Genomic DNA, 71,348 nt, shown 5'->3' on the forward strand with positions numbered 1-71,348 from the left:
TTCTGCTCTGATCTCATGTAACTATGAATAGAGAAAATCCCCCCAATCACAAAATCTCCAGTCATAGAAAGACCAGACAGCTGAGACTGAGCCCACAGCCTGCAGCTGACCGGATCAGCTTTACATCCAGCAGAGCTGAACACAGTTATCCACAGCATTGATACGAAAGGCTTCAGACTTGAACAGAGCTGCATGACTTGCTTAGTGGATCCCATCACTCTCTGAAAGCCACAATGACTGTTTCCCAGTGACTTAAATATCCACCATAGTATGATGTCCAAGTAACTTGGGGGTGTGAACTTGACACAGGAGGTGTGGCTATGGCTCAGTGTGAATTGCAATGGGTAACTTATTGTTGTATGTCTTATTAACATGAATAGGGTGAACCTGCTGTAACTGTATGCCTCACTATGAAATAACAGAACATGGAATAATATTTATGCTCATTTTCATTTGTACTGATTGGAATCTACTTTTACTTTCACCACTGATCTGTATCATTATTTCATAGTAATTGAGCATTTTAAGTAAGATATAGGCCCATGTGATTTCTAGTCATTATTATGTTCTCATTTGTCAGATAGGGATTTTTCCAGATGAAATAAAAGCAAAAACATGTTTTCAGACAAAACTACAGATAAATGTATGTTATAAATCAATACACAGTGCAGTCCTTTCAAAACTACACAAGTGTGATTCAGTATGTATGTTATAAGTATGTCCATCTTCCTTGAGTGGCCTAAGGAAAATCCTAAGACAAACTCTGGGTCAACAAGTGATTGAGGTCATCATTATAGCGGTTCATTCTTGAGGCAGCTGCCTAACTAGTCACTGCTATTAAAGATTCCTCACTTGTTGGGCAGCATTTTAACTGAAAAGGAACATTAACAGGCAGTGCATTTGGGACACTTTACAGAACTATCATACATTAAAGCTATTACTACACTGTACATGCGATATCTCACAGTCACTCCTTAGCCTACGCTCACCTCCAAGTTTAAAGGTGGCATACAGCCATGGCTACTTTAAGCGTTCGTATCTGCCATTGTATATTTGACTAATGCCCCAATTACTGCATCACACACAATCTGTTAAGCTAGATAATATGCATTTTTATTTTATGCATTCTCATCTGATTTATATGCTCCTATGCTGAAATTTACCCAGTACTGATTTATTAAAACAAAACATTTTATTTCATAACTACTACATTGTCTGGTAAGTTACAGCATTTTTCATTGTTCTGTAACAATGTGAGATTATTTTCATGGTGAACACAACCAGGATGATGTTGTAGCATTCCAATGAAGAAGGAGTGTCAAGTCCAGCATACTGGAAATGGCAACAGCAATAGCACTTCTCTTAGCAGCCCTCTGTTTTCTCAGCTGTCCATCCTGCCACAGGCACTGGCGAGGGTGCCACTTTTGCACATTGAACTCTCTGCCTTGGCTCCACCAGCTGTGACTGACCTGAGCTGGATATTTGTCGCCTTTCAGGTGTCTAATGTGCCTCTCAGTGTGTGACCACACCTGGTCATAATAGGGATATTGATGAGCATGTATAAATGAGTGTGATGAGCCAACTGCTGTTCATGCTGCACTTGTTACAAGGTCAATGATTCTTCTGGCCAGCTTCTGTTTCCCTGCCAGCTCAGAGTTGTGGCATCGTCCAGCAGTGTCCCCTCTTCCTGCAGCACTTGCTTAGAGGCTGTGCAGCATGCACACTCTTCCGTTGCACAACACTGTGCTGCTTGCTGTGGAACTTTCATGGCATGCATGCTGTTCTGCCTCATGATGCTTTGCTACTTGCCACAGCACTTTCATGGCTTCTCTTTTGCCAGGTTCTGTCTTCCCAGCTTCTGTCTTACCAGCTTCTGTCTTGCCAGCTTGTCTGCTACTGAGCCTCAGCGATCTGGCTCCACTGTCAAGCTCTGCTGCATCCAGATCTGCTACCAAGTCTCACTATACCACATCTGCCATTGAGCTTTATCCATTGGGAACAGCAGGAAAGGTACCCTCTAGCCATACAACTCCTCTCTATGCTAGACACAAACAAGGTGAGAACTACAGGTAAGTAACCTCTTAGACCCCTTGAATGTCTCAACATCTAAATTCTGAGTGATCCCTGAAAATAAACTTTTATGCTGTCTGTTAGTAGAAAAGAGATGCTCAAATACAAATTTAGGGAAAAGTCTTTGTTTAGCTGCTCCATCCATAATCAACAAGCTTCTGTCTGGTAGTCTTAAATAACTAGAGATGAAACACTGATCTGCCCCACTGTAGCAAATTGGTTCATTTAGTTGGTCCATCACTGTCTAGCAACTGTAGCTATGCTTGGGATACATCTGAACATCTGTACAAAGTGCTGCAGAATTTTTTGTAAATCTGAAAACTTTCCCAATTTCCAAGAGTTTGGTGGAAAGAGTGAATTGTTACTCATTTATCAAACAAAGGAGATGTGCAAGATCTCAGTTAATGTGTGAAGGAAAGAGCATTTCCAAAAAAAAAAAGTTAAACCAAACATTTTGTTGGGACTAAAACTAGCATCAGTGCTACTGCCACTATGGTGAATGAGCTAGCAGGGAGCCAAAACTGGAGTGTCTGGCCTACATGATACCCCCCAAATGCCAAGTGGTACACTGCAAACATACCTACTAGCCGCCACAAAAAAAAAAATCCACTTCTCTAAAACTTCTCTACACAGTGGTCTTAAGGATGGTGACTGGAACCATCCTTCTCCTAGAAAAATATAGCAACCCAAGCCAGTGTCCAGGGTACTGAAATCACAATGTCTTTGTATTACACATTCAGAATGGATGGAGGGTAATGTTTGCAATTTGCTGACTGTAGACTGTATGGATCTCACTGAAAAGATGGGTAAGGCCTTTTCTCAGTTTCAGTATAAGAGTGCTTCAGAACACAACATCAGGTCCATGTGGACCACATAGTACTACCCATGTTTTTTTGAATGAGATGTTCAACAAATGTATGCAGATGCGATGCTTGAGTGTTCACCTACTAATGCCATGTAATGTAATAATGCCCATCATTCATACATAACAAAACATGCTACTGCCTGTATTCCACAAACACAGCAGCCAGGGGTCAGTAAAGCTCTACATATTTAAGATAAGCCATAAAAAACATATAAGCCCCATTTATATATATATATGTATGTATATATAGTAATAACTTTTAAGAAAAGAAAAATAACTTGTTTTTTCTCCCTATAAAATTGTTTTATAAATAGATTTGTGAAAGTTGTTGAACAACTCTTCTTATAAGTAATGCAGAAAACAACAGAATTGGCTGTAAATCTGTTGTTATTAATTGTGAAAATATATGGGACATATTTTAGTGTTATTGAACATTGATCTTAATAAACCTGAAAATAGAGGTGATGTTAAGGTAATATAAAATAATCACATGTAATAAGAAATGTACTTACTTATTGAAACTTCAGTGTAATTTGGCATTATACATTATTATACATTATATAATTGTTATATGTATTATATTATGTATTATACTTAAAGGTGTTTATATATTATAACATAAAATTTAGGTTTATTAAAACAGAGATTAAAGCAGTTTAATTAAAAAAAGATGTATTAGTGAAGTTATGTAAACGAAAAAGCACATTTAATATAAGGTGATAAGCCATAATGTGACATGTACAATTTCTGTAAAGGTTTCAAAGAGAACTTTTCTCATAAGGTGTTTCTTGGTATTCTGTTCTGGCCTGAACATGATTATAAAACACTTTGGAGCAAAAATACAAGTAATCAAACCAAAGCTTGAAGCCAGAATAGCAAATATCTCTATAGCTACAGTGAACTTTCCAGGAGAGCTGACATAAGCTGGGATAAAGGTAACCCACACTGCACAGAATATGAGCATGCTGAATGTGATGAACTTGGCTTCATTAAAGTTATCAGGCAGCTTCCGGGCTAGAAAAGCCAAAATAAAAGACAAAAGAGACAGAAATCCTATATAACCCAACACAGCCCAGAATCCTACTGCTGAACCTAAGCGACATTCCAAAATGATCTTTTCCTTGTAGTGTTTTAGATTTTTAAAGGGAAAAGGAGGTGATATTGTTAACTAAAGCACACAAATCAGGACCTGTATGAAAGTGAAAACAAGAACACTGAGTCTCTGCTGTGGAGGCCCAAACAATTTCATGGCATCACTGCCTGGAAGTGTAGCTCTGAAGGCCATTAACACCACTATTGTTTTCCCCAGAACACAGGAGATGCAGAGGACGAAGGTGATCCCAAACGCTGTGTGCTGCAGCACACAGGACCACTCAGAGGGCTGACCAATGAAAGTAAGTGAGCAGAGAAAACACAGAGTCAGTGAGAAGAGCAGCAGGAAGCTCAGCTCTGAGTTGTTGGCTCTGACAATAGGAGAAGCTCTGTGTTTGTAGAAAACAGCAGCCACACATACAGCTGTGAATGCCCCAGCGATAGAAAATGCTGTCAGGATGATGCTCAGAGTGTCATCCCAGGACAAGAACTCCACTGGCTTAGGGAAACAGCTGTCTTGCTGGACATTGGGCCAGAATTCAGGAGGACAGTGTGCACAGTTCAAAGAGTCTATGAGATTAGAAAAGCATGTTCAGAACCTTATATTAAAAAAGAACCAGAAGAAAATGAAAAAATAAAAATCAAACCATGACTGCCCCCTGCAAAAGTGCCCACAGTAAACTGATACACAACCCGTCTTTTCACTGATCTCTCCTTCTGCACATGGTATACAGTCATAGCAGCAGACTGGCTTTCCTTTCTGCACAGCCGTCCTGGTCCCTGGAGGACAGCTCTCACTGCACACAGACACCGGCACCTGAAAGACAAAAGACAGAATCATTCATAGTCTGTAAAAAAGTAAAAAAAGAAATGCAATGCATGTATTAATGTTTTTCTTGCTCTAGTAAACAGTTCTAGAGGTGTTTTAATGTACCTCAGTCTGTCCCCCCAGCCAGCTGATAGCTCTGCTCATACTAAATTCTTGTCCTCTTGGTTTGGAGGAGTCATAACGGCCAACTGTGACAAAATCTATTGAGCCATCTTTCTTAACCTGCCAGTTTATGAGCTCGTAGACGGCTACAGGATCACCGTTGGAGTCAAAAGTGACCTGATAACCATTCTTTGTAGTGAAGTTCACTCTTTTGAGCTGGTCCAGTATCTGCAGTGGAATAATTTTAAAACTGTGATCGGACTAGTGATTTAGTGAAACTAGTGATTTAGTAATGTTCAAATAAATTATTAAAATACTGTTTTTCAAAAAACTAATTAAATATAGTGACTGATTAATATACTAATATAGACGTGTTAATGCAGCTTATACAAAATATTGTGCTTAATTTAAACAGAGGCAAGTTAGTGGTCTGCTTTAAATGTATCAGTTTTATAGCTGCCATGGTGTGAATTTAGCGCTCTTGTCGCACTGCGTGTCATTACAGATAACACCGTGGATGGCATGCGCTATGGCATACGTAGCTTTATACACCATGTTAGTGATGCGCAGCTGCGACGTGTCTGTATACGGGTTCTGCAGCGCGCGGATATCCTCACTGCCATCACATTCCCGCGCGCCCTCTGAGGAGCCTGTCAGCCCTTTTAGGCTACAGCTGAACGAGCTCTCCCAAAACTCCGTTAGCAGAGGAGATTTCAGTGCTTGTGCTGGAGAGAGATCCAGAAGAAACTCACGAAGACCTGGAATCACCGAGGGGGGGATCCCAAATCCTATCGCCCCAGCGCACATGTTAAAGCGCAGAAACTCTGGATCAATGATCCACGTTTCGCTTCCTATCCACTGAAGGGGAGGCGGCGGCTGTCTTGTCAGTTCCTCCAGAAGAAACCTCATGTCTCCTAAATTAAGAAACGCTACTATTACCCGGGCTGTTGATCTCCGGATGACGTTCGCCACTCTCTCCAGTTTACTGCGCGGTTGTGTTCTGTAGTAGGACTCGGAGTACTCCACACAGATTCCCTCCTCCTGCGCAGCCTTTAGAAACGACGCCATTCCATAGTTTCCATAGTCTGAGTCGCTGCGCACTGCCCCAATCCATGTCCAGCCAAAGTACTTGACTAGTTTTGCTAGTGCGGCCGCTTGGTGGTGGTCACTGGGCACAGTCCTGAAGAAGGCAGGATACTGACGCTTATCGCTCAGACACGCGCAGGTTGCGTAGTGACTCACCTGTAATTCAGGATGAAAAAGGGAAAAACGTCATTTGAGAAGCGTGGCTTAATACTACCTTTGTGTATGGGATTTAATACGGTTTTACCGCAAAAATCTTGGGCTTAACTTATTATATTAAACTGTCTTTGGGGACATTTTAGATCGAACGAACCCTTCGATCCGCCCTGGCTACGGGCCTGCAAGCGCATGACTGCAAATAATGACAATTGGGTTATAAAGATCACTTTGTAATGTTCCCTACAATGTTCACGCTCACAGACAGACCTGCCAGAGCACTGCGGCTGGAGTGGCTGTCTAGTGAAGGTGTTCTGCTCTGGTCTCGTATTGTAATGAATGGAGAAAATCCCTCCAATCACAAAATCTCCGTTCATGTAAAGACCAGGCATCTGAGACTCAACCCACAGTCTGCAACTGACCGGATCAGCTTTACATGCTGTTTGCCTTAGTCCAATTATCCACAGCAATAATACAAACATCATTGAATTTGAAGTGAGCTGCATGGTATGCTGAGTAGTGCCCAGCCCTCTGAAGGCCAGATAGACTGCCTTTAAATAGCCACCTTGTTTTGATGGCCTGTGGGTGTGAGCGCAGACTCAGGAGGTGTTTTGTATGGTGTAATTGAGGCTGAGCTAAAGAACCTACAGGCCTAATCATTTCCCGGAAAAATGCCCTTAGGGTCGTTAATGCAAACTAAACAGATTTTGAATTTTTGTGCATTTCTCTGGTATGAGAGCTGTAAGTTCGGCACCACTGTTTGACCATTTATTATTACCAAAATATTCAAAACTGAAGACATTCGACGTTGAGATGACAAAATATCCATCCATCCATCCATCCATCCATCATCTTCCGCTTCTCCGGGGTTCGGGTCGCGGGGGCAGCATCCTGAGCAATGAAGCCCAGACCTCCCTTTCCCCAGCCACTTCCACTAGCTCCCTGGGAGGGATTCCGAGGCGCTCCCAGGCCAGCTGGGCAATATAGTCACGCCAGCGTGTCCTGGGTCTTCCCCGGGGTCTCCTCCCCGGTGGACTTGCCTGTGACACCTCCCAAGGGAGGCGTCCAGGAGGCATCCTAACAAGATGCCCGAACCACCTCAACTGGCTCCTCTCGACGTGAAGAAGCAGCGGCTGTACTCCGAGTCCCTCCCGGATGACCGAACTTCTCACCCTATCTCTAAGGGAGAGTCCAGACACCCTGCGGAGGAAACTCATTTCAGCCGCTTGTATTCGCGATCTCGTTCTTTCGGTCATTACCCAAAGCTCATGACCATAGGTGAGGGTGGGAACATAGATCGACCAGTAAATCGAGAGCCTTGCCTTATGGCTCAGATCTTTCTTTACCACAACAGACCGGTAAAGAGCCCGCATCACTGCTGACCCAGCACCAATCCGCCTGTCAATCTCCCGCTCCCTTGTACCATCACTCGTGAACAAGACCCCAAGATACTTAAACTCCTCCACTTGAGGCAAGAGCTCATCCCTGACCCAGAGAGGGCTCTCCACCCTTTCCCGCGTGAGAACCATGGCCTCGGATTTGGAGGTACTGATCCTCATCCCGGCCGCTTCACACTCGGCTGCAAACCGATCCAGTGAAAGCTGAAGTTCACGGCCTGATGTCCCCAATAGGACCACATCATCTGCAAACAGCAGCGATGTGACCCTGAGGTCACCAAACCGGACACCCTCCATCCCCTGACTGCGCCTAGAAATTCTATCCATAAAAATTATGAATAGAATCGGTGACAAAGGGCAGCCCTGACGGAGTCCAACTCTCACTGGGAAAAAGTCTGACTTACTGCCGGCCATGCGAACCAAGCTCCTGCTTTGTTTGTACAGGGCCTGAATGGCTCGTAGCAAAGAGCCATGTACCCCGTACTCCCGAAGCACCTCCCACAGAATACCCCGGGGAACACAGTCGAATGCCTTCTCCAAATCCACAAAGCACATGTGGACTGGTTGGGCAAACTCCCATGAACCCTCGAGAATCCTGGAGAGGGTAAAGAGTTGGTCCAGTGTTCCACGACCAGGGCGGAACCCGCACTGCTCCTCCTGAATCCGAGGTTCGACTATAAGCCGGACTCTCTTCTCCAGTACCCTTGCATAGACCTTACCAGGGAGGCTGAGGAGTGTGATTCCCCTGTAGTTGGAACACACCCTCCGGTCCCCCTTTTTAAAAAGAGGCACCACCACCCCAGTCTGCCAATCAAGTGGCACCACCCCCGATGTCCATGCAATGTTGAAAAGGCGTGTCAGCCAAGACAGCCCCACAACATCCAGAGCCTTGAGGAACTCGGGACGGATCTCATCCACCCCTGCAGCCCTGCCGCCAAGGAGCTTTTTAACTACCTTAGCGACTTCGGCCTCAGTAATGGACAAGCCTATTCCCGTGTCCCCAGACTCTGCCTCCTCACTGGAGAACATGTTGGTGGGATTGAGAAGGTCCTCAAAGTATTCCTTCCACCGCCCAATGACGTCTTCAGTCGAAGTCAGCAGCACACCATCTCCACTATATACAGTGCTAGTGGCACACTGCTTTCCCCTTCTGAGTCGCCTGACGGTTTGCCAGAATCTTTTCGGAGCCAACTTAAAGTCACTTTCCAAGGCCTCACCGAACTCTTCCCACACCCGGGTTTTTGCCTTGGCAACGACTGAAGCCGCAGATCGCTTGGCCTGTCGATACCTGCCAGCTGCCTCTGGTGTCCTACAGGCCAACCATGTACGGTAGGACTCCTTCTTCAGCTTGACGGCATCTCTCACCTGGGGTGTCCACCACCGGGTTCGAGGATTACTGCCCCGACAGGCACCAACTACCTTGCGACCACAGCTACAGTCAGCCGCTTCAACAATGGAGGAGCGGAACATGGCCCATTCTGAGTCAATGTCCCCCACCTCCCCCGATATCTGGTCAAAGTTCTGACGGAGGTGTGAGTTGAAGATCAATCTGACAGGTTCTTCTGCCAGACGTTCCCAGCAAACCCTCACTATACGTTTGGGTTTGCCTGGTCTGACTGGCATCTTCCCCCACCACCTGATCCAACTCACCACCAGGTGGTGATCAGTTGACAGCTCAGCTCCTCTCTTTACCCGAGTGTCCAGTACACATGGCCGCAAGTCCGCTGACACGACTACAAAGTCAATCATTGAACTGCGGCCTAGGGTGTCCTGGTGCCATGTGCACTTATGGACATCCTTGTGTTCAAACATGGTGTTCGTTATGGACAAACTGTGGTTTGCACAGAAGTCCAAAAACTGAACACCACTCGGGTTCAGATCAGAGAGGCCATTCCTCCCAATCACACCCCTCCAGGTCTTACTGTCGTTGCCCACGTGAGCGTTGAAGTCCCCCAGTAGGACAATCGAGTCTCCAGGAGGAGCACTTTCAAGCACGCCTTCCAAGGACTCTATGAAGGCTGGGTATTCTGAACTGCTGTTCGGTGCATAAGCACAGACAACAGTCAGGACCCGTTCCCCAACCCGAAGGCGTAGGGAAGCTACCCTCTCGTCCACCGGGGAAAACCCCAACATACAGGCGCCGAGTCGAGGGGCTATGAGAAAGCCCACACCTGCCCGCCGCCTCTCACCATGGGCAACTCCAGAAAAGAAAAAAGTCCAGCCCCTCTCAAGGAGATTGGACCCAGAGCCCAAGCTGTGTGTTGAGGTGAGCCCGACTATATCTAGCCGGTATCTCTCGACCTCGCGCACCAACTCAGGCTCCTTCCCCGCCAGTGAGGTAACGTTCCAAGTTCCAAAAGCCAGTTTCAGCAACCGAGGATCAGAACGCCAAGGCCCACGCCTTCGGACACTGCCCGATCCACAATGCACCGCACCCCTACTACTGCCCCTCCCATCGGTGGTGGGTCGATGGGAGGGGGGACTCATGTAGCTCCTTCGGGCTGGGCCCGGCCGGGCACCATGAGTGAATGCCCGGCCACCAGACGCTCGCTGGCGAGCCCCTCCCCCAGGCCTGGCTCCAGGGTGGGGCCCCGGTAACCCTGATCCGGGCAGGGTACACGAGTCCTGCTTTGTTGTCCTCATAGGGGTGGTTATGGATCACACTTTGTCTGGCCTGTCACCTAGGACCAGTTTGCCATGGGAGACCCTACCAGGAGCTTTTGCTCCAGACAACATAGCTCCTAGGGTCCTTCAAGCACACAAACCTCTCCACCACGATAAGGTGGTGATCCATGGAGAGGATGACAAAATATATAAATTTGAAAACTTGATCTAAGCATTCATGAGCCACTGAGAATTATGAGGTCGAGTTTGTACAGAAAAAATGTACACCAACATTAATTTAACATTAGGCTCAATATTAGTCCCAAGTTTAGGCTGAACACCAGAGTGAGGTAACGTTTTATTTTTTGTTAATATAAAGGATATGCTTTGGGTAAACTAAACGATGACTAATACAATCATTTATGAAGCATCTTCAATGCATTTGCATGTTCTGTACGAAAGTACCTCTTCCAAGACACAGGAACCCTATTCTTGTCTTATTGTTCCTTAAGCAAAGCTATTAGACAGCTTAGTCAAAACAATTGGCCAATTCTGTTACGTCAGGTACTCTTCAATGTGCTGGAAAGGGGAGCAATTCCATAATAATGTCCTGAGATTAAGAACAAGATGTTCAACAAGCATATATGTCTGTAATATTTGGGTGTTCCCAGCTTTCCTCCCCAGTCTAGTAAAGGCTGATTCCCACCTATTAGCTTCTTCTTCTTTCGGCTGCTCCCTTTAGGGGTCGCCACAGCGGATCATCTGCCTCCATCTTGCCCTATCCATTGTCTACCTTCACTACATCCATAAACCATCTCTGAGGTCTACCTCTTCTCCTTCTACCCGGCAGCTCCATCTCCAACATTCTTTGCCCATCCACTATTCCTCCTCAACACATGTCCAAACCATCTCAACCTGGCCTCTCTGGCTTTATCTCCAAACTGCTCCACCTTCACTGTCCCTCTGATCTGCTCATTTCTAATCTTGTCCAGCCTTGTCACTCCCAACGAAAATCTCAGCATCTTCATCTCTGCCACCTCCAGCTCAGCCTCCTGTCTTTTAGACAGAGCCACAGTCTCCAAACCATACATCATAGCAGGACGCACTACTGTCTTGTAAACCTTCCCTTTCACTCTTGCTGCTATCCTTCTGTCACACATCAACCCTGACATCCGTCTCCACCCCCTCCATCCTGCCTGCACCCTCTTCCTCACCTCTTTTTTGCACTGTCCATTGCTCTGGATGGTTGACCCAAGATATTTGTAGTCATCCACCTTTACGACCTCTACTCCTTGCATCTTCACCTTTCCACCTGCCTCCCTCTCATTCACACACAAGTATTCCGTCTTGTCTCTACTAACCTTAATTCCTCTCCTCTCCAGTGCAAACCTCCACCTCTCCAGATTCTCTTCCACCTGCTCTCTACTCTCACCACAGATTATGTCATAGGCAAACATCATGGTCCATGGAGCCTCCTGTCTGACCTCATCTGTCAACCTGTCCATCACCATTGCAAACAAGAAGGGGCTCAAAGCTGATCCCTGATGTAACCCTACCTTCACCTTGAAACCATTTGTCACTCCAACTGCACACCTCACCACTGTCTCACTATCCTCATACATGTCCTGCACCACCCTAACATACTTTTGAGCTACACCTGATTTCCTCATACAGTACCACAGTTCCTGTCTTGGCACACTATCATATGCCTTCTCTAGATCCACAAAGACACAATGTAGCTCCTTCTGACCTTCTCTGTACTTCTCTACCAACACTCTCAACGCAAAAATAGCATCTGTGGTACTCTTTCTGGGCATGAAACCAAACTGCTGCTCACTGATCTGGACCTCTCGCCTTAGCCTTGCTTCAACAACTCTTTCCCATATCTTCATGGTGTGGCTCATCAACTTTATACCTCTGTACTTACTGCAGCTCTGCACATCACCCTTGTTCTTAAAAATGGGGACCAATGCACTGCTTCTCCACTCATCAGGCATCCTCTCACTCTCCAGGATTTTGTTTAACAACCTGGTTAAAAATTCCACTGCCTTCTCTCCTAAACATCTCCATACCTCCACAGGTATGTCATCTGGACCAACTGCCTTTCCATTCTTCATCCTTTTTAAAGCTGCCCTCACTTCCACCTTACTAATTCTCTGCACTTCCTGATCCACTATCTCTCCCCCCGTTGTCCTCCTCTCTCTTTCATTTTCCTCATTCATTAGTTCTTCAAAGTACTCCTTCCATCTACTCAACACTCTCTGTTCACTCACTAGTACATTTCCCTCTCTATCCTTTATCAGCCTAACCTGCTGTACATCCTTTCCAGCTCTATCTCTCTGTTTAGCCAAACGATACAAGTCCTTTACTCCTTCTTTACTGTCCATCCTCTCATACAGCTCATCATAGGCCTGAGCCTTTGCCTTTGCCACCATTCTTTTTGCTATGCGACTAGCCTCACATTACTCCTGCCTACTTCCTTCATCTCTCTGGTTATCCCACTTTTTCTTAGCTGCCTTCTTCTTCTGAATACTCTCCTGGACTTCCTCATTCCACCACCAACTTTCCTTGTCTTCTTTCCCCTGACCAGACGAAACACCCAACACATTCTTGCCAGTTTCTCTCACCACCTTAGCTGTAGTTTCCCAGTCCTCAGGTAGCTCCTCACTGCCCCCAAGGGCTTGTTGCAATTTTTCCCTGAACTGCCTGCAACCACCCTCCTCCTTCAGCTTCCACCATCTAATCTTTGGCTCTGTCTTCACTCTCTTCCTCTTCTTTGTTTCTAATCTCATTCTACAGACAACCACCCTATGCTGCCTTGATACACTTTCCCTGATACCACTTTACAATCTCCAATCTCCTTTAGGTGGCATCTCCTGCTAAGGATATAATCCACCTGTGTGCACCTCCCTCCACTCTTGTATGTCACCCTGTGTTCTTCCCTCTTCTGAAAATATATGTTCACCACAGCCATTTCCATTCTCTTTGCAAAATCTACAACCATCTGACCTTCCGCATTTCTGTCTTTCACACCATACATAACCAGCACCTCTTCATCCCCTCTGTTTCCTTCACCAACATGTCCATTGAAGTCTGCACCAATCACTAATCTCTCCTCTCTAGGGACACCATCTACCACTTCATCCATCTTACTCCAAAATTCCTCTTTCTCCTCTAACTGACAACCAACCTGTGGTGCATATGAACTGAGCACATTCAAAATTACACCATCAACCTCCAACTTCAGGCTCATGATCCTGTCTGACACTTTCTTTACAACCAGAACACTTTTCCCAAACTGTTCCTTTAGGATTATCCCTACTCCATTTCTCTTCCTCTCTACACCATGACAGAACAGTTTGAATCCACCTCCAATGTTCCTGGCCTTGCTTCCTTTCCATCTGGTCTCCTGAACACACAGAATATCTACCTTCCTTCTCTCCATCATGTCTGCAAGCTCTCTGCCTTTACCAGTCATTGTCCCTATGCTCAGAGTCCCTACTCTAACCTCCACACTCCTGCCTTTCCTTCTCTCTTGCTGCCTTCTAACCCGCCTTCCTCCTCTCCTCTTTGATGGGCTTCGACCTACTAGCTATGGGGTAACTTTACTTCAAAAGCCCCCAGCAGATTTTCTATTGATTGTTAATTCATTATTTAACTATTTGTTGAAAGTCAGTTGATTCTCTGCAGGCATAGAACTGGTACTAGTGGATTTAGATTTAGACAAGAGTTATATTTAGGCTGTTTGGCGTAAGGTTAAAGTTACAGTTAGGTCAAGTTGGTAAATTTAACTGATAAATATTAGAATGTGTAACAAAAGCAAGATAAGCATCTAAGAAAATGTATGGTGGGTTACTCAAATAGGTGTTAGCATATAGGTATAAATTTATCTCCCCGGAACTACCACTAACCATTAAGCATGTTTCTATTGAAGCCAAGGCTTACACAAATATTTGTAACTCAATGTTCTTCGACAGTTAAATAGTAACTAAATTAAGGAAATTATTCACATCGCACTAAGTGTACATTGCTGCATCTCGCTGACCAGAGAGTTAATCTTTACATATGAAAATACTCAGTCCAGAAATAATTAGTCTGACATAAATATAGCTCTCACTACAACTCCATCAAACAAATTAGGAATAAACTGCAACACTGAGCCATAAACACTTAGAATGTGCCTCACAAATACCCTTGTGACTAAAGAAATGCAAAAAGCTGCAATATTCCTAAATGCAAACAGACTTCAATGTAGAGAAATTTACCATTTTAGCAGAAAGAAGATGATCAGTTTCATACTATTGCCCAGGAATTTACAATGAAAAATTCCAACTTCACAGGTAAATATGATGTTCAGGTGTATCAAGATTTTCTTCCCTTGTGAAAGATGCATCCATCTATACTAATTGACACTAATGCACCACCAATGGATAACACAGTCAAGTAGAATGCAAACTTCCAATTTTGTTACGTCAGCTAACAGATGCTACATAGGACAGCATCATGCTGAGCGATGCTGAAAGATATGTCCATCCTACTGACCAAGTCCGAACTACATACAAGCCACTTATTAATTGTTTAATGTAGAAGGTAATAAGCAATATATTCTAAAATTATCATCACATTTCCACTTATCTTGAAGTGCTGAAAGACCATTTTATAGACAATTATGTACATTATTATTTATTAGCAATGAAGTGGTAACTGTGAAAAGCTTACTTATAAATATTTACACATCACAAAATGAAATACAGTTTAATTAAAAAGACAGCAGCTCTATAGATATAAACATAATCATAAATTTGGACATTTTAAATAAAGTGCTTTATGATATAGTACAATTACGATAGAGTCTCAAAGAGACTTGGAGGGTACTTTACCCATTATGTGTTTCTTGGTATTCTGCTCTGGCCTAAACATGATTATGAAACACTTGGGAGCAAAAATACAAATAATCAACCCAAAGCTTGAGGCCAGAATAGCAAATATCTCTACAGCTACAGTGAACTTTCCAGGAGAGCTGACATAAGCTGGGATAAAGGTAACCCACACTGCACAGAATATGAGCATGCTGAATGTGATGAACTTGGCTTCATTAAAGTTATCAGGCAGCTTCCGTGCTAGAAAAGCCAAAATAAAACACAAAAGAGCCAGAAATCCTATATAACCCAGCACAGCCCAGAAACCTATAGCTGAACCTAATTCACATTCTAAGATAATCCTTTCCTTGTAGTGTTTTAGATTTTTAAAGGGAAAAGGAGGTGATATTGTTAACCAAAGCACACAAATAAGGACCTGTATGAAAGTGAAAACAAGAACACTGAGTCTCTGCTGTGGAGGCCCAAACCATTTCATGGCATTACTGCCTGGAAGTGTAGCTCTGAAGGCCATTAACACCACCATTGTTTTCCCCAGAACACAGGAGATGCAGAGGACGAAGGTGATCCCAAACGCTGTGTGACGCAGCATACAGGACCACTCAGAGGGACGACCAATGAAAGTAAGTGAACAGAGGAAACACAGAGCCAGAGAGAAGAGCAGCAGAAAGCTCAGCTCTGAGTTGTTGGCTCTGACAATAGGAGAAGCTCTGTGTTTGTAGAATATAATAGCCACACATACAGCTGTGAATGCCCCAGCGATAGAAAATGCTGTCAGGATGATGCTCAGAGTGTCGTCCCAGGACAGGAACTCCACTGGCTTAGGGAGGCAGCTGTCTTGCTGGACATTGGGCCAGAATTCAGGAGGACAGTGTGCACAGTTCAAAGAGTCTATGAGATTAGAAAAGCATGTTCAGAACCTTATATTAAAAAAGAACCAGAAGAAAATGAAAAAATAAAAATCAAACCATGACTGCCCCCTGCAAAAGTGCCCACAGTAAACTGATACACAACCCGTCTTTTCACTGATCTCTCCTTCTGCACATGGTATACAGTCATAGCAGCAGACTGGCTTTCCTTTCTGCACAGCCTTCCTGGTTCCTGGAGGACAGCTCTCACTGCACACAGACACTGGCACCTGAAAGACAAAAGACAGAATCATTCATAGTCTGTAAAAAAAGACAAAAAATATATTTTAATGTTTTTCTTGCTCTAGTAAACAGTTCTGGAGGTGTTTTAATGTACCTCAGTCTGTCCCCCCAGCCAGCTGATAGCTCTGCTCATACTAAATTCTTGTCCTCTTGGTTTGGAGGAGTCATAACGGCCAACTGTGACAAAATCTATTGAGCCATCTTTCTTAACCTGCCAGTTTATGAGCTCGTAGACGGCTATAGGATCACCGTTGGAGTCAAAAGTGACCTGATAACCATTCTTTGTAGTGAAGTTCACTCTCTTCAGCTGGTCCAGTATCTGTAGTGGAATAATTTTCGAAACTGTGATCAGAACTATTGATTTAGTAATGTTCAAAAGAATTACAACAATAAACACCCCTAAACATAGTGAATAAGTGATTCATATTCAGCATCTAAGTGTGTTAATACAACAACTACTACAAAGGTATCATGCTTATATTAAACAGAGGCAAGTTAGGGGTCTGTTTCTAAATGTATCAGTTTTATACCTGCCATGGTGTGAATTTAGCGCTCTTGTCGCACTGCGTGTCATTACAGATAACACCGTGGATGGCATGCGCTATGGCATACGTAGCTTTATACACCATGTTAGTGATGCGCAGCTGCGACGTGTCTGTATACGGGTTCTGCAGCGCGCGCATATTCTCGCTGCCATCACATTCCCGCGCGCCCACAGAGGAGCCTGTCTGACCTTTTAGGCTACAGCTGAACGAGCTCTCCCAAAACTCCGTTAGCAGAGGAGATTTCAGTGCTTGTTCTGGAGAAAGATCCAGAAGAAACTCACGAAGACCTGGAATCACCGAGCGGGGAACCCCAAATCCTATCGACCCAGCGCACATGTTAAAGCGCAGAAACTCTGGATCAATGATCCACGTTTCGCTTCCGATCCACTGAAGGGGAGGTGGCAGCTGTTTTGCAAGTTCTTCTAAGAGAACTCTCATTTCGCCCGAGGCAAGAAACGCTACTATTACCCGGGCTGTTGATCTCCGGATGACGTTCGCTACTCTCTCCAGTTTACTGCGCGGTTGTGTTCTGTAGTAGGACTCGGAGTACTCCACACAGATTCCCTCCTCCTGCGCAGCCTTTAGAAACGACGCCATTCCATAGTTTCCATAGTCTGAGTCGCTGCGCACTGCCCCAATCCATGTCCAGCCAAAATGCTTGACCATTTTTGCCAGCGCGGCCGCTTGGTGGTGGTCACTTGGTATGGTCCTGAAGAAGGCAGGAAACTGACGCTTATCGCTCAGACATGCGCAGGTTGCGTAGTTGCTTATCTGTTTTTCGGTTTTAAAAAAGGGAGAACACATCATTTCATAACCCTCTGCAAGTTCTAGTGCTTATATATGGTGATTTTGTTGTTATACTACTAAACGTCTAAAGCTTAACTCAGTATATGAGACGATTATTGACATCATTTTTCGGTGCAGCCTACAATCACCTGTGGAATTCCAAAAATACCCAGAATTCTCGCCATACTGATTGAGGGGGTGGAAGCAGACTCTCCCACGAGAGCAGGAACAGCTGCAGCTGCAGATTTTGAACAGGAATCAGTATCATTGTAAAATGGCTCCATGCCGTTTGTAAACTGAAATGCAACTTTAACAGCCATCGGCACGGCAGCGCACGAGTCGTGGATCTGGTATCCTAACGTGATTCCCGGCAGGAGATCTGTTCTGTTGTTGATCTCCTGGATGGTGAACTCCATGGCACGAGCGTAGCGCAGTTCTCTGAAATCCATGCTGTTTAGAAACAGAAAATACAGAATAATTAGACGAAATGAGAGTTTCTGTTGCGTGTGTATTTGCATCTGTCACTAACACAATAAGTGGCGCAACTGCAAAACGTTACAGTTTGATTATAAAGATCGCTTTATAACGCTCTTCCACTGCTCACTCCACACTCACAGACAGACCTGCCAGAGCACTGTGGCTGTAATGGTGCTCTGGTGTAAGTGTTCTGCTCTGATCTCATGTAGTAATGAATGGAGAAAATCCCTCCAATCACAAAGTCTCCGTTCACATAAAGACCAGGCATCTGAGGCTCAGCCCACAGTCTGCAGCTGATCTCGTCAGCTTTACATGGTCTGAGCCCAGTTATCCACAGCATTGGCATAAACATCATTGAAGTCAAAGTGAGCTGCATGGTTTGCTCAGTAGTACCCAGCCCTGTGAGTGCCTGGAAGACTGCCTTTAAATAGTGACCTTGTTTTGATGCCCTGTGGGCGTGAGCTCAGAATCAGGAGGCGTGGTTATGTCTTGAACAGTAACTGCAGTGATGGACATAAAGTCTGTATTTATTTGTCTGTGGTGTATTGAATGATGCAATTTTGGCCGAGCATAAGAAACTGCAGGCCTCATAATTTCCAGAAAATAAGCACTTAGGGCCTTTTGTGCAAAAGAGCTCAGACTTTAAATTTTTGCACATTTCTCTTGGTGTTTTCTAAGAGCTCTATGACCATTTGTTATGACCATAATTTTTCAATTAATGTTTGTCCTTGGCCAGTGTAAAATACAAACAAAAACAATAAAATGCATTTATAGATCAAACCTAAATATATAAACATGAAATTTTGAAGTAAGCAATTAAGACCTGCTAAGAATGATGAGGATGAGTTTTATTAAGTTCAGCACCACTGTTTATTTACTTCTTGTGACCACACAATTTTACCTTTACACTAATTTCAAACAAGGATTAGTGTTAACACCAGGTTTAGGCTAAAGACTAGAGTAAGAATTAGTTTTAGGTTTTTCATTCATATTAAGGTTAGTGTATGGTAAATTAAGATAAATTTAATATATATTTAATAGAACATAAGTTATGTGCAAGATGATGTTCAATGAACCATTTACAGTAAGCTGTTCAAATAACCTGTTGCCTAGCTTTTATTTACTGGGTTTATTCCACCATGGACACTCGTATTCTGGAGTATTCTGTATTCCATCCAGGCTTTTTGTGTTAAGTAAGTGCAAAGTGCATAAATAAAGCTGCACTAAGGGAATAAACCCCTTAATGAGTTGTGTAAGCTTACTTTGAGAACCCTTTCACACAACAGTATTAGTACCAGGTTTAGGCTTGGGATCAAAGTGAGGGTGAGGTTTTTGAAGTTAGGTCCAGGTTGGTAAATTTTATTGATAATTAGTAAACTGTGAGTAAAATGTAAGATAAGCATCTAAGAAGAATTTACAGTGGGATAATCCAAATGGGTGTTACCTTAGGTATCCTCCCCTCCACCATCACTACAATCAAAGAACATCACACAAGCTTTAACTGAGACATGTGAAGCCACATCTTATTTAACTGCTCCTTACTCAATGTCCTTAGAGAGTTAAACACAATTGGAGGTGAATAATAACTAAATTGAGAAAAATACCCACATATCACTAATTGTACATGTCAGGATCACACTAGACAGATAGGTAGTCTTTCCTTGCCTACATGTGACAATGTTCAAAAGCATAAAATTAGGTCCATAAAGACTTTTATCTACATATAGCTCTGACTTCAAGCCCATTAAACACCTCAGCAATAAATTGGAACACAAAGGCAGGTCTAATCAACCAACATATGCACAACCTCACTCACACTTGTGACTGATAACCAAATTCCAGCAATTTTCCAAAATCTATGGGAAAGCCTTCTCAGAATAGTAGATGTCTGTCACCGTAGAGATGATGGCATCAATTTAATAATAGTGCCCAAGGATTTAGAACAAAAATGCTCAAAATGCACATATAAATATAAAGTTCAGGTGTACCAAGTTTTCACACCCCATAAAAGACAATCATATTCTAACTGTCACTAACACCATGTTATTGGACAGATCAACATAGTTGAGAAGAATGCAAAATGCCAGTTCCGTTACCTTAATTATCAGATAGTACATAGAACAGGATCATGCCGAGTGATGGGGAGAGAGATGACCATACTACTCACCAGGTCCTAATTCGATAGAAGCCTTTCATTACTTACTTATTCCGATCTCTTTATTTTATTATTGCTTGTATTTCCGAAAAAAGGTCAAGAGGATTCCATCTGGCTGTAGATGAATTACCTAAAAGTGTTGAAAGACATTGTATAGATAATTAAGTTTAATTTAGAATTATATATTAGTATTTAGTATTAGTTAAGAAATATGTGTGAAAAGCTTGTTTATACATATTTACACTTTGCAACACAAAAAACAGTTTAATTAAAAAGAAAGTTAAGCTGAAATATACATATAAGCCTAATCCTTGTGTTTTTGTGTTACATATACAATTTGTGTGAGAAACTCTTGAGAGTCTCAAAGAGCTTTGGAGGGTACTTTACTCATAAGGTGTTTCTTGGTGTTCTGTTCTGGCCTAAAAATGATTATGAAACACTTGGGAACAAAAATACAAATAATCAATCCAAAGCTTGAGGCCAGAATAGCAAATATCTCTACAGCTACAGTGAACTTTCCAGGAGAGCTGACATAAGCTGGGATAAAGGTAAGCCACACTGCACAGAATATGAGCATGCTGAATGTGATGAACTTGGCTTCATTAAAGTTATCAGGCAGCTTCCGTGCTAGAAAAGCCAAAATAAAACACAAAAGAGCAAGAAACCCTATATAACCCAGCACAGCCCAGAAACCTATAGCTGAACCTAATTCACATTCTAAGATAATCTTTTCCTTGTAGTGTTTTAGATTTTTAAAGGGAAACGGGGGTGATATTGTTAACCAAAGCACACAAATTAGGACCTGTATGAGAGTGAATGCAAGAACACTGAGTCTCTGCTGTGGAGGCCCAAACCATTTCATGGCATTACTGCCTGGAAGTGTAGCTCTGAAGGCCATTAACACCACCATTGTTTTCCCCAGAACACAGGAGATGCAGAGGACGAAGGTGATCCCAAACACTGTGTGACGCAGCATACAGGACCACTCAGAGGGCTGACCAATGAAAGTAAGTGAACAGAGGAAACACAGAGTCAGTGAGAAGAGCAGCAGGAAGCTCAGCTCTGAGTTGTTTGCTCGGACGATGGGAGAAGTTCTGTGTTTGTAGAAAACAGCAGCCACACATACAGCTGTGAAGGCCCCAGTGATGGAGAACACTGTCAGGATGATGCTCAGAGTGTCGTCCCAGGACAGGAACTCCACAGGTTTGGGAAGACAGCTGTCTCGCTGGGTGTTGGGCCAGAATTCAGGATGACATTGTACACAGTTCAAAGAGTCTAAGAGATTAGACAAACACACATGGAACCATATTAGATTTTAAATAATAACATGACAGAGAATAACAAAGAAATAAAAAAAACAAAATCACAAAGGAATGAAAAAGGTCAAAACATGACTTTCCCCAGTAGAGATGCCCACAGTAAACTGATACACAACCTGTCTTGTTGCTGATCTCTCCTTCTGCGCATGGTATACAGTCATAGCAGCAGACTGGCTTTCCTTTCTGCACAGCCTTCCTTGTCCCTGGAGGACAGCTCTCACTGCACACAGATCTCGGCACCTGAAAGACAAACGTCAAATGCAAATCTCTCACAGTATATGAAAAGGCCCAAAGGTCATACTACCATGCACAGATTAATATTTTTCTTGCTCTAGCCAAACAGTTTTGGAGGTGTTATAGTCTACCTCGGTTTTTCCTCCCAGCCAGCTGATAGCTCTGCTCATACGGAACTCTTGACCTCTTGGTTTGGAGGAGTCATAGTGGCCCACTGTAATGAAATCTATTGAGCCATCTTTCTTAATCTGCCAGTTTATAAGCTCATAGACGGCCACAGGATCACCGTTGGAGTCAAATGTGACCCAAAAACCATTCTTTGTAGTGAAGTTCACTTTCTTGGCTTGATCGAGTATCTGTAGTTGCATCAATAGAAAAAAATTGTTAAAGGAACTGTAAATTAATTTTCATTTACTTTCCTCCTGAAAATGAAAAGAAAAAGCAAAAAAAAAAAAAAATAGAAATCATTACAAATAAAATGGTTTTGCTTTGTAATGGGAATTAATGATTGGGCTTAATGATTTCCAATAGACATCACTAGTTTTCTGTAGAACACCTAAATGTCACATTCATCAGATGCATTTAGAATCAGCCACTGGTCACCAGTTAAACCATTCAGATCCTCATTGTGATATGAACCAATTTATGAAGCCAATACACATTACAAACCCATCAGGATCCAAATGAAAGACAATGTTAATAAAAGCCTTTTACAAAATATATTAAAATGCAGCGCTTATTTCAAATACAAGGTAATTTATAGACACGTTTTTGAATAATGCAATTTTATACCTGCCATGGTGTGAATTTAGCGCTCTTGTCGCACTGCGTGTCATTACAGATAACACCGTGGATGGCATGCGCTATGGCATACGTAGCTTTATACACCAGGTTAGTCACGCGCAGCTGCGACGTGTCTGTATACGGGTTCTGCAGCGCGCGGATATCCTCGCTACCGTCACATTCTCGCGCGCCCTCTGAGGAGCCTTTTAGGCTACAGCTGAACGAGCTCTCCCAAAACTCCGTTAGCAGAGGAGATTTCAGTGCTTGTGCTGGAGAGAGATCCAGAAGAAACTCACGAAGACCTGGAATCACCGAGCGGGGAACTCCAAATCCTATCGCCCCAGCGCACATGTTAAAGCGCAGAAACTCTGGATCAATGATCCACGTTTCGCTGCCGATCCACTGAAGGGGAGGCGGCGGCTGTCTCTCCAGTTCCTCTAAAAGAAACTTCATGTCGCCTGAGTGAAGAAACGCTACTATGACCCGCGCTGTTGATCTCCGGATGACGTTCGCCACTCTCTCCAGTTTACTGCGCGGCTCTGTTCTGTAGTAGGACTCGGAGTATTCCACACAGATTCCCTCCTCCTGCGCAGCCTTTAGAAACGACGCCATTCCATTATTTCCATAGTCTGAGTCGCTGCGCACTGCCCCAATCCATGTCCAGCCGAAGTGCTTGACCATTTTTGCCAGTGCGGCCGCTTGGTGGTGGTCACTAGGCACGGTCCTGAGAAAAGCAGGATACTGACGCTTATCGCTCAGACATGCGCAGGTTGAGTAGTAACTCACCTGTTGTTCAGTATAAAAAAGAGGAAAACATCATTTGAAAAACGTGGTTAAATTATGTTGCTTTTGATTCTATTTGACTACTTAATGCATAAAACCTTGGACATAACTTATTATATTAAATTGTGAAATCACTTTTATTTAATAACAAAAAAATAAAAAGCTAGATGTTTGATGTTTCACCGCTGTAGATTACAATCACCTGTGGAATTCCAAACAGACCCAGCATTCTGGCTATGCTAATTGAAGGGGTGGAAGGAGAATCTCCCACCACAGCAGGAACAGCTGCAGCTGCAGATTTTGAACAGGATTCAGTATCACTGAAAAATGGTTCCATGCCGTTTGCCAACAATAATGCAACTTTAATAGCCATCGGCACTGCAGCACACGAGTCGTGTATCTGGTATCCTAACGTGATTCCCGGGAGGAGATCTGTTCTGTTGTTGATCTCTTGAATGGTGAACTCCATGGCACGAGCGAAGCGCAGCTGCCTGAAATCCATACTGTTTAGAAACATAAGTTACATGATAATAAGACAAAATGACTTTTTCTGTCTTGATTAGTATTTGCAACGGTCACTAATACAGTAAGTAGCACAAGACTGCAACAAGTGACGATTCAATTATAAAGATTACATTGTAACGTTCCCTACACTCACAGACAGACCTCCCAGAGCACTGTGGCTGTGGCGGCTGTCTGGTGTAAGTGTTCTGCTCTGATCTCATGTAGTAATGAATGGCGAAAATCCCTCCAATCACAAAGTCTCCTTTCTTGTAAAGACCGGGCATCTGAGGCTCGGACCACAGTCTGCAGCTGACCGGATCAGCTTTACTTGCTGCTGGTCTGAGTCCATTTATCCACAGCATTGACAGAAACATCTTTAAAGTCGACTTAAGCTGCATGGTCTGCTTGTAGTGTTCTGCCCTCTGAAGGCCAAGTAGACTGTATTTAAATAGTCACCTTATTATGATGCACTGTGGGCGTGAACTCAGAATCGGGAGGCGTGGTTAAGTCTTGAATAGTAAATATAATGAGGAGAGTTTTTTTTTTTTACTTTTATGCCTCAGGTGTTTTGAATATTGTAATTGAGGCTGAGCCCCATCATTTCCAGGAAATATGCAATTAGGACTGTGCAAAACAGTGGTGTGTTTTACTCAACTGCAATTCAGATGTTGAATTTGTGTGCATTTCTCTGGTATAAGAGCTGTAAGTTCGGCACCACTGTTTGACCATTTATTATTACCAAAATATTCAAAACTGAAGACATTCTTCTCAAAAAAGAATGACGTGTCTGTTGAGATGTCAAAATATATAAATTTGAACCTATAATCTAAGCATTCATGAGCCACTGAGAATTCTGATGGTCAACATTAGTTTAAAATTAGGCCAACATTACATAAAATTACACCAACATTAATTTAACATTAGGCTCAGTATTATTTCCAAGTTCAGGCTAAACACCAGAGTGAGGTACAGTTTTATTTATTTATTTTTGATATGAAGGATATGCTTTGGTTAAACTAAACAATAAATAATACAACGATTTATGAAGCATCTTTAAAGCATTTGCATGTTCTGTACAAAAGTACCTCTTCCAAGACACAGTGTCACGATTGACCCCTCCCAGTCTTACATGTGCTTTTTCTTTTGGTCTAGTCCATGTGCTTTCTTTGTTTTGATTCCTTCCCAGTTTGGCCCCCTTGTTTTCTGAATCCGCCCCTGAGTGTTATGACCTGTGTTTTCCACCTGTGTTTTCCCCTGTGTGGTCGCTGGTCTTTGAATGTATTGTATGTATTGTTTGTGCTGTTTGAAGTGAGTTGTTTGATCCTTTGGTGTTTTCTGGCTCCATTATGTGTTTTTCCATGTGTGTATTTGTGTTATGTCTGTCCCTCCTTATTTCCGTGTTGGCTCCCTGAACCTGGACTGTTATGACCATGACCCTGGATTTGCCCCAAATAAATCTCACTTGTCTTCACACATGCGTCCACCTCCTCATCACTCCACACCATTACAGAAAGACCAGCTGCCAAAGGAAGCAGCAAGTAAGCGAGACTCTGGTATGTGATTGTTCTGTTGGGACAAAACTCTAGCTGTTTCGATACAACCTGAGGTACCTGTGTCCCAACTCCACCAAGCCAGAGACAGCAAATCCCCTGGCACTGAGGGTACACAGGAAACTCATTGTTCCTGTAAAACTTCGAAGAAACATCCGGCTTTGGTTTATTACGACAAGATCCCAGGTAAGCACCTTGGGTATGCCTGTGTTGTGCATCGCTGTAGGGAGGAGTGACCTGAAGCACAAGACGAGGTTAGATGGACGGAACATGCAGAAAACCCTTTTTACGGCACTCGGCTCGTTCTCAAGTTCCACTGCAAGCTTCCCATAGTTCAAGTGAAGGGAGTGGCTGTGAGTGTCCCATTTCTGTTTGTTCCTCCAGGGTTTTGCAGCATTATGGAGGCCGCCCAGCCTGTGCCAGTTCCTGGCTTTGTCGACACCACCCGACTTCCTGATCCCATGGCCTCTACGCTGCCGCCTGTCGGCATGCCTCCAGACCCGCCGCCTGTCGCCGCGCCTCTGGACCTGCCACCTGTCGCCATGCTTCTGGACCTGCTGCCTGTTACCGTGGATGTCGCTGCAGGCTCGCCTGCCTCCCTGGACATGCTGCTGGCTCACCTGCCTCCATGGACTTTGCAGCCCCTTTGTTCCCACCCGTCCCACCCTCTTCTGGGTCTGCTGCTCCCTGTGGGCCTCCTGTTCTGCTTGTGTCTGTTGCTCCCTGTGGGCCTCCTGTTCCGCTGGTGTCTGTTGCTCCATGTGGGCCTTTTGTTCTGTCTGTGTCTGCTTTTGTGTCCACCCCTGAGTGTTACCACCTGTGTTTCCACCTGTGTCCTGTTATCCCTTGTTTGCCCACTTGTATTTAAGCCCTGTGTTTTCCCCTGTGTGGTTGCTGGTCTTTGTATGTATTGTTTGTATTGTTTGAAGTGAGTTGTTTGATCCTTTGGTGTTTTTCGGCTCCATTGTGTGTTTTTCCCTGTGTGTATTTGCGTTATGTCTGTCTCTCCTTATCTTTGTGTTGACTCCCTGACCCTGGACTGTTATGACCATGACCCTGGATTTGCCCCAAATAAATCTCGCTTGTCTTCGCACATGCGTCTGCCTCCTCATCGCTCCGCACCATTACACACAAGAACCCTATTATTTTTTTATTGTTCTGTATCCAAAGTTATTAGAGAGCTCAGTCAAAACTATCTGCCAATTCTGTCATGTCAGGTACTCTTCAAGGTGCTGGAGAGGGGAGCAATTTCATAATAATGTTCAGAGATTAAGAACAAGATGTTCAACAGGAATATATGTCTGTAATTTTTGGGTGTTCCAAGCTTTCCTCCTCAGTCTCGTAAAGGCTGATTCCCATCTAGTAGCTATGGGGTAACTTTATTTCAAAAGCCCCCAATAGATTTTTTATTTATTTTTTTAAATTCATTATTTAACTATTTGTTGAAAGTCAGTTGATATTAAGCAGGCATAGAATTAATACTAGTGGATTTAGATTTGGACAAGAGTGATATTTAGGATTTTGGGCATAAGGTTAAGGTTACAGTTAGGTCAAGGTTGGTATATTTAACTGATAAATATTAGAATGTAAATCAAAAGCAACATAAGCATCTAAGAAAATGTATGGTGGGTTATCCAAATATGTGTTAGCATATAGGTATATAGTTGCCCCCGCAACTACCACTAACCCTTAAGCATGCTTCTTTTGATACACGTGAAACTAAGGCTTGAACAAATATTTGTAACTCAATGTTCTTCTACAGTTAAACAGTAACTAAATTAAGGAAATTATTCACATCACACTAAATGTAAACTTCTGCATCTCCCTGACCAGAGAGTTAAGGCCTTTCCATCTTTATTTATGAAAATGCTCAAGTATATAAGAGTCAGTCCAGAAAGAATTAGTCTGACCTAAATCTAGCTCTCACTACAACCCCAGCAAACAAATTAAGAATAAACTGGAACACTAAGCCATACACACCTAGAATGTGCCACACAAATACCCTTGTGACTAAACAAATGCAAAAAACCTGCAATATTACCAACTGCAAATTGCCTTCAAAGAAGTGTAAATGACTATTTAAGCAGAAAGAAGATGGTCAGTTTTATAATGTTGCCCAAGAATTTACAATAAAAAATTCAAAATTCACAGGTAAATGTGATGTTCAGGTGTATCAAGTTTTTCTTCCCTTGTGAAAGATGCATCCATCTATACTAACTGACACCACAGCCAAGTAGAATGCAAACTTCCGATTTTGTTACGTCAGTTAAGAGATGCTACATAGGACAGGTCCATCCTACTCCCCAAGTCTGAACTACATACAAGCCACTTATTACTTGTTTAATGTGGAATGCAATAAGCAATATATTCTAAAATTATCATCACATTTCCACTTATCTTGAAGTGCTGAAAGACCATTTTATAGAAAATTCTATGCATTATTATTTATTAGCAATGAAGTGGTAACTGTGAAAAGCTTACTTAAAAATATTTACACATCACTACATAAAATACAGTTTAATTAAAAAGACAGCAGCTCTATAGATATAAACATAATCATAAATTAGGACCTTTTAAATAAAGTGCTTTACGATATAATACAATTACCATAGAGTCTCAAAGAGACTTGGAGGGTGCTTTACCCATTATGTGTTTCTTGGTATTCTGCTCTGGCCTAAACACGATTATGAAACATTTGGGAGCAAAAATACAAATAATCAATCCAAAGCTTGAGGCCAGAATGGCAAATATCTCTACAGCTACAGTGAACTTTCCAGGAGAGCTGACATAAGCTGGGATAAAGGAAACCCACACTGCACAGAATATGAGCATGCTGAATGTGATGAACCTGGCTTCATTAAAGTTATCAGGCAGCTTCCGTGCTAGAAAAGCTAAAACAAAACACAAAAGAGCCAGAAACCCTATATAACCTAGAACAGCCCAGAAACCTACAGGTGAACCTAATCCACATTCAAGAATGATCTTTTCCTTGTAGTGTTTTGGATTTTTGAAGGGGAGAGGAGGAGATATTGTTAACCAAAGCACACAAATTAGGACCTGTATGAGGGTGAAAGCAAGAACACTGAGTCTCTGCTGTGAAGGCCCAAACCATTTCATGGCATTACTGCCTGGAAGTGTAGCTCTGAAGGCCATTAACACCACTATTGTTTTCCCCAGAACACAGGAGATGCAGAGGACAAAGGTGATCCCAAACGCTGTGTGACGCAGCATACAGGACCACTTGGAGGGCCGACCAATGAAAGTAAGCGAACAGAGAAAACACAGAGTCAGTGAGAAGAGCAGCAGGAAGCTCAGCTCTGAGTTGTTTGCTCGGACGATCGGAGAAGTTCTGTGTTTGTAGAAAACAGCAGCCACACATACAGCTATGAAGGCCCCAGTGATAGAGAACACTGTCAGGATGATGCTCAGAGTGTCGTCCCAGGACAGGAACTCCACAGGCTTGGGAAGGCAGCTGTGTCGCTGGGCATTGGGCCAGAATTCAGGAGGACATTGTGCACAGTTCAAAGAGTCTATGCAATTAGATGGCATATTCAGAACCATATTAGATTTGAACTAATATTAGAATATTAGACAGAATCACAAATAAATGAAAAAAAACAAACCATGACTGTCCTCAAGAGAGGTACCCACTGTATAGCAATACAAAACCTGTCTTGTTGCTGATCTCTCCTTCTGCGCATGGTATACAGTCATAGCAGCAGACTGGCTTTCCTTTCTGCACAGCCTTCCTGGTTCCTGGAGGACAGCTCTCACTACACACAGATCTTGGTGCCTGAAAGACATTAAACTAATGCAGGTTCTTTATAGTATGTATAAAAGGTCCAAGTGTCATAATGCCCTGCACAGATTAGTACTTCAAGTGTTGTACTGTACCTCGGTCTGTCCCCCCAGCCAGCTGATAGCTCTGTTCATACTGAATTCTTGACCTCTTGGTTTGGATGAGTCATAACGGCCAACTGTGACAAAATCTATTGAGCCATCTTTCTCAAACTGCCAGTTTATGAGCTCGTAGACGGCTATAGGATCACCGTTGGAGTCAAACGTGACCTGATAACCATTCTTTGTAGTGAAGTTTACTCTTTTGAGTTGATTTAGTATCTGTAGTGGTATGAAATGTAAAACTGTGAACAGAACTGTGATGTAATATTAAAATAAATTACTAAAACACTATTATTGAACATTAAACAGTATGGAGACTTTAATGTATACCTCCCTGCTGAAAAAAGACCATAAGAAGCTATCACAATTAAGACCATTAGGAAACTGTCAAATGCATTTAGACTCAGGCATTGGTCAGACCATTACAGTCATTTGCCTTGTGAAATCAACCCATTAAAAAAAGCAAAACCCTACTAACCCATCACCAAATGGTTTTGTTTCTAATGAGAATTCTTTTAAAGCTATACAATAGAGACCACTCATTTCTTGTAGAACACCTTTAGATGCCATTCTGGAAAAAAAACCCATCAAATTAATTTGGAATCCGCCAGCGGTCACCGTTCAAACCATTGGCGTCCTTTCCGTTGTGATACCAACCCATTAAAAAGACGAAACACACTTCAAATCCCATAGTAACGAAAGACGCACAATGTTTTTATGCGTTCTTTTTCAGCAGCGTTAATAAAGGCTTTTTTACCACAATGTACACAAATACACTGTACGCTCATTTCGATTACAAGGCAATGTTAGGGGTCTGTTTTTATATGTAGCTGTTTTTTACCTGCCATGGTGTGAATTTAGCGCTCTTGTCGCACTGCGTGTCATTACAGATAACACCGTGGATGGCATGCGCTATGGCATACGTAGCTTTATACACCAGGTTAGTGATGCGCAGCTGCGACGTGTCTGTATACGGGTTCTGCAGCGCGCGGATATCCTCGCTGCCGTTACATTTCCGCGCGCCCTCTGAGGAGCCTTTTAGGCTACAGCTGAACGAGCTCTCCCAAAACTCCGTTAGCAGAGGAGATTTCAGTGCTTGTGCTGGAGAGAGATCCAGAAGAAACTCACGAAGACCTGGAATCACCGATCGGGGGATCCCAAATCCTATCGCCCCAGCGCACATGTTAAAGCGCAGAAGTTCTGGATCTATAATCCAGAATGAACCGATCCACTGAAGGGGAGGCGGCGGCTGCTTAGCCAGTTCCTCCAATAGAAATTTCATGTCGCCTGTGTGCACAAACGCTACTATTACCCGCGCTGTTGATCTCCGGATGACGTTCGCCACTCTCTCCAGTTTACTGCGCGGTTGTGTTCTGTAGTAGGACTCGGAGTACTCCACACAGATTCCCTCCTCCTGCGCAGCCTTTAGAAACGACGCCATTCCATAATTTCCATAGTCTGTGTCGCTGCGCACTGCCCCAATCCATGTCCAGCCAAAATGCTTGACCATTTTTGCCAGCGCGGCTGCTTGGTAGTGGTCACTAGGAACAGTCCTGAGAAAAGCAGGATACTGACGCTTGTCGCTCAGACATGCGCAGGTTGCGTAGTAACTCACCTGTTAATTCAGGATGAAAAAGGGTAAAACGTCATTTGAGAAGCGTGGTTGAACTCCAGCGATTATATGTGGCATTTGATACCGTTATTTAACTAATTAACGCATAAAACATACAACATAACTTAGTATATTAAACTTTCTTCGGCAGCATTTTAAAATCATTGCCACAACAATCAATAATAAGTTAGATTTCTAATGCGCCACCATTTGATGTAGCTGAGATTCACCTGTGGAATTCCAAAAAGACCCAGCATTCCGGTCATGCTTATGGAGGGGGAGGAATTAGACTCTCCAACCACAGCAGGAACAGCGGCAGCTGCTGATTTTGAACAGGAATCAGTATCATTGTAAAATGGTTCTATGCCGTTTGCAAACTGAAAAGCAACTTTAACAGACATCGGCACTGCAGCGCACGAGTCGTGGATCTGGTATCCTAACGTGATTCCCGGCAGGAGATCGGTCCTGTTGTTGATTTCGTGGATGGTGAACTCCATGGCGCGAGCGAAGCGCAGTTGCCTGAAATCCATGCTGTTTAGATACAAAAGACAACATTAGAGGTTCTGTTGTTTTAGTTAGTATTTGTATCTGTGACTAACACAATAAGGTGCGCATGACTGCAAAAGGTCATACTTTTCTTATAAAGACTCACAGACAGACCTCCCAGAGCACTGTGGCTGTAGTGGCGGTCTAGTGTAGGTGTTCTGCTCTGATCTCAGGATGTAATGAATGGAGAAAAGCCCCCCAATTACAAAGTCTCCATTCATATAAAGACCAAGCATCTGAGGCTCGGACCACAGCCTGCAGCTGACCAGATCAGTTTTATTTGCTGTTGGTCCATTTATCCACAGGACAGATACAAATATCAGTAAAGCCGATGTGAGCTGCATGATGTGCTCTGTAGCCAACCTCTCTGAATGCCAGGCAGACTGCATTTACATAGTCACCTTGTTGTGATTCACTCTGTGTGTGAGCTCAGAGTCAGGGGGCGTGGTTATGTGTTGAATAGTAAGTGTAGTGAAGGATATAGCTGTTTTTCTCTCTCTCTCTGGTGTTTTGAATGGTGTACGTGAGGCTGAGTTGAGATAACTGCAGGCCCCATCCTTTGTAGGAAATATGAATTTAGGCTATTTGCACAAAATAGGGGTGTGTTTTACAAAGCCACAATTCAGGCTTGGAATTTTGAGCATTTCTCCTGTTAATATCTAAGAGCCGTATTCAGTTCAGAGCCACTATTTGGTTCAGTCTCCAAATAAAAAATAATGAAGTGCTTTTTTAAATGAAAACTAACTAAATAATTGTGACGTTATGAGCAAAGTGGTCATACGCCGCTGAGAATTATGATTTAAATTTTGCGCAAAAGAAGACTCCATTATCAGCAATTCTAATGTCAAACTCAAACACTTATGTCTTGGGTGATATTCACTCACATAAAGCATTGCATTTAGTTTTGTGCCACTGTCTGATCATCTTTTGTGACCAAACGATTTTAGACCAAGACTAATTTCACACTAGGCTTAGTATTAGTACCGAGTTAAGACTGAGGTTAAATTTTATGTTTGAGCTGATATTAAGAATAGGTCTGGGGAAAACTATTTCTAAAAAATAATTAATACAGTGATCTATGAAGCATCTTTTGAAGCATTTGCAGAGTGCGGCCCAAATAATGTGTCACTCTGGTTACCTTCCTTTGATCAAAAGCACCACTTCCAAGACACATGAGGCCCTTTCTTTTCTTATTGTTCCTTATGCAAAGTTATTAGACAGCTCAGTCAAAACTATCTAACTATTCTGTCATGTCAGATGCTCATGAAGATGGTATAGAGGGGAACAATTCTACAATAATGTCCAGGAATTAAGAATGAGATGTTAAAAAAGCACATTTGTACATAATGTTTGGGTGCACCCAGCTTTCCTCTCCAGTCTGGTAAAGGCTAATCCCCATCTACTAGCTATGGCTTAACTTTATTTAGAAAGCCCCCAATAGACTTTCTATATATCTTTAATTCTTTATCAAAGTGTTTGTTAAAAGCCAGTTGATTGTCAGCAGGGTTAGAATTAGTACTAGCAGATTTGGGTTTGGACCAGAGTAATGGTTAGGTTTTTAGGATTAAGTTTAAGGTTAAAGTTAGGTCAAGGTTGGTAAATGTTACGATAATTAGTAGAATGCAACTTAAATGCAAGATATCATCTAAGAAAAATGTACAGTGGCCTATTAAAATAGGTGTTACACTATAGGCATCCCCCTGCAACCAACACTGACCATCACACATGCTTCTATTGAGACACATTAAGCCAAGGCTTGCATAAATGTTTAGAACTCAATATTCTGAGACAGTTAAACAGGAACTTAATTAAGGAAAGTATTCACAGTGCAACTGTAAATTTCTGCATCTCACTGAACAGAAAATTGAAGCATTTCCATCTTTACATATGACAATGCTCAAGTACACTGAGCAGGCATAACGTTATGACCACCTCCTTGTTTCTACACTCTTTGTCCATTTTATCAGCTCCACTTACTGTATAGCTGCACTTTGTAGTTCTACAGTTACAGACTGTAGTCCATCTGTTTCTCTGATACTTTGTTAGCCCCCTTTTACCCTGTTCCTCAGTGGTCAGGACCCCCATGGACCCTCACAGAGCAGGTACTATTTGGGTGGTGGATCATTCTCAGCACTGCAGTAACACTGACATGGTGGTGGTGTGTTACTGTGTTCTGTGTGGTATGAGTGGATCAGACACAGCAGTGCTGCTGGAGCTTTTGAACACCTCAGTGTCACTGCTGGCTTGAGAATAGTCAACCAAAAATATCCAGCCAACACCGTCATGTGGGCAGCATCCTGTGACCACTGATGAAGGTCTCAAGGATGACCACTGAAGAACAGAGTTAAAGGGGGCTAGCAAAGTATGCAGAGAAACAAATGGACTACAGTCTGTATTTGTAAAACTATAAAGTGCACCTATAAAGGAAGTGGAGGTGATTAAATGGACAATGACCATAGAAACAAGGAGGCGGTCATAATGTTATTGATTGGTGTATATAGTTTTTGGTCCAGAAAGAATTAGTCTGACCTAAATATAGATTTCACTACAACCCCATCAAACAAATTAGGAATAAACTGGAACACTGAGCCAACCCTAATCACATAGCATGTGCCCAACCTCACTAATACTCTTTTGCCTAAACAAATAACTGTTTTGGCTGAGCAAAAGTTTGCAATGTACCCAAAAATTGTGGTGTACATCCCAGAAGAGTAGATGACTGTCAAGGCAGAAAAGAAGAGATAAATTTCACATTGTTTTCCAAGAATTTACAATGAACTGCTCAAAATGCACATGTAACTGTAATGTTCAGATGTATCAAGTTTTTCTCCCCCTGTAAAACAAGCGTGTGCCTATTCTAACTGTCGCTAATGCCCCATCATTGGATATCAAGGATAATGCAGATCAAGGATAAAGCAAACTTCCAATTCTGTTACATCAGCTACAAGATGCCACATAGGACACAGTGATAATGACAGAGATGGCCATCCTACTCATGAAGTACTAATTAGATAGAAACCGCTCATTACTTGTTTACTATTGAATGCAATAAATAATATATATTTTAAAATGATCATCATGATTCTATTTTGCTATAGAATTATTATCTAGTTCCAATTTATACATAATTTAGTTCAATTTAGTATTAAACATTATTATTTATTATCAATTAAGCAGCAAATGTGAATAGATTGTTTGTAAATGTTTACATGTAACAACATAAAGTAGAGTTTATTTTAAAATATGTAAGCAGCTGTGTATAAATAAACATAAAAATAAATCAGAACATTTTAAATAAAGCCCTAAGCCACATTTGTACCGTTTTATTTATTTAAAATGCAGTCTCAAAGAGACTTGGAGGGAACTTTACTCATAAGGTGTTTCTTGGTATTCTGCTCTGGCCTAAACATGATTATGAAACATTTGGGAGCAAAAATACAAGTAATCAATCCAAAGCTTGAGGCCAGAATAGCAAATATCTCTACAGCTACAGTGAACTTTCCAGGAGAGCTGACATAAGCTGGGATAAAGGTAAGCCACACTGCACAGAATATGAGCATGCTGAATGTGATGAACTTGGCTTCATTAAAGTTATCAGGCAGCTTCCGTGCTAGAAAAGCCAAAATAAAACACAAAAGAGCCAGAAATCCTATATAACCCAGCACAGCCCAGAAACCTATAGCTGAACCTAATTCACATTCTAAAATAATTCTTTCCTTGTAGTGTTTTAGATTTTTAAAGGGAAAAGGAGGTGAAATTGTTAACCAAAGAACACAAATTAGGACCTGTATGAGAGTGAAAACAAGTACACTGAGTCTCTGCTGTAGAGGCCCAAACCATTTCATGACATCACTGCCTGGAAGTGTAGCTCTGAAGGCCATTAACACCACCATTGTTTTCCCCAGAACACAGGAGATGCAGAGGACGAAGGTGATCCCAAACGCTGTGTGACGCAGCATACAGGACCAATCAGAGGGCTGACCAATGAAAGTAAGTGAGCAGAGGAAACACAGAGTCAGTGAGAAGAGCAGCAGGAAGCTCAGCTCTGAGTTGTTTGCTCGAACAATGGGAGAAGTTCTGTGTTTGTAGAATACAGCAGTCACACATACAGATATGAAGGCCCCAGCGATGGAAAATGCTGTCAGGATGATGCTCAGAGTGTCGTCCCAGGACAGGAACTCCACAGGCTTGGGAAGGCAGCTGTCTCGCTGGATGTTGGGCCAGAACTCAGGAGGACATTGAACACAGTTCAAGGAGTCTGTATGATTAAAATAGTCGATTTAGAACCATATCAAATTTGACCTAATATTTGCATATTAGGCAGAATAACAAGAGAGTAAAAAAGACTGTCCCCAAGAAAATTGCCTCCTTTATTGTGATACACAACCTGTCTTGTTACTGATCTCTCCTTCTGCACATGGTATACAGTCATAGCAGCAGATTGGCCTTCCTTTCTGCACAGCCTTCCTGGTCCCTCGGGGACAGCTCTCACTGCACACTGATCTTGGCACCTGAAAAACAAGAGACAAGCAGTGTGTGTCACAGTGTGTATTAAAAAACATCCAGGTGTCATATTGCTAAGCACAGCTTAATGCTTTTCTGACTCTAGAAAACTCTACTTTTAGTGTTGTACTGTACCTCAGTTTGTCCCTCCAGCCATCTGATCGCTTTGCTCACACTGATTTCTTGATCTCTTGGTTTGGATGAGTCATAACGGCCGACTGTGACAAATTCTAGAGAGCCATCTTGCTTAAACTGCCAGTTTACAAGCTCAAAGTCAGCTACAGGGTCACTGTTAGAGTCAAATGTGACCTGATAACCATTCTTTGTAGTGAAGTTCACTTTCTTGAGCTGGTTCAGTATCTGCAGTGGTATTAAATAAACAAATGTGAATAGAACTGTAATCTGATGTTTAAATAAATTAAGTATTAATGAGCACAATCATTAAAGAGACTAACTTATGTATATATTTCCGGGGTGGCTGAAATGGGACCATTAAAAACCTTGAGGATTAAAACATAATGGTTTTGCATAATGGATTTCCAATAAAGACCACAATTTCCTGTAGATCACCTTTAGATCCCGTTAGGAAACCACCACATGCATTTTGAATCAGCCACTTTCAGATTCTTTACATACTGACATCAATACATTAAAAGAAAACAAATCACACTACGAAGCCATTAGGAACTGAAACACTATTTTCTGTTTTTTTTTTTATTGTCAACAGCTTTAATAAAAGCGTTTTACCACCGTGCACACAGATACGCTGCGCTTGTTTCAATTAAAGGAAAGTTAGGCATCTGTTTTTAAATAATGCAGTTTCATACCTGCCATGGTGCAAATTTAGCGCTCTTGTCGCACTGCGTGTCATTACAGATAACACCGTGGATGGCATGCGCTATGGCATACGTAGATTTGTAAACCAGGTTAGTGATGCGCAGCTGCGACGTGTCTGTATACGGATTCTGCAGCGCGCGTATGTCCTGGCTGCCATCACATTCCTGCGCGCCCCCTGAGGAGCCAGTCTTCCCTTTTAGGCTACAGCTGAACGAGCTCTCCCAAAACTCCGTTAGCAGAGGAGATTTCAGTGCTTGTTCTGGAGAGAGATCCAGAAGAAACTCACGAAGTCCTGGAATCACCGAGCGGGGAATGCCATAACCTATCGCCCCAGCGCACATGTTAAAGCGCAGAAGTTCTGGATTTGTTATCCAATATGATCCAACCCACTGAAGTGGAGGCAGTTGGTGTTTTGACAGTTCCTCCAACAGATATCTCATGTCGCCTGAGTTAATAAACGTTACTATTACCCGGGCTGTTGATCTCCGTATGATGTTTGTCACTCTCTCCAGTTTACTGCGCGGTTGTGTTCTGTAGTAGGACTCGGAGTACTCCACACAGATTCCCTCCTCCTGCGCAGCCTTTAGAAACGACGCCATTCCATAATTGCCATAATCATTGTCGCTGCGCACTGCCCCAATCCATGTCCAGCCAAAATACTTCATCATTTTTGCTACTGCGACCGCTTGGTGGTCGTCACTGGGTATGGTCCTGAAGAAGGCAGGATACTGGAGCTTATCGCTCAGACATGCGCAGGTTGAGTACGGACTCACCTGTTATTCAGTATAGAAAAGGGAAAACAGAAGCATTATTTGAGAAGCGTGTTAACTTCTAACGTTTATGTGTGCCATTTGATACGGTTATTTAATCATTTACCACATAAAACCTTGGACATAACTTCGCATATTAAACTCATCACAGTCAACAACAGGACAGATACCTGTAGAATTCTAAAAAGGCCCAGCATTCTGGCTAAGGCAAGAGATGGAGAGGAAGTGGTCTCTCCCACCACTGCTGATACAGCGGCAGCTGCAGACTTTGAACAGGAATCAGTATAATTGAAAAATGGGGCCATGCCATTAGTCAGCAGAAATGCAATTTTAACAGCCATCGGCGCTTCAGAGCACGAGTCGTAAATCTGGTATCCTAACGTGATTCCCGGGAGGAGATCTGTTCTGTTGTTGATCTCCTGGATGGTGAACTCCATGGCACGGGCGAAGCGCAGCTGCCTGAAATCCATACTGTTTGGAAATATAAGTTACATAATATTAAGACATATTGAGATTTTCCGTTGTTTCAGTTTGTAATTGCAACTGTCACTATCACGAGTAGTAGCCCATAACTGCAAAACATGACAATTTGATTATAATAAAAATCACTTTGTAGTGCTTCCTACAATATTCACTCCACACTCACAGACAGACCTCCCTGTGCACTGCAGCTGGAGTGGCGGTCTGGTGTAAATGTTTTTCTCGGATCGCATGTAGAAATGAATGGAGAAACTCCCCCCAATCACAAAGTCTCCATTCATAGAAAGATCAGGCTTCTGAGGCTCAGTCCACAGTCTGCAGCTGAGTGGATCAGCTTCATATGCTGCTGGTCTGAGTCCATTTATCCACAGCATTGATACAAACATCATTAAAGTCGAAGCGAGCTGCATGGTCTGCTCTGTAGTGTCCAGCCCTCTGAAGGCCAGGTAGGTTGCATTTAAATTGTCACCTTCGATGTGATGCACTGTGGGTGTGAGCTCAGAACCAGGAGGCGTGGTTATGTCTTGAATAGTAAACGCAATGATGAACAAAATCTTTTTTTTCCTCTCTGGTGTTTTGAATGGTGTAACTGAGGCTGAGCTGAAATCAAATGAGCTGAAGTTCAGCGCCACTGTTTGACCATTTATTATTACTACAGTATTTCAAACTGAAGTTTTATCTTAAAAGAAAATCACTCTTCATTCACTTATTGTGATCAAACAATTTTACACACTAATTTCTCACCAGGCTGAGTATTAGTACCAAGTTTGGACTAAACATTGGATTTGATGTTATGTTTTATGTTTTAAGGATAGTTTAGGACATTTCAATTATCTATGAAACATCTTTGAAGCATTTGCAAGTGCTGTCCAAATAAAGTGTTACCCTGGTTACCTCCCTCTTAACAAAAATTCCTCTTCCAAGACACATAAAACCATTTACTTTCTTATTGTTCGTTATGCAGGCTGATTCCCATGTACTGGCTATGGGTAACTTTATTAAAACTATTGATCGTAAATTCATTATTTAACCATTTTTGAATGTCAGTTTATTCTTAGCAGGCTTAGAATTAGTACTAGTGGATTAGGTTTGGAGTGGAGTGATAGGTAGGTTTTGGGCATAAGTTTGGGTTTACAGGTTTGGGGTTACAGTTAGGTCAGGGTTGATGCATATTGGGCTATTCAAATAGGTGCTTGGATCTCATGTAAAAAAAAAATACAAATTTCCTGTTATAAAGTCTCCATTGATACAAAGATTACAGGCAACTGAGGCTCAGCCCACAGCCTGCAGTTGACTTGGTCAGGTTTACATGCTGATGGACAGTTATCTACAACATTGATACAAATATCTATAATATTTTGAGCTGCATGGCATGCTCTGTACTACCAGCTCTCTGAAGGCCAGCGTGGCTGCCTTTAAATAGCCACTGGTGGATGTGAGGTCAGGCTCAGGAGGCCTTGCAAGAAAGTCTCGGCAGTTAGTGTCTTCCAATATACTGTTTCTGAAACATCCAATAGATGGCGCCAGACTCAATATAATGAACACACTGTCTTTTTACAGTGCGCTTCATGTTATTCCATAACTCTGTTGGGCAGCAGAAACTGTGCCCTACTCACTTTGGTGTCGAAAACATAATGCAGAACTGCAGAGTGCAGTGCACTCAAACAATCCCACAATGCCCCACAGTAGGTAGTGTATTTTGATGTGAGCAGTCATGGGCCGGTCAGAATAATGCGGTTGAGTTTGTGCAAAACGAGAGCGTTACTCCATTGTCTGCGATTCAGATGTTGAACTTAAATGCATTTGTATTGGGGATATTCACTCACATGAAGTGTTGTGACCAAACACGTTCCCGCTGCGGACGAACCCAGTCCTGCGTGTTCCTTGATGCAAAAAACGAGACAAGTAGATCAGACTGAAGTGAAACAAACACAGTTTTATTACAGAATTCTGAAGAGGTTACAAACAGAGAACATGCATCATGTATCTCCCAAGTAAGCTCTGACCTCCCAGTGTGTTCTGACTCCTTTTATACCCTGAAGCTGAATATGTGTGTGCGTATACGCTGAACCTATAAATGTGTACATGTTCCTGTTTAGTGGGTGCAGTGGACATATGGTTTACCATATATGGATGCGAAAACCTCATGTTCTAACGAAAACACCAAAGCCCGATGGTTAAGCGCAGACCTACTTCTGTTTTTGGCCTTGGCCGGTTTCCTGTTGTTGCGTCCATCTCTGCATGTTTGTCACATACTGTCTGTTCTTCGCCTGCCCTGCCATGCGAATGTCATAACGCTTTAACGCTAAGCGCGAGTTAATGCCTTCTGATATTAATGCTTAAAAGTATGCTACTAAAAAGACTTTGGACTGGAAGCTTAAATTTAGGTAACCCCAGCGTTGGCTTGACCTAAAACATCAATCTCGGGCAGATGTTGAATTATAGCTGAAAATGAAAAACAGGCGGACGTCAAAACCCAACATTGACATCAATCCCAAACGTCGGACAGACGTTGAATTTTAGTTTAAAATGAAATTCGGGCTGACGTCAAAACCGAACGTTGACAGGTCTGGGACTGAACTGCGAACCCAGCCATTAGTGAATAAGCTGTGGAGGAACAACCGCGAAAACAGTCCGAACAAACTTAGAGACACTTAAAACAGGATCACCGTGCTGAACATGCGCGATTTCAAGAGGTCAGCAAAAGCAAAGCAGCCAAAGCTGAAACTAGCCAGCGTATTTTTAAAAAGTCCTTCTAAGTTTTTTTTTCTCTCTGCGTTTTGGCCTCTCCTCCACAAATAAAAAGATGTTCTTCAGGCTGTTCAGAGACTTGAATTTAACCTAATTTCAACAATGAATTAGTGAGTGCATATTATATAACCATATTATTTTCATAATTACTCTCAAAATAAGACAACTGATAAAAAGTATCGATAAAACATTTATTTTATTTTTATTATTATTTATTTCAACAAGACAACTAAAGACACCATATTTCAAATAGACAAAACAACCTAATTGAAGTGTGTAAACAATGTGTTTTTACCTGTTTTGTAGCCTCCACTGGCAGACTGTCCAGGGCTATGTTAAAGGTGGTCTGCCACGGCATGGGAAATATGATCTGTGGCCTTTTTGTATGACCTTCTGACAGCAGCTGCAATGACGAAGTGAAACACATCTACTGAACATTTGTTTATTGATACTTAATACAGACTCCAAACAAAGATGCCTAAAAAGAAAACACTGTGATGTACGATCACATCGGGGGGCAGGGGAGGTAATTAGCTCAAGCTGGAGCTGCTTTAATGCCATGCAGAAAATTAGGATTATAAGCGGTTATTAACTGTAAAGACGGTACTTGCAGCTACCAACACTCAAATAAGAGTCGACGTGAACGCATTTTTCTTTCTTAACGTGACATCCTAACAGGCTACACTGGCAGGAAGTAATTGTGGGCGGGACATAGTTTTATTCTTCAAGGTTTGATCAGAGCAGGCATTTCAGAAGGAACACGGAGTCAGACTCTGACAGTCAGCAGACTAAACAAATAGTTATGTTATATATAGTATATATAGTTAGTTATAACAGTTTATGAGTTTATGAAAAAAATGAAGTACTGCAGTATTTTGATGTTTTTTGTGTAGCTTCTGAAACAGGATAAAATAACGGTTGAAAGCTTGATTTAATTTTTTTTTCTTGGTTTTTTTTATCTTAAAGTTGTAAGAAAATGAGAGCAACACGGATGCTAACAGCCAGCATTTCGCCTCCAGACTATATCTCAAAGAGAAAAAACATGCCATGCCATCTTCAGAAAAACGAAGTCAGGTTAAACAAATCCGTATACGAGTGTAATCACCTGACATTTGAACAAGAGATGGAATGTGTGGTAACGGAAAAGTTGGTTTTATTGTATGTCCGTTGTGAATAGCGTTAGAGAGCATATGACGAGATGTCTGCCCCTGCTGGACCACCATCATACTATCCAGATTATTGTCCTGCACACAAGCTCTAACTACTTTTAAATCTCCTCAAACAGATTGTAAATGCACACAGACTTTTATTTTGGAAAATAAACAAATATTACAAACAAATTAGAAAGAGAAAAATAACGACTGGGCCGGATCTAAAATGATTTTATAGAAAATGTAGTTACTGACACGGAGCTAGATTAAAATAGTTTACGACACTCATTTATTATTAAATAAATTAATATTACAGGGCCCAGACTTGTGAAGCACAAGGCATTAAAGACTGTTCTATTGATCCAACTAACAGCAGCAAAACAAATTTCATTTCAATGAATTCTACATTTAATTACTGCTTTAAACAATCAAAAAGCAGTAGCCTCTAGGCCAATTGCATTAAAGTGTACTCTATTATCACACCTTACTACAATTAGAATTTGAGTTGTGTTAAAGTTCAAAACATTGGTCATAATATCATAATCATCAGTTTCCAGGGCGCACAATTGTGAAACCAAATTACAGACCATCCTATTACTGATAGTGCAGCAAGCAGAATTTGAAGAAAACCTTTTGTCATGTTTTAACCATCAAAACTCAATAGCTTCCTTACTATAGGGCTCAAAATTGTAAATCCAGATGTGTTAAAGAATCATTTAATAGCTGTTTCCACAGTAATTAAGACCTTCCTAATTGTACCATACTAACTTCATGAACATAATTTAAGTGTTATGTTGATTTATAATTAATATTCTACGTACATATAAGAAAAAAGTATATAACTTAATAGCTTCTTTACTGTAGTCAACAAACTTGTAAAATCAAATGCATTAAAGAGCTTATTGTTCATACAGTTTACCACAAGTAAAGTCTGAATAAAGTGTAGTGTTAAATTAGTTAAATTCATCATCACCATCATCACCATCATCATCGTTAACCTCTAGTCCAGATAGGGTCGCGGTAGCAGTTGAGAGAGCAGAGAATCCCAGACGACCCTGTCCCCGCAACGTCCTCTCATTCCCGGGGACCCCAAGCCGCTTCCAGGCCAACTTGGTGATATAATCCCTCCAGCGGGTCCTAGGACGACCCCGGCGTCTTGTCCCGGTAGGCCGTGCCTGGAACACCCGGAGGCGTCCATGGGGCATCCCGATTAGACGCCCGAACTCCCTCACCTGGCTTCTCTCAATGCGGGTTGAGTAGCGGCTCTACTCCGAGCTCCTCACTCTATCACACAGCGTGTAGCCCGCAACCCGACGAAGAAAGCTCATTTCCACCGCTTGTATTCGCGATCTCATTCTTTCGGTCATTACCCGCAGCTCATGACCATAGGTGAGGGTCGGGATGTAGACCGACTGGTAAACAGAAAGCTTTGCCTTTTGGCTCAGCTCCCTCTTCACCACTACAGTCCGGTACAGTGACCGCATTACTGCTGCCACCTGATCTCACGATCCCTCTTCCCATCACTCGTGCACAAGACCCCAAGATACTTAAACTCCTCCACCTGGGGCAGGTCCTTTCCCCTTGCCTGGAGTGGGCATGCCATCCTTTTCTGGGCTAAGACCATGGACTCAGACTTGAAGGTGCTGACCCGCACGCCAACCGCTTCACACTCCAGCGAGCGCTGGAAGCATCAATATGGTTCAGCCAAAAGAACATCATCATCTGCAAATAGTAGAGACGCCACCCCCCTTATTAGTTAAATTATAATAGATTTTGCATAAAAGGCAATTGCTTCTATAATGGAGTGCCCAAATTTGTCAAGCCAAATGCACTAAAAGGTCCCCTATTATATTTAATATTTAATTATTTACACCAATCCGAGTTCATATGAAGTGTTGTGGTGAATTATAATTGTACAGACCAAACATTCTTTACTGTAGGAACCAAAATTGTAAGTCCAAATGCATTAAAAAACTGTTACTGCAACGTATTACAAGAAGCAGAATTTAAATTAAATATCAAGTTAAATTATAATTAATATTTTCTATACAAATTATTTCATAAAAATCTTTACTGAAGGGCTGACATTTGTCGATTCAAGAGTGCCCTGATTTTGCAGCTTAATACCACAAGCAGAATTTAAATGAAAGTGTTGGTTTGATTTATAATTAACTTTTTAAATACAAAAATAAAGCTTCTTTGCTGAAGTGCTCAATTTTTTTTTGTTAAATTTTAAAGCAAATGGATTAAAGAGTGCTCTGTTTCTGCACCTTACTACAGCAAGCAAAATTTAAATGAAGTGTTGGGTTGAATTATAATTAATATTTTAAATAATAATAATAATAATAAAAATCAATAGGTTCCTAACTGAATGACCCAAATATATAATATTAAACTCATTGAATAGTGCCCTGTTTTTGCAGATTAATGAAGCAAGCAGAATGTAAGTGAATGTTGGGGCGAATTATAATTAGCATTTTAAAAACAAACAAACAAAAAACAGCTTCTTAAAAAAATAATAGCTTCTTTACTGAAGGGCCCAAATATGTCAAACCAAGTACATTAAAGAGTGCCCTGTTGTTTTAAATTATTACAGTAAGCAGAATTTCAATTAACTTTTGGGTTGAATTATAATTAAAAATTGAAATTCAAAAACATTTAACAGCTTCTTGACTGAATGACTCAAATTTGGCAATCCAAATTCATTAAAGAGTGCCTTGTTTTAGCACCTGAATACAGCAAGCAGAATGTAAAAAGAAGTGTTGGGTAAATTATCATTTTCATTAAAAGAAATTGTAAGTTGAATTATAATTAATATTTTAAATAGCAAACAATTCAATAGCTTAACCTGTTTTTGCAGCATACTACAGAAAGTAGAATTTAAATTGTGTTGGGTTTATTTATAAATAATATAATATGAGTAAATGCTTGTGTTAAATTATAATTAACTTTTCATAAATATGTATAAAAAAAATCAATAGCTTCTTTACTGTAAGCCCCAAATTTGTAAGACCAAATGCAGTGAAAATAACACTAGTATTCAAACTAACTATAGCAAGCAAAATATAAATTGTGTTGTGTTGAATGTTAATTGATATTCTATGAACAAACAAAAGAAAAATCTATTGATTCTGTCCTATAGGTACCTTTTCATTTCTACTTCCAACACCAATCAGAATTTGAAGTCTTGTTTTGAACTTTATTTAAAAAATTTAACATATTCTATTTCATTTAAAGATGTACAAACACAACCCAAATGGCTAAATATTTTTCCATTATTATAACATGCTACAGCCAGAAAAAAATATGAAAAAAAATATGAATATGAAATAGGAAATGTGAAAAATATATGAAATATATATTCAAATAAAATGATCATTCAGCCAAAATACAATATTCAAAATCTGCTTGCTATAGTATGTTTTAATAATAACATTGTCTTTAATATAATTGGTTTTATAATGGTAGGCCTTATAGTACAGAACATCCATCCCCCCACCACCGCAGCTCGGTCGGAGCACAGTACTCTAACGGTACTCGTTTGAACCACAACGAATTTACTGCTGTTTTTAATGTAATTTACGGTGAATAAACCCTAAAACGCAGACGAACAGTAAAGTCATTTCTCCAGATAAAGTGGAACTGAATCAGGAAATGGAATCAAAAAATTGAGCAAAACACATGTCAGGCCACAGCATTGAGATTGGTTTAGAGCCGTCTAATTTCAATAAATTTAAATATTTGGTCTGCAAACAGAATGACATCAGGAGGGACTGCATCCTAAAAAGCCTGGTCATGTATTTGAACGAAGATACGTCTTTTTCAAGCAATAGTTAGTCCATCCATCCATCCATCCATCCATCCATCCATCCATCCATCCATCCATCCATCCATCCATCCAGAGGGCCGATATAGTCACGCCAGCGTGTCCTGGGTCTTCCCCGGGGTCTCCACCCGGGTGGACTTGCCTGTGACACAACCCAAGGGAGGCGTCCAGGAGGCATCCTAACAAGATGCCTGAACCACCTCAACTGGCTCCTCTCGACGTGGAGAAGCAGTCTACTCCGAGTCCCCCCCGGATGACCAAACTTCTCATCCTATCTCTAAGGGACAGTCCAGACACCCTGCGGAGGAAACTCATTTCGGCCGCTTGTATTCGCGATCTCGTTCTTTCGGTCATTACCCAAAGCTCATGACCATAGGTGAGGGTGGGAACGTAGATCGACCGGTAAATCGAGAGCCTTGCCTTATGGCTCAGCTCTTTCTTTACCACAACAGACCGGTAAAGAGCCCGCATCACTGCTGACCCAGCACCAATCCACCTGTCAATCTCCCGCTCCCTTGTACCATCACTCGTGAACAAGAACCCGAGATACTTAAACTCCTCCACTTGAGGCAAGAGCCTATCCCCGACCCAGAGAGGGCTCTCCACCCTTTCCCGCCTGACAACCATGGCCTCGGATTTGGAGGTACTGATCCTCATCCCGGCCGCTTCACACTCGGCTCAGTTAGTCCATTTATTATAATACAGTTTATGTGTACAAGTTGTCTGAAGTTATTAGGTATAACTAGATATTCAGGGTATTTCAATATACCCATGAAAACAGATTAGTGGTAAAATTGCAGCATGTCACGTAATAGGAGAGATTAATCATTTACCAAAAGATGCACTTTCACTAAATCTGTGCAATAAATTGAAAGCTGTAGTTTCATGAAGATAGTGCTGTACAAGCTTTAGAACTCACAAAACGATGTTATGATTCCAATCTAATGATTCAGCACTTATTCAGCTTTATTAATTGCCATGATCAGATATAACCAGGAGGAGACTTTGATTTACTGACTTGATTACACTCTGAATTTTGCAGGTAGAACACAGTGCTGATGCTGAAATATCATCTTAAAGTTCATTCTTGGAAGAAAACTGATGTCTAGAGCCATAAATATGTAATTCACTTAAGGTTTTCAGAGGGACTTACCTGAGGTTAACATACCAGTACATGCAAGTGTGCTTTAAAAGTGATCATGTGATGGAGTGCCTGCATGTTCACCTTATCCCATCGGTCCCATCGGAATTTGAGATGCTACTTCAATATCAGCAATATGCATTGTACCTGCAGTTGATTAAGAATTTAAATCTTATCTAAAGATGGATTACTTTAGGGTTATTGTTGGCAACTGCATCAGTAAATTAGCACTTTGATATTCCTAATATTATTGGTACAAAATGAACATCAGCTAACATCTGATTTTGATTGAATTTAAGCCGATGATGGTGAATAGGTAAGGTAAATTTATGTTTTTCACAAGCCTTAAAAATGCAGACTTCTGCTTGTCCACTTCTCAGTGATTATGTTGTATTTATGTTCAGGTCTGTCATTGATGATGCAGAGAGGGACATGTGAGTGAACATTGAGGATTTGCACAATTTGAAGAGACAGCACTGAGGATGATGCTGAGCTATGGGACAATGCCATTGTGATAGAGGTCAACAGTTTTGGAAATGCATTCATCATGTCATTTGGACTCCTTTATGCCTTTGTTTTCAGCTTTCTGAGAACTTGAGTTTGTCCAGAATATCTTGATGAATTTGGATGGACACAAGCTAAACAGAAAAAGTTTCGCATGTGTTGGAATGTAAATTCCTTTGGATTTTCTGGTGTTACAGCTCAGGTTCAATTTTTACCAGATAAACTGCTTTGAGTCTTTATGCTCATGTTTGTTTTTGAAATTGTAGTTGTCTTCATGCTGATATTTGAAATGGCATTTTAACGGAGTTGGTTTTGCACTATAAATTCTTGACTATGCTTAAGGTGGAATGTTAGTGTTAAGATATTAAACCCCTCAACACGAGATAGGACAGCGCCCACCATATTTATATTACCTAATTTTCCTGTGTCTTGTAGGGCTTGACAGTCCTTTGTTTTGGATTTGAGCTAATGGCGGTAAATAGCTAAGCTACAGTTCTGTTTTTCAACAAAGCTAAACTTTTTCTAGATGCTAATTTTTATATAAATTGAATCTATTGAATCAGTCAACAGTTGGAAAAATTTGCATTCCTTATCTTATATCATTAGAATGACATAGTTTAATATTTTGTCTGCTTGAATAATTGACAGGTTTTTCAAGTTGTAACTTCAGGTCCATTATTTCAGAAATATTTCTAAAGTGCTTTATTTGGTGGGGGCACAAATTTGGCCCATTTTTTGGGTGGGTAAAATGAATGTGAGACTTTATCATTGCTTGAATGTTATTATTGATGTTAATAAATGTAATGTCTGCAGAACCTTTTGTGCTTTTACTTTGTTAGAGGTGTTTGATTGTAGTAATTAAAAACATCTGTTAAAGAACTTTTGTTGTGCTATCACCATTGAAGGTTTTTGATCATAGTCATTTAGGAAAAATCTGTAAAATAATAGTTTTTACCTGCAGAACCTTTTGTGCTATTCTTTAATTGAAAGTTAATTGAATTGAATTTTTTAATCTTTAATTGAAAATTTTGGTAAAATTTGGTAAATAATTTGGTACAATTATGTAAAATAACAGTTTTGGTATGCAGAACCTTTTGTGCTTTCATTTTGCTGAAGGTATTTGATCGTAATATAGGACAAATCTGTAAAATAACATTTCTTTTTTGCAAAACCTTTATTGAAAATTTCTGTAAAATGATTATTTTTGTACTTTTTTAAAATTAAAATATTTTACATTAACTTCACGTTATTTGTTTGGCAGCTGCTGTTGCCAGTCATTTGACTGTATTTTTATGATTTTTTTTTTTCCTTTCTTTTTTTTTTTTTTTACAGTGTGGGCACTGTGGAAAGAGCTGTCCACTACTCTGGGCAAGTATGCTCATTGCCCCCTAGTGTATGTGTGTGTGTGTGTTCACTAGTGTTTATGCGGCGTTTCACTGCATGGATGTGTTATATTGTGAGGTGAAATTTCCACATTGTGGGACTAATAGGGGTCACATCGTTTAATATAATTTAATTCTCTTGTAAAACAAGCATCTGTGTAAAATGATATTTATGCTTCAAATTTGCTGTAGAAGTATTAGATAAAAGTGCCACTTCATTGATAATTCTGTTCAGTTTGGCAGGATATATTATTTTTTTTCAATTAAACAGTAAATGTGTAAAGATTACTTATACATATTTACAGATAACAACAAAAATACAATTTCATTGCCAAATGCCAACAGCTGTGCAGACATAAGCATAATGATCCATCAGGACATTTTAATTAAAGTGCTAAAACATAGTTCTACATTTATAATTTATGAAAGATTCTTAAAGAGACTTGGAGGGTACTTTACCCATAAGGTGTTTCTTGGTATTCTGCTCTGGTCTAAACATGATGATGAAACATTTTGGAGCAAAAATACAAGTAAACAAACCAAAGCTTGAGGCCAGAATAGCAAATATCTCTACAGCTACAGTGAACTTTCCAGGAGAGCTGACATAAGCTGGGATAAATGTAACCCACACTGCACAGAATATGAGCATGCTGAATGTGATGAACTTGGCTTCATTAAAGTTATCAGGCAGCTTCCGTGCTAGAAAAGCAAAAATAAAGCACAAAAGTGCCAGAAATCCTATATAACCCAGCACAGCCCAGAATCCTATAGCTGAACCTAATTCACATTCTAAAATAATTCTTTCCTTGTAGTGTTTTAGATTTTTAAAGGGAAAAGGGGGTGAAATTGTTAACCAAAGCACACAAATTAGGACCTGTATGAGAGTGAAGGTGAGAACACTGAGTCTCTGCTGTGGAGGCCCAAACCATTTCATGGCATTACTGCCTGGAAGTGTAGCTCTGAAGGCCATTAACACCACTATTGTTTTCCCCAGAACACAGGAGATGCAGAGGACGAAGGTGATCCCAAACGCTGTGTGACGCAGCATACAGGACCACTCAGAGGGCTGACCAATGAAAGTAAGTGAGCAGAGGAAACACAGAGTCAGTGAGAAGAGCAGCAGGAAACTCAACTCTGAGTTGTTTGCTCGGACGATGGGAGATGTTCTGTGTTTGTAGAAAACAGCTGCCACACATACAGCTATGAAGGCCCCAGTGATGGAGAACACTGACAGAATGATGCTCAGAGTGTCGTCCCAGGACAGGAACTCTACAGGCTTGGGGAGGCAACTGTCTCGCTTGGTGTTGGGCCAGAAGTCAGGAGGGCAGTGCACACAGTTCAAAGAGTCTGAGAGATTAGAAAAGCATAGATTTAGATTGAGATTGCATATTAGACAGAATAACAAGGAAAAAAAGCTGTCACTCATATATTGTGATACCCAACCTGTCTTGTTGCTGATCTCTCCTTCTGCACATGGTATACAGTCATAGCAGCAGACTGGCTTTCCTTTCTGCACAGCCTTCCTGGTTCCAGGAGGACAGCTCTCACTGCACACAGATCTTGGCACCTGAAAGAAATTAGAAAAAAATAAATGTACAGAGTATGTAAAAAAATATCCAGGTGTCTTAATGCAATGCAAACATTAATGGTTTTCTTGCATTTGGAAAACACTACTGCTATTCTGTACCTCACTCTGTCCCCCCAGCCAGCTGATAGCTTTGCTCACACTGAATTCTTGAGCTTTCGGTTTGGATGAGTCATAACGGCCGACTGTGACAAATTCTAGAGAGACATCTTTCTTAAACTGCCAGTTTATAAGTTCAAAGTCGGCCACAGGATCACCCTTGGAGTCAAATGTGACCTGGTAACCATTCTTTGTAGTGAAGTTCACACTCTTGAGCTGGTTCAGTATCTGTAGTGGTATGAAATGAATGTGTGAATGGAACTGTGACATGATGTTTAAATGAATTACTTTACCATTATTAATGAACACAATCAGTATTGAGACTAATTTATTCATATATTTCCCTGCTGAAAAAGGGACATTAAATACTATTTCTAATTTCTTATAGAGAAAACTAGTTTAGAACTCATTTACATCCCATTGTGAAACCATAAAATGAATTTAGAATCAGCTATTGGTCAGCTTTTCAACCATTAATGTCCTTTACATTGTGATATCAACCCATGAAAAAGACAAAACACATCAGAAACCCATCAGGAACCAAAAGAAACACTGTGTTTCAGTTGGGTTTGTCCAGTAGCGTTGATAAAGGCGTTTTACTACAACTTATACAAACATGCTGCACTTATTTCAATTACAAGGAATAACGCAGTTTTATACCTGCCATGGTGTGAATTTAGCGCTCTTGTCGCACTGCGTGTCATTACAGATAACACCGTGGATGGCATGCGCTACTGCATAAGTAGATTTATACACCATGTTAGTCACGCGCAGCTGCGACGTGTCTGTATACGGGTTCTGAAGCGCGCGGATATCCTCACTGCCGTCACATTCCCGCGCGCCCACAAAGGAGCCAGTCTTTCTTTTCAGGCTACAGCTGAACGAGCTCTCCCAAAACTCCGTTAGCAGAGGAGATTTCATTGCTTGTGCTGGAGAGAGATCCAGAAGAAACTCACGAAGACCTGGAATCACCGAGCGGGGGATCCCAAATCCTATCGCCCCAGCGCACATGTTAAAGCGCAGAATATCTGGATCTGTGATCCAATACGATCCAACCCACTGAAGGGGAGGCAGCGGTTGTCTAGACAGTTCCTCCAACAGAAACTTCAGGTCGCCTACATGAATAACTGTTACTATTACCCGGGCTGTTGATCTCCGGATGACGTTCGCCACTCTCTCCAGTTTACTGCGCGGTTGTGTTCTGTAGTAGGACTCGGAGTACTCCACACAGATTCCCTCCTCCTGCGCAGCCTTTAGAAACGACGCCATTCCATAATTTCCATAATCTGTGTCGCTGCGCACTGCCCCAATCCATGTCCAGCCAAAGTACTTGACTAGTTTTGCCATTGCAGTAGCTTGATGGTCGTCACTAGGCACGGTCCTGAAGTAGGAAGGATACTGAGTCTTGTCACTCAGACATGCGCAGGTTGAATAAGGGCTCACCTGTTTTTTAGGTTACAAAAAAGAGAAAACTGTTATTCGAGAAACGTGTTTGAATTCTAGCGCTTATGTTTGGGATTTATTAAGGTTCTTTGACTACTTAGGGCATAAGGCCTTGGACTGAAGGTGGTATAATAATCTCTTGTCACAAGCAAGAAAAAGCCGTTAGAATGAGTTTATTCTTACCTGTAGAATTCTAAAAAGCCCCAGCATTCTCGCTAACGCAACAGATGGCGTGGAATTAGACTCTCCCACCACAGCAGGAACAGCAGCAGATGCAGATTTTGAACAGGAATCAGTATCATTGAAAAATGGCTCCATGCCGTTAGTTAACTGAAAGGCAATTTTAACAGCCATCGGCGCTTCAGAGCAGGAGTCGTGTATCTGGAATCCTAACGTGATTCCCGGCAGGAGATCTGTTCTGTTGTTGATCTCGTGGATGGTGAATTCCATGGCACGAGCGAAGCGCAGCTGCCTGAAATCCATACTGTATAGAAACATAAGTTACACGATAATAAGACATATTGAGATTTTCTGTTGTTTTAGTTAGTAATTACATCTGTCATTAACACAAGAAGTAGTGCATGACCACATGCTCCACACAACGTTCACTCCACACTCACAGACAGACCTCCCAGAGCACTGTAGCTGGAGCGGCTGTCTGGTGTAGGTGTTCTGCTCCGATCTGACATAGTAATGAATGGAGAAACTCCCCCCAATCACAAAGTCTCCATTCATATGAAGACCAGGCAACAGAGGCTCAGTCCACAGTCTGCAGCTGACTGGATCAGCTTTGCATGCTGCTGGTCTGCGTCCATTTATCCACAGCGTTGATACAAACATCATTAAAGTCGAAGCGAGCTGCATGATATGCGTGGGAATGTTCTGCCCTCTGATGGCCAGGCAGGCTGCATTTTAATAGTCACCTTGATATGATGCACGGTGGGTGTGAGCTCAGAATCAAGAGGCGTGGTTATGTCTTGATTAGTAAATATGATGACAGGAGCTTTTTTTCCCTCTCGTGTCTTGAATGGCTAGAATTAGTGGCTGATAATTAGTAGAATGCAAAGAAAAGCAAAGCACACTGACCAGGATACCCAATAAGAGCTCAGAGACACACACACACAGACACCAGCGTGAGTGAACAAATGCGCTTTATTTACATAATTTAAACAAAACAAAAAAACGAAACTCAAATCTACTACCGCTTACTCAGCGTCGGCTTACGAAGTCCCTTCTCGTCACTTCCATGGCCATAGGTGTATAAAACCAAGCACCTAGGCCTGCAGACAGCTTTTACAACAATTTGTGAAAGAATGGGTCGCTCTCAGGAGCTCAGTGAATTCCAGCGTGGTACCCTGATAGGACGCCTTATGTGCAAGTCCAGTCGTGAAATTTCCTTGCTACTAAATATACCACAGTCAACTGTCAGTGGTATTAAAACAAAGTGGAAGTGGGAACAACAGCAACTCAGCCATGATGTGGTAGGCCACGTAAAATGACAGAGCGGGGTCAGCGGATACTGAGGCACTCATAGTGTGTCACCAACTTTCTGCAGAGTCAATCGCTATAGACCTTGAAACTTCATATGGCCTTCAGAATAGCTCAAGAACAATGTGTAGAGAGGGTGTGTGAGAGATTGTGCCAAGTATAAAGTTTGGTGGAGGGGGGATTATGGTGTGGTGTTGTTTTTCAGGAGTTGGGCTCGACTCCTTAGTTCCAGTGAAAGGAACTCTTAATGCACAATTTCATGCTCCCAACTTCTCGATTCTTGACCTTATCGCACACGTATTTTAACAAGTACACCTTCGTATGCCATCAATTTAGCAATATTGGTTATTAAATCTTTTAGATTCCAAAATGAAATTATCTAGAGTTCCAAGCACCATAGAAGTGCTTGTCCTCACAGTCATGTAAAAAGGATGAGTGGCTTTTTCTGCAATTTTAACTAAAATAATCTATACACGATCATAGGATAAATTAACTAAATGACATAACGAAAACAAATGCCAAATAAATATTAGAAAATATATAATGATAGTTGTGGTCCTTAGGAATTGTGTCCCTGGTGTTACTGCTTAACAAAAAAATCTCTGAAATAAAAATCACACTGATGACATCACTTGATTTCATTTGACCTATTTTCTGAGGATCTAAGGCACATGACAACTCCACTGTATCTTTTCAGCTATCAGAGATTTTCTCATGTATCTCATGATTTCATATGAAGATTTTAGTTGATGTCACTGGCATGAGCTACTTTATTCTTAGGTCATTTAAATGTAAAATTACAAATGGATTAAATTGCATATTTCAGTAGGTAGTCAATGATTGACAACATGTGGTTTGATGCTCTGTGACAGCCATTTTATAAAATGCTTTATTTTTCATTAAAAATGCCACAGGTGTTACTGTCTCTGGTGTTACCTTTCTTATGTGTAACACCAATGAAGATTGGTAACAAAAGTAACATCTATGGATAGACAGAAAAGTGAACATTTTTGTACAGTGACCCATATATTGCTCTGACTACAAATTCCTCGTATAAAGTCAGCCTGCAGTTGACTGAGTCACCTTTACATACTGCTGGACTGAGATACAGAAATCTTTAAAGCTGAAGTGAGCTACATGGTATGCTCTATACTGCTTTTAAAAAGCCACCTATGGGTGTTAGTTCAGGCTCAGAAGGCCTTGTGGAAAAGTTTCTTTAGTTACTGTCATGAAAACTAATTTTTCTGGAGCATCCAATAGATGGCGCCAAACTCATAGTGGAAACTTAACTTTGAGCCATATTGTCTTTGGGCAGCACACTGTGCATTATTCACTTAATAGTGCACCATTTTGTAGTGGTGTCCGAAAACAGTGCAGATGATATAGTGCACTTAAACAATCCCACAATACTCCACAATAAGTAATGTATTATGATGTAGGCAACCATGGGCCCTTGAGAATCATTGGGTCCAATTTGTTGAAAATAAGAGCATGGTTATCTGCAATTTAGATGTTGAACTTAAATGCATTTGCATTGGGCAATATTCACTCACATGAATATCAACACTAAATTTACACTAGGCTAAGTATTAGTATCAGTGTTAGACTAATCACCAGAGTGAGGTTATTCCATTAGGCACCGGACGTCAGTTTGACGTCTGACTGACGCTGAATTTTGGTTGGGAATAAAAATCAGGCTGATGTCAAAATCTAACATCATCTGACATCAAGCTCTAGTTTGGGTTAAGTTAAGTGATACTTTTTTTAATCCCACCTCCGCATTTAACCCATCCATGAAGTGAAACACCACATACACACTAATGAATACACACACACTAGGGGGTAGTGAGCACACTTGCCCGGAGCGGTGGGCAGCCCTATCCACGGCACCCGGGGAGCAATTGGGGGTTAGGTGTCTTGCTCAAGGACACCTCAGTCATGGACTGTCGGCACTGGGGATCAAACCAGCAACCTTCCAGTCACAGGGCCAGTTCCCTAACCTCCAGCCTACGACTGCCCCTGATTGAGTTGCCACACCCTGCTATTACTGGACAACTGACTTTAACACCTGAGCTACGGCTGCATCAACCAAACTCTGGCTGTCTTGACAGCCGCGGCTCCGGTGTTGAATAAGCTGTGGAGAGACAACCGCGAAAACATCCAGACGTCTTGTGGCGCTCTGTGGTGCATTTCGGTAGAATGAGTCTTGCACTGAATGTGCTCCTGTATCTCATCACTGTGTCATAGAGTGGGTGGGAGCCAATGTCCATAATGGCCTGCAGCTTAGACAGCATCCTCCTCTCTGACACTGCTGTCAACGAGTCCAGCTCCACACCCACAACACCACCGGCCTTGCGGATAAGTTTGTTGAGTTTTGTGGTGAATTTGATCTTATTAATTCTATAGTCATAACATTATTTTCTATCATATTGGTTATTAGACTGTGTAGATTCTGGTTGAGTTTATTCTGTGGGCCTCTGACTGAAATAGTAGTGGAGCTGATGCAGGAGGCATCTGAACAGGATAGGGCCCCCCTGAACGTCAACAATGCTATATATGGGGGTTAGGTGACTAGGGCTACTCTGGACAAGAACGTATGTTTATACCAAATTTGGCTGAAGAAGATCCATACATCGAAATTGGGGCTATTTTGACAGAAACCAGATGTCCACACCGGTATAAAACCTGGAGTTGTAAACGTATGTGTCAGAGAATTTTTGGCGGTTCTCTCAAAGCTGTTTTGCGAAGGCTTGTCTGTGACTTCGATCTCTCAATGTTAATAAACATCTTTATATGCAAGAGACGAGTGTCACCGAAGAGTTTGTTCCTACACCTTTACAGCATCGCTACTAAAGAAACCACAGAGAAAACAGTAAGTCAGGCATGTAATACAACACCTTGTTAAGACTGCTGCACATACTGGGGAGTATTGATCAGTATTAACCTCTCTCTATATCAGAGCTTCACCAGCTTTATAATTTCAAATCAATTAAGCAGAAGACCAAACTGTGTGAGAGAATTGTAGTGGGAACATAAAGACAAAGAAATGTGAAGACAGAGAAAACAGGGAAGGATGTGATTTTATTCTTCAAGGTTTGATTGGCTTGTGAAGAGCAGGCATTTCAGAACGAACATGGAGTCAGACAGTCAGCAGACTCCATCTCTTTTAGAACGAAGCCAATGGAAAGCATATAAAAATAAACTGATTTTATTTTTAAAAATGAAGTATCTCTTGGTTCTTTTTTACTTTTACTCTAAGATGTAGATGAGGCAAAACGCTGGTTAGCAGGCTAAACTGTTTGCATCCATGTTGTTCTCACTTTCTTACACTTTCACGATTAAAGCAAGAAAAGAAAACTCTAGAGAAAAGAAAAGTTAAACAAATTCACAGCAGTGGTTACAAATTAATCAGTTTAACAACACAATCAATATAAATTTAATTAATAATTTAATTTGCTAATAAAGTTATTGTGAATTTTTTTTTTTTTTTTTTTTTACGAATGCACCTTTTACTTTCTGTAAAGATCATCAACCTTAATTTGCAAACCACCAATTCCAAATTCTCCTCCTCAGTTAAAGTGTCAGAATTCTTCTGAGATAGATAAGTTATTCTTTTTACTACTTTATTCTCTTCAACTCTTTGGAAATTAGCTTTGATACTCCCAAATTTCCTTAAATACCCCCCCCCCCCCCTAAATCTGAAAAGTTCCCAATGTTTTTTTTTTCGTTTCTAGCCTTGTGTAGAAAATTTGAAACCATCATTTTAATCATTGATTTAACCTCCTCATAAGACAGCAAAGAACTATTGAGCTTCCAGTGTAAAGAGCCTGTAGCATGAGAATTAGCAGAGGGCATCTTAATGTTGATTGATATGGCTCAATGGTCATGATGTGGAGAAATATCCACATTTATAGATTCTTTATTGAAACCTTCTGAAATCAATGAAAAATCTGTTCTTGTCTTGCCTGATTTATTGCTACATGTCAACAATAGTCTCAGGACGTTTACTTCATTATCAAACTCTTTGTTGTTAGTTAGTTGAAGTTAGTTGATTCTCAACAGGGCAGGAATTAATAGTAGCAGATTTAGGTTTGGACCAGAGTGACTGTTAGGTTTTTCTCAAAGTTGGAAAAATGAAATGATAAATAGTAGAGTGTATGCAAGATCGACATGTGAAACCAACCCTTGCATAACTGCTGATAATACACTGACCTTAGACAGTTAAACACTTAATAAATGAACAAATATATTCACTGCTCAATATATGTACACATTGCGATCTCACTGAACAGACAGGCAAGACAATGTCCTGTTTAAGTATGACAGTTTTTAAGTAAACAAAATTAAGTCCATAAAGTATCTGATTGACCTGTGTATTGGTCTGACTACAACCTCATTAAAGAAATTAGACATCAACTGGAACACTCATCCAGCCCTAATCAGCCCAAACTCACTAATACTCTTGTGGCTGAAAGAAGCCACAGTATTCCTAAATCTAGTGGGAAGCCTTCGCATAAGAGTAGATAGCTGTCATAGGATAAAAGAGAGACTCAATTTCATAATCATTCCAAAGGATTTAGAATTAGGTGTTCAAAATGCACCTATAAATATGATGTTCAGGTATACCAAGTTTATCTCTCCTATTAAAAGATTGATATGTTCTAAATGTTACTAACACAACACCATTGGACAGTTCAGCACATTACCAATTCTTATACCTCAGCTAAAACATGCTGCTTAACAAAGCATCATGCTAAGTGATGTGGTGAGAGATGGTCATCCTACCCATCATATCCTAATTAGACAGATCAATTACTTGTTTAATATTGCATGTAATAAGCAATACATTCTAAAACATTTAGCAAGATTCCATTGTCCTATAGCCATATTATCTAAAAGTGCTGAAATACCATTTTATAGATAATTCAAGGTATTATATAAATGGGCATTATACATTAATCATTATTATCAATTGAGTTCTGAATATGAAATGATTACCTTCATATTTACACATAAAAAACATGACATACAATTTATTTAAAATGATGTATTAGTGAAGCTATGTACATATAAAACTAATCAAACATGTTAGGGGCTAAACCAGAGTGCTATGTATACAATTTGTGTAAGTGCTTCAAAGGGACTTGGAGGGTACTTTACCCATAAGGTGTTTCTTGGTATTCTGCTCTGGTCGAAACATGATTATGAAACATTTCGGAGCAAAAATACAAAAAATTAAACCAAAGCTTGAGGCCAGAATTGCAAATATCTCTACAGCTACAGTGAACTTTCCAGGAGAGCTGACATAAGCTGGGATAAAGGTAACCCAAACTGCACAAAATATGAGCATGCTGAATGTGATGAACTTGGCCTCATTAAAGTTATCAGGCAGCTTCCGTGCAAGAAAAGCCAAAATAAAACACAAAAGAGCCAGAAGTCCTATGTAACCCAGCACAGCCCAGAATCCTATAGCTGAACCTAATCCACATTCGAAAATAATTCTTTCCTTGTAGTGTTTTAGATTTTTAAAGGGAAAAGGGGGTGAAATTGTTAACCAAAGCACACAAATTAGGACCTGTATGAGAGTGAAAACAAGAACACTGAGTCTTTGCTGTGGAGGCCCAAACCATTTCATGGCATTACTGCCTGGAAGTGTAGCTCTGAAGGCCATTAACACCACCATTGTTTTCCCCAGAACACAGGAGATGCAGAGGACGAAGGTGATCCCAAACGCTGTGTGACGCAGCATACAGGACCACTCAGAGGGCTGAACAATGAAAGTAAGTGAACAGAGGAAGCACAGAGTCAGTGAGAAGAGCAGCAGGAAGCTCAGCTCTGAGTTGTTGGCTCGGACGATGGGAGAAGTTCTGTGTTTGTAGAAAACAACAGCCACACATACAGCTATGAAGGCCCCAGCGATGGAGAACACTGTCAGGATGACGCTCAGAGTTTCATCCCAGGACAGAAATTCCACAGGCTTGGGAAGGCAGCTATCTTGCTGGGTGTTGGGCCAGAAATCAGGAGGACAGTGCACACAGTTCAAAGAATCTAAGAGATTAGGAAAGAATATTCTGAACCTTAAATTACATAGAACAACAAGAGAATAAAAAAAATAATAAACCAAATCCCCAACGAAAGTTCCCACTGGATTGTGATATACAACCTGTCTTATTACTGATCTCTCCTTCTGCACATGGTATACAGTCATAGCAGCAGACTGGCTTTCCTTTCTGCACAGCCTTCCTGGTCCCTCGAGGACAGCTCTCACTGCACACAGATCTTGGCACCTTAAAGTCATTGGACAAATGCAAATTATTCATAAAATGTAATAAAAAGTGCTAAGTGTCATAACATTGTGCACAATGTAATGTTTTTTCCTGTAGTGTTATACCTCAGACTGTCCCCCAAGCCAGCTAATAGCTCTGCTCATACTGAATTCTTGACCTCTTGGTTTGGACGCGTCATAACGGCCAACTGTGACAACATCTACTGAGCCATCTTTCTCAATCTGCCAGTTTATGAGCTCATAAACGGCTACAGGATCACCGTTGGAGTCAAATGAGACCTGATAACCATTCTTAGTAGTGAAGTTCACTTTATTCAGCTGGTCGAGTATCTGTAGTTGCATAATTTGAAAAACTGTAAACGGAACTGTGAACTAATGATCAATTATTAATGACCATCCATTGAGTATGGAGGATATTTGATTAATATACCTGTAATAACACAATTTAAAAAATATATCGTGCTTATTTCAATCGCAAGACAAGCTGGGGGGGGGGGGGGGTGTTTTTAAATGCAGCAGTTTCATACCTGCCATGGTGTGAATTTAGCGCTCTTGTCGCACTGCGTGTCATTACAGATAACACCGTGGATGGCATGCGCTATGGCATACGTAGCTTTATACACCATGTTAGTCACGCGCAGCTGCGACGTGTCTGTATACGGGTTCTGCAGCGCGCGGATATCCTCGCTGCCATCACATTCCCGCGCGCCCCCTGAGGAGCCTTTTAGGCTACAGCTGAACGAGCTCTCCCAAAACTCCGTTAGCAGAGGAGATTTCAGTGCTTGTTCTGGAGAAAGATCCAGAAGAAACTGACGAAGACCTGGAATCACCGAGCGGGGAACCCCAAATCCTATCGCCCCAGCGCACATGTTATATTTTCGAAATTCTGGATGGGTGATCCAAGTTTCGCTTCCTATCCACTGAAGGGGAGGCGGCGGCTGCCTTCCAAGTTCTTCTAAGAGAACTCTCATTTCGCTTGAGTTAATAAACGCTACTATTACCCGGGCTGTTGATCTCCGGATGACGTTCGCCACTCTCTCCAGTTTACTGCGCGGTTGTGTTCTGTAGTAGGACTCGGAGTATTCCACACAGATTCCCTCCTCCTGCGCAGCCTTTAGAAACGACGCCATTCCATAATTTCCATAGTCTGTATCGCTGCGCACTGCCCCAATCCATGTCCAGCCAAAGTGCTTGACCATTCTTGCTAGGGCGGCCGCTTGGTGGTGGTCACTAGGGATCGTCCGGAAGAAGGTAGGATACTGACGCTTGTCGCTCAGACATGCGCAGGTTGCGTAGTGACTCACCTGTAATTCAGTATAGGAAAGAAAATAAACATTATTTGTAATGGCTGTTTGAAATCTAACGCTTTTTAATGGGATCTGATGTGGTTCTTCTCGCACAAAGCCTTGTACATGAATAAGCATATTAGACTGTCTTTTGAAATCATACTTCTATCGAAAACGATAGCGAACTAGTTTTTTTAATAACACACCATTAGCTGCAGCCTACAGTCACCTGTGGAATTCCAAAAAGACCCAGAATTCTAGCCATACTGATTGAGGGGGTGGAAGCAGATTCTCCCACCACAGCAGGAACAGCGGCGGCTGCAGATTTTGAACAGGAATCAGTATCATTGTAAAATGGTTCCATGCCGTTTGCAAACTGGAATGCAACTTTAACAGCCATCGGCACTGCAGCGCACGAGTCGTGTATCTGGTATCCTAACGTGATTCCCGGCAGGAGATCTGTTCTGTTGTTGATCTCCTGGATGGCGAACTCCATGGCACGAGCGTAGCGCAGCTCCCTGAAATCCATGCTGTTTAGATACACAGGACACAGAAAATAGACATAACAGTATTTCCCGTTTTTTTCGTTAGTATTTGTATCTCTCACTAACACAAGAAGTAGCGCATAACTTTAAAAAGTGAAAAATGTTAATGATTATTTTGTAATTCTCTCTTCCACTGTTCACTCCACACTCATAGACAGACCTCCCAGAGCACTGTGGCTGTAGTGGCTGTCTGGTGTAGGTGTTCTGCTCTGATCTCGTATAGAAATGAAAAGAAAAAATCCCTCCTATCATAAAGTCTCCATTCAGATAAAGACTAGGTGACTGAGGATCAGCCCACAGTCTGCAGCTGACCGTGTCAGTTTTACATGCTGTTGGTCTGAGCCCAGTTAAACACAGCATAGATACAAACATCTTTACAGTCGACATGAGCTGCATGGTTTGCTCGATAGTGCCCAGCCCTCTAAAGGCAAGGGTGTCTGCCTTTAAATAGCCACCTTGTTTTGATGCCTTGTGGGTGTCAGCTGAGATTTAGGAGGCGTAGTTATGTCTTGAATACTAACTGTAATGCTGGACATAAATTCTGTACTCATTTGTCTGTTTTGTACTGCATGATGTAATTGAGGCTGCTGAATCATGAGTTCTAAGCACAATATTTCAAATAAAAAATTTGACTTTTGCCTATGTACACACACACACACACACACACACAAATATATATATATATATATATATATATATATATATATATATATATATATATATATATATATATATATATATATATATGAAATACCTTTTGAGATAAAAACAAAATATAAAAAAAGAAACAATTATGCTATCACCCATTGGCCATTGAAAGTAATGCAAAACAACATCAGACACCGAACTTATGTGCATTTCTATTGTGTGAAATATCACTCACATAAAAAGAACTGTATAATATCCTGAGCCCCTGTCTGATCACTTCTTATGACCAAGCCATTTTCACCAACACTAAATTCAAACTATAGGCATAGTATTAGCATAAGATTTAGGTTAAAGCACAGAGTGAGGATTTCATTTAGTTTTGTGGTTGCTATTATGCATGGGGTTAGGATAAATATAAGTCAATGTAATATATAATTAATAGGATGTTAAATGCAAGAAATTTATATAGCACAATTTGCAGCAAGCTGTAAAAATAAAGTGTTTACTTATCTACTCGCCATCAAAAGAGCTCCTTACAATATATGAGAAGCACTCTTTTCTAACTGTTCCTGAAGCAAAGTTGTTGGACAGTTCAGTCAACAGTATCTGCCAGTTGTTTTTCATCATATGCTTTTCAATGTGCTAAAGAGGGGACCAATTACTTAACAATGTCCAAGTATTAAGAATGAGCTGTCTATTATGCACATATAGATCTAATGTTGGTGTACCCAGCTGTGTATTGATTTTTAATTCATTAACAACCATTTGTTGATTCTTAGTGTCAATGTGTATATTAGCAGGTTTAGTCTTGGACTAGCGTGAGGTTAAGGTTTTTGGGGTTAACATTGGGGTTACAGTCAAGTCAAGGTTGATTAACTTAATTGATAATTATTAGCATGTTAAAAAAAGCAAGATAAGCATCTAAGAAGAATTTACAGTGAGACATCCAAATACGACACAAAGAGCCATTTTGTCCTTTCAACAAAATGAAACCAAAATATTTTGTTTTACCATCATGGCTGTAAGTATATCTCAGTATGTGCTGATGTGAAACACAGACGTACTTTGCTCTGCTTTAACATTTAGGTCAGCTTTAGACGCTTTTCTGGCACCTCAAGGAAACCTTTCTGCGAAAGTAACATTAGAGTATCTTATAAAATATCTCTCAACATTCAACTTTCTGCGAGGCTGAAGTCGCTTCTCATTCACCAGCTTCTTATTCGAATTGTCCCATTCCACCTTAACTAGTGCCCGAGGTGTCAAAATGCACCGATGCGCCATTTAAGGTGGAACGGGACAATCCTTAGAGAAGCTGACTTCACAACTTAGTGTTTGACGGGTGTCTCATCGCAGATTAAACACATCAGGAAAACAGCTGGAGTGCTTACGAATGCAAATAAGTTAATTTGTCTCCAAATTATTGATGTACGTCTTAAAACTCTTTGCCATTGCGGTAGCTAAGAGGTAGACAAGACTGTCTGCGTCACTTTGTGACCGGCAGTCTGCGTGCCAACCTTCAATCAGCAGTCCTACATTAATTCCAGCATTTAAGACCATTTATTATGAAAACTGTGTGTTATAAGGATCAGCAGAGCTTTACTTTACAGCAAATGAGGATTGTTATTTTATCTAAAAATCCAATGTTGCTGTGGAGCCGCAACAGGACAGTTAAAGAGCCGTGTTTTGCCCACCCCTGGGTTAGCTAAAGCGAAAAAATATTTTCGTAATACACAACTTCTAATAGTAATGTGCAAAGCCAGGGTCACTGATGAGAATTTTAGGGCTAAAGTGTTGCTGAAGTTTAACAAAGAACTCTGAATGTTATGTCTGTAAATATCTTGCTGAAATTTTAAATTTGGAGAAAAATTGCTTGGTTTGTATTTGGTTATTTTTGGTTATTTTTGTTAGGAAAACCTGGAATGAATGACTTTGTCTTTACTAAATTAGACGGTCTTTTTTTTAGTCTAAATTTTAGTTGGATATCACACCTTTGATTGCATAAGTGTGGTTGTTGGTTACACCTAACCTTTTTGGTGATGTTTTTGTATATTTGCAACTTTTCAATTGATGTTTCTTTCTGGCCCATGACTAAATGCAGTGTCTTGCTCACACTTTTAGTTGGGCTTGTTTAGTGTGTCAGATGGAGATTCACAAACACTCTGACAGTCACAGTTTGAAAGTCGCTAAAAAGTGGTGCACTTTTTGTGGAAACGTAGCTAAATTGTAGCTAGCTACAAATTTTGGAAAAGAAGCTAGTTAAATGAGCGCCATTTTAGAGACCAGCGGTACAATGTGCTGAAAGTGATAAACCCACAAATATTACACATTACTTGCCAAAACTGAGATTTAGCGGCCGGGTTTAAATGTTTGAGGTCTGCTGCTTTTAGTTTTACAGTTACCTCACCTGGAAGTATCTGAAAATACAGGTTTTAATCGGAGATAGCTGCTCTGTGCTCACGTATGTCTGCTGTCTGCTACTGACTGTTCTTTACGTGTATTTGTCAGGCAGGTTCACCACAGCCAGCATACAGCAGTGTTGCCAACTCCTCAGTAAGGAAAGTAGCTATTGGCTGTCCTAAAAGTCGCTAGAAGTCGCTAAATGGCGTCATCGCTCAATTTGCATAATATTGCTTTTGCATGTACTTGAAGCTGTAGAATAAAGGAATAACGTTGTGGCAGAGAAGCAAAGTGAGTAGCTAGCTACAAATTTTGGAAAAGAAGCTAAAAAAATAGCCAACTACTAATTGTTCAGTAGCTATCCCAATCCTGATGTTAACAGAAGTACCCTACAACCTCCACCAACCTCCATACATACTTCTATTGAAACACATGAAGCCATGTCTTGTTTAAATGCTTAAAAGTAAATGTCCTTAGACAGTAAAACACAAACTAATTAAAGTATTCAGAGTTCACCAACTGTATGCTTCTAGATCTCACTTCATATCCAGCCATCACCATGTCTTGGGATGTCTTAAGACATGTCTAAAGACACAGATCTTAAGATGTCTTGGCTATAATAACATCCCAAGATGTCTCAAGATGTAGGATGCATAGTGGTATTATTGATTTATATATATATATATATATATATATATATATATATATATATATATATATATATATATATATATAATTTTATAAACATACAAACATCACATACATTAGTTCATACTACAGTCATAAATTTCAGAACAAATTTAACAAAAGTAATAACAGTCACATGGTTCCAAGTCTGCAACTTTCTCTACAATGAGCCATTTTATATAAAACCACTAAATGACTAAATGAAGTTTAGAAAAATTTTGATTTCCTGTTTAAATGTTTCTGTTGCATTAGAAAAGCTTATGGAATCAGTGAAAATTTATTTGTGAGTTCAGACCATGCCTTCAACATAGTGGTAGTATGAGGGAAGACACTTATGCACCTATTTTGTAATACAGCAATTGTTTCAAAATTTAAATAACTAAGTCAGTGCTTTTAAACACTTTTTACACTTTTAAACGCTTTTAAACAGTGCTTTTATAGGTTTAATTAACCCTTAATATGTTAAAAAATGGGTTTTTTACAATGACTATTTTACAGTTACAGTATTATTTTACTTAGTTTTTTTAATAAATGTATTATCAACTTTTAAAATAACAACAAGGAAAACAAGAACAATAATAAGTGAACATAAATCAGTAATGTTGTAACGGGGAGCGAGGAGGCGGACGCATGTGCTAAAATAAGCGATTTTTATTAAGGGCAAATCCAGGATCCTGGTCAATACAGTCCAGGTTCAAAAGGCCAATGCGGAGAGGAGGGACAGACATGACAAAGAACACGGAAATCCAAATCCTGACCGAAAAAGCAAACAAAGACCACCGAAAACTAGGGGCAAACACAGGGCCTAAATAATCACAGAGATGATGAGGGACAGGTGGGAAACAGGTGAAACAAATCTGGGGTGGAGTTACGAAAACAAGAGGGCAGGACTGGGAAGTAAACACAACAGGAGCACATGGAGGAGTGGGAGGAGCCAAGCGTGAATAATGTAATATAAAGGGGTATGGCAAATCACTATTTTACACTTTTGTATTTCCTTGTCAATCTATTAAAATTGTAGAATACTTCTACATTCCAATAATGTACTCTTCAATCCAAAGCGTAGCCCATGAAAAAGCACCCACATAGCCTTAAAAAAATATAGATTAGTTATTGTTTATACAATTTCTATATGCATAGTACAATAGTGTCATCACACCTGATATGTTCTACAGACAAGGAAAAACATCTTAACTGACTTTGTGTAGAAATCTGAAATATACTGCAATAAATACACAGTTCAACAAACCAATGAATCTGATTTGAAGGTCTGCTGATATTCCGCATATAAGTTATGCTAAATTTAGTAGAAGCACTCCTAACATACCTGTGCTAGGCAATGATCAGCTGTCAAACACTTAATACCAGACTCAGATGTGCTGGGAGCTGGAATAGAGACAAGCTATGGACATTTTATGTGGACATAAGTGGACACAGGAAACAGGTAACAGTTAACTCAATGTGCATGTGTCTACTCGGGCCTGGAAGGGGGGGGGGTTGTTCTGGCCGGTGTTTTTTTTTTTTCTCTTTCCTATTCTCTCTCTCTTTCTCGCTTGTATGTCTCCTCCCTCGTTCGCTCCCTATCTCCGTTACAGGTTGGCTGCAGTGTCAGTCATCGTTAGAGGACCCGTACCCCACTGCGGCTAATCATCATCCAGAGTTCAGGCCCTGGAGGAGGGACTTGGATTTTAAAAGAAGACCGGCGAGGCTGGCGTTACCCCTGAGCTCTAAGCTGATTTCATTCATTCCTTACTGCTCCACAAACACACGAGCTCGGTGTTGTTTTCATCGGACTGTGTTGTGTGTGTCTGGTTAGTTAAGTGACTTGCACTGATAGTCCTGCTGGCCTTCCTGCGTTTCAACTCTCTCTCTCTCTCTCTCTCTCTCTCTCTCTCTCTCTCTCTCTCTCTCTCTCTCTCTCTCTCTCTCTCTCTCTCTCTCTCTCTCTCTCTCTCTCTCTTACGCTGCTGCTGTGTTTTGTTGGAGTTCTGGACAGGGTAGAAGGGCGCGCTCATACATATTACATCACGTAGCGGCCCGGTGTATAGACACCCTAGGTAAGGGGCGGGCGCCAACCCGTGTATTTCGGTTTTGTGTTGGGGAGACTAGTGTAGTCCGTTTTTTGTTTTTTCACTGGGTGACTGACTCAACGAACTAGGGTAGTTTTTTTGTCCGTTTGTTTTGATTATTTATCAAGGGTCCAGAAGTCAGTTTTTTTTCTTTTGACAGCAAGCCTGTAAATGTAAAACTGTAAATATTATACTCATCTAAAATCGACTCAGGTATTTAGTACACAAAGAAATGTGACAAGGCTTTAAATAATACCCATGCATTAACTCCAGCGTGGCACCCAGCTCACATGCATAGCTGATGCTCAGACAATGATGTTCAGTGCAGTGAAAGAAGCATCAGGATGAGGCCACTTGGGTAAGAGCACAGTTGAGTGTTGAGAATGATACGGACTGCCACCATACTGAATGAGGCCTAAAGAGAGGATGTTCCTTTAGAAAGACTGAAAACAACAAAGTTGATTAGATAATTCAGAATTCTGATGTTTTCATCCTCTAACATACCTAAATCAACACATGACAGAAATTATCATTTGCTGTTGAGGCAGGTGTGAGCTTAGTACTGATATCTGTATCTGCTAAAAGCTGTGTTAAAAGAGAATTACACAAATTTTTCTGTACAATTTCATTATTAAGATACAAAATGTTCCATTGTGGAAAAATTTACAGAGTCAGAGTTGTTCACAGTGGCAATGACAAGAACCAGATGTTTGAAGAGTTCAATGCCTCTAATCTCTCTCACAGAGAATTATTACATGAAATGATTATTAATAAGAGCTAAGCTCTATTACAGCAAGTTTACTACATACTGTTTACTATAAACTGTAGCGCTCTGTGACTTGCAGTATTACACATTAAAGCACAGTGAAGAAGTAAATTCATAAATATTGATAGTGTTGATGATATTGCCTTATCGATTTTTTTTAACCTAGTGGTAATGGCAAATATCAATAAATTGAATGAATAAAGCGCACATATTTGAGTTTGGTAACCCAACTTTACCTAAACATTCTGCTCTTCTGTCCATCCATAAATACTTCATGGAATATATTTGTTTGAAATACCTGCCAAATCTAAACATCTGTCTGACATTCATATAGTTTTATTTAAAAAAAATATAACTTGAGTCTCATCAGTTGCTCAGCTTCAGATGATTTCCGATGAGAAACTTCTAAAACAAAAGAGACACATGGGGTAAATGCAGCAAAACAATAAGAGCAAAGCATAACAATGAAAAACACAAAGCAAACTGGTCACTATATATTACTGACTAAAATGTAGCAGAGTAAAACGTAGATTAATAAAAAGCACAAATATTATTTTAAAAATAATATTATAAATCCACCAAGATGTTACGGGAGTAAATATAACTGAGCAAATTAAAATTATTACTACCCTCTCTGAACTACACAAACTGTCAGACTATGTTTTGTGTTATATTATAAAACTATGTTTTATTGTTATATTTTTCAGTGTGATAACCTTGCTGCACTATGAACAATCTTTTAATTTTAATTCTGAATCAGCCTTTGACTTGTTCCAGCTACTTAAATGTTTCAACTGACTGATTCTGCTGCCCACTAGCACAGCATCTCACCTGTCTATACTATTACCAGCTTTCATGGCTGCACTGCTGGGGTGAGACAGCTGTACAGATGTGAAGCTGGGCGGTTACTGTGTTTACAGAGGGAGTGGTTGACGCAAACATATAAGCTGCTTAGCATTAGCGCTAGCTAACTAGCTAGCTAACCTAACACTTGTGCCTAGTATAGAAATATAGAAAAAGGTGTTTACTCCAAATGTCTGTTAGTGAGGCTGCTTATCTAATTTTATCTCTACTCATCTTTTAATAGCAGATTCTGACCCTTGCAGTCCTAACTCCAGTCGCCGCTCCACTCGATCCAGTCAGTTAATCTTAGTCAGCTTTGCAGCTGGAAAATCCTCGGTTCTGGGAGCTGAAATCGTCCCCAGCCAGGGGGCGCTGTCTGGACGAGATTTAACACTTGCTAAACACGATAAAACTGCTAGCGTTAACGACCTGATTGAGTCACTCACTGCACTCAAAAAAATGACTCAAGCCCTCCTTTGGTGTGCCACATTATTTTTTGCTTGATTTGCTCGAACAAATTGGTTAAATATTAAATGCATTTAGATATAACTGTTTCAACACAATACATTTACCCATCATTCATGAACCCAATACCAATCTGTTCGTTTCAATTCGGGACCTTCTCGTGCGCATGCGCCTTCCCACACTGTAAAAAAATATTTAGCCTTTAAGTTATAATAACTTACACTCTTTAGTTACCCTAACTATTCATATTGACTTTTCGGATTTCAACTATAGTTTGTGAATTTTTAGTCTTTCAACAAGTATTGTTAAGTTAATTTACTGAAGCAGACGTTTTAAAGAGTCAAATTAACTTCATATTGTGAGTTATGTCCATGCCAGAGAGACCGTCATAAAGCGGCGTGAGGTAAGTGTGGAAGCAGTGAATTGTCCGTGAAGTTGAAAACCAGCCTTATAATTGAGTTTTCTTGCACCTATACATACGATAAAATTATCTTGTGGTCATAAAATGTTTACGAGACGCCAGTTCTATTAGCTTAACCAAGTTGTAGAAAATGGCTGGCTATAAAAAGAGTTTGGGCAAACCAAATTCTAGGTAGCAAAGCTATTATCGGCCGTACCCCATCGGCCAGTTCCGCCTTTTGCGCAGTTCCCTTAGATAAATTAATGAAACTGTCATCTTGTACATTTTATTAACCTTAAGACCAATGTATATGTACAAGTTTTCAAGTTTACAAATTTTCAGCTTCTCTAGCTAGCTAGCACTAGCGTTAGCTTGGTTTGTCGACATCTTTTAGCTAGTTAGCATTAGCTAGATAGCTAGCTAGAGAGGCTGTTAATTTGGTTTGTCAGGTTCATTGTAATTACACATACAATATACTGATCTTAAGGTAATGAAATGTTTACAAGACGCCTGTTTTATTAACGCTAGCTTAACCAAGTTGCAAAAATGGCTGGCGAAAAAGACGGCAAACCATACCAAGCTAAGCTAGCTAATTGGCTAGCAAAACTGTTAACTAGGTAGTTAGCGTTAGCTTGGTTTGCCGACGTCTCTCAGCTAGGTTAGGTAGCTAACTAGCTAGTGCTGGCTAGCTAGCGAAACTGATAATTAGCTTTTTTTTCCCAGGGCCCTTCTACATATACATTGGTCTTAAGGTAATAAAATGTACACAATGACTTTTTTCTTAGTTTAACTAAGCTGTACAAATGGCTAACTTAACTTACTGTTGGCCAAATTAATTCGCTAGATAGGTAGCTAGCTAGCTAGTGTTAGCTAGCTAGAGACTGGTAATTTGTCTTCCCGCCCATTTTAGTCTCAGGTGTAGCGAGTGAATCAGTGTATTTCGGCAAAACACAATCTTTTATTACTTTAATCTTTTTATTGTTTTCTTGCCGAATGAACGAAAATAGCTTGCCTAAACATCTTGTAATTGGTACGAAAATCCGAACAGTCCGAAAATGTGCTTTCCCACTCTAGAAAAAAACGAATCATGGTGCAGTAGATTCAGACCGAAACCACCACCTCTTTAGGTTGGACCAAATCATGATCATTTGGTCCGGGTTGTGGTTAGCAGCACCTTTCACACCTCTTATTTTGATTTGGACCAATCTGAAAAGTCTGAACTAAAGCAGGTTTAAGCACCCTTAATCACAATGACCGAGTTTGCATGAGAACTTGCTGGTTAGCTATGTACCTGTTAGCTTACATGTATTTCTGTCAATTAAATCCTTTAAAAAAAGAAGAATCTTTATTAACATTTTACTCTTTCCATTATTTTTGTGGCTAATACGACTGAATTAATGTGTCCTGTATGAAGTTCTTATATGTAATTTTCTGTTTTACAGGTACAAATAATTATGTTTATTAGAAAAATATACCAATTTTCAGCTATTTGCAATAAACCAAACAAACAAGATCAATTTAAATAGCCCAGAACCACTAAATGAGCAATTGTTTTCTCCAAATTTTAGACAAAATG

The 71,348-nt window shown here is 40.9% G+C and overlaps 5 protein-coding genes and 2 pseudogenes across 5 annotated transcripts; all 7 read right to left on the reverse strand.

Annotated features, from left to right (window-relative positions):
* Nucleotides 1-158, reverse strand: part of LOC108437980 — a 4,708-nt pseudogene extending 4,550 nt beyond the window's left edge.
* A 14,849-nt stretch (nt 159-15,007) lies between these two features.
* LOC108437985 lies at nt 15,008-19,031 on the reverse strand (annotated as a pseudogene).
* A 1,387-nt stretch (nt 19,032-20,418) lies between these two features.
* LOC108437978 (extracellular calcium-sensing receptor-like) lies at nt 20,419-24,210 on the reverse strand. The gene is made up of 6 exons (XM_017715443.2): nt 23,975-24,210; nt 23,511-23,811; nt 22,535-23,311; nt 21,874-22,098; nt 21,625-21,748; nt 20,419-21,464 (listed from the first exon to the last, which is right to left on the reverse strand). The coding sequence occupies exons 1-6, from the start codon at nt 24,208-24,210 to the stop codon at nt 20,551-20,553; spliced, it is 2,577 nt and encodes an 858-aa protein (XP_017570932.2). The 3' UTR covers nt 20,419-20,550.
* A 3,081-nt stretch (nt 24,211-27,291) lies between these two features.
* LOC108437977 (extracellular calcium-sensing receptor-like) lies at nt 27,292-31,764 on the reverse strand. Its single transcript, XM_017715441.2, has 6 exons — nt 31,535-31,764; nt 31,105-31,405; nt 30,104-30,877; nt 29,257-29,481; nt 29,032-29,155; nt 27,292-28,892 (listed from the first exon to the last, which is right to left on the reverse strand). The coding sequence occupies exons 1-6, from the start codon at nt 31,762-31,764 to the stop codon at nt 27,979-27,981; spliced, it is 2,568 nt and encodes an 855-aa protein (XP_017570930.2). The 3' UTR covers nt 27,292-27,978.
* A 3,000-nt stretch (nt 31,765-34,764) lies between these two features.
* LOC108437976 (extracellular calcium-sensing receptor-like) lies at nt 34,765-38,000 on the reverse strand. The gene is made up of 5 exons (XM_017715440.1): nt 37,701-38,000; nt 36,751-37,533; nt 36,059-36,283; nt 35,808-35,931; nt 34,765-35,678 (listed from the first exon to the last, which is right to left on the reverse strand). The coding sequence occupies exons 1-5, from the start codon at nt 37,998-38,000 to the stop codon at nt 34,765-34,767; spliced, it is 2,346 nt and encodes a 781-aa protein (XP_017570929.1).
* An 11,198-nt stretch (nt 38,001-49,198) lies between these two features.
* Nucleotides 49,199-52,375, reverse strand: LOC108437975 (extracellular calcium-sensing receptor-like). The gene is made up of 5 exons (XM_017715439.1): nt 52,076-52,375; nt 51,110-51,892; nt 50,453-50,677; nt 50,209-50,332; nt 49,199-50,112 (listed from the first exon to the last, which is right to left on the reverse strand). Exons 1-5 carry the CDS (start codon nt 52,373-52,375, stop codon nt 49,199-49,201), a joined length of 2,346 nt encoding a protein of 781 aa, XP_017570928.1.
* Nucleotides 52,376-58,514: 6,139 nt separating this feature from the next.
* On the reverse strand, nt 58,515-61,893 carry LOC108437984 (extracellular calcium-sensing receptor-like). Its single transcript, XM_017715448.2, has 6 exons — nt 61,658-61,893; nt 61,182-61,482; nt 60,194-60,970; nt 59,772-59,996; nt 59,544-59,667; nt 58,515-59,428 (listed from the first exon to the last, which is right to left on the reverse strand). The coding sequence occupies exons 1-6, from the start codon at nt 61,891-61,893 to the stop codon at nt 58,515-58,517; spliced, it is 2,577 nt and encodes an 858-aa protein (XP_017570937.2).
* Nucleotides 61,894-71,348: the final 9,455 nt, after the last annotated feature.

Source organism: Pygocentrus nattereri, chromosome 7 (assembly GCF_015220715.1).
Source record: "Pygocentrus nattereri isolate fPygNat1 chromosome 7, fPygNat1.pri, whole genome shotgun sequence".
Classification (NCBI taxonomy): Eukaryota; Metazoa; Chordata; class Actinopteri; order Characiformes; family Serrasalmidae; genus Pygocentrus; species Pygocentrus nattereri.

Bases quoted from the DNA above. Each gene is read 5' to 3' on its own strand.
- LOC108437975 (XM_017715439.1), bottom strand. From the start codon at position 52,375: ATGGATTTCAGGCAGCTGCGCTTCGCTCGTGCCATGGAATTCACCATC. The intron at 51,893-52,075 runs GTAAGAATAAAC...CCTAAAAAACAG, and splicing joins GGCTTTTTAGAATTCTACAG to GTGAGCCCTTATTCAACCTG. The intron at 50,678-51,109 runs GTATAAAACTGC...ATACCACTACAG, and splicing joins CTAAATTCACACCATGGCAG to ATACTGAACCAGCTCAAGAG.
- LOC108437977 (XM_017715441.2), bottom strand. From the start codon at position 31,764: ATGCAGCTCACATCGGCTTTACTGATATTTGTATCTGTCCTGTGGATA. The intron at 29,156-29,256 runs GTACAGTACAAC...AATGTCTTTCAG, and splicing joins GGCTGGGGGGACAGACCGAG to GCACCAAGATCTGTGTGTAG. The intron at 28,893-29,031 runs GTTTTGTATTGC...CTAATTGCATAG, and splicing joins AGAGATCAGCAACAAGACAG to ACTCTTTGAACTGTGCACAA.
- LOC108437978 (XM_017715443.2), bottom strand. From the start codon at position 24,210: ATGCAGCTTAAGTCGACTTTAAAGATGTTTCTGTCAATGCTGTGGATA. The intron at 23,312-23,510 runs GTGATTGTAATC...ACTGAACAACAG, and splicing joins GTCTGTTTGGAATTCCACAG to GTGAGTTACTACTCAACCTG. The intron at 22,099-22,534 runs GTATAAAATTGC...ATGCAACTACAG, and splicing joins CTAAATTCACACCATGGCAG to ATACTCGATCAAGCCAAGAA.
- LOC108437984 (XM_017715448.2), bottom strand. From the start codon at position 61,893: ATGCAGCTCATGTCGACTGTAAAGATGTTTGTATCTATGCTGTGTTTA. The intron at 61,483-61,657 runs GTCTGTCTATGA...GTATCTAAACAG, and splicing joins CAGCCACAGTGCTCTGGGAG to CATGGATTTCAGGGAGCTGC. The intron at 59,429-59,543 runs GTTGTATATCAC...CTAATCTCTTAG, and splicing joins AGAGATCAGTAATAAGACAG to ATTCTTTGAACTGTGTGCAC.
- LOC108437976 (XM_017715440.1), bottom strand. From the start codon at position 38,000: ATGGATTTCAGGCAGCTGCGCTTCGCCCGTGCCATGGAGTTCACCATC. The intron at 37,534-37,700 runs GTATCTGTCCTG...ACTGAATAACAG, and splicing joins GCCTTTTTAGAATTCTACAG to GTGAGTCCGTACTCAACCTG. The intron at 35,679-35,807 runs GTTGTGTATCAC...TTAATCATACAG, and splicing joins AGAGATCAGTAACAAGACAG to ACTCCTTGAACTGTGTTCAA.